A 62169-nucleotide genomic window follows, 5' to 3' on the forward strand; every position below is an offset into this window, starting at 1 on the left:
ATTGAATTCCAAGAATGAGCGATGAGGGGCTTGTTGGTATGACATGATTGTCCCCTCCCCTGTCTAGTCCACTACTCAGAATTATGTATTGTAGTCACGACTGTCACTGTTTAAATTTTGAATGGTTTCTGAAGAAACCGCTGGCAAGGCATCAGGACTCCGCTGCCATTGATGTTCTTGAAAGGTCACTAATTAGAACCTACATCCTGCGGCTAAACCCTGTCCGTTATCCGCACGATTATATACACCGAAAAGCGTGACTTGTGCAAATGAACCACTATTATCGCTTAACTTAGCGGAGCTGGCTGTTGTCCCAAACTGAAGATTACAGATGATCGGCTTTCACTGTCGTTTATTTTTCTATGTAGACGTCAAGCATCCGGCATTGCACTTTGATGTCGCCGCTCGTGACCTCCATTTTCACCCTAAATGTGCCATTCTGGAACAAAAAAAGGTGCTAAATTCAGTAAAATAAACACAGTTACGCAGTCACGAGAGAAAGGGTAAATATTCTTAAATAATCTCAAAGCGCTGCGTTAAGACGTGCTTGCTCACATTTTCCTGGAATTTACTGGTAAGTCGCGTGGTACAGTGAGCCAGTTCGTCCCCGAAGCCAATAAAGGATTGGTGCAGGGATGTAGGTGACGGTGATTCGAATGTGTACGTAGTGAATGAACTTATGAGTGTTATCAAATATCATCGGCAGTATTGGCAGCAGGCATAGCCGCGGTTGTACTCTATATGCACTGACTTGCAATGATCGGTGAGGAATAGTGGGAAGGACAGAAAAGTCTGATTTGGGATCCGTGCTTCGAGAGCACAGAAGATGGAGCGAAAGAAAGAGTAAAAAAAAGTGATAAAGAAAGCAGAAAGGAGGTATAAGGACAAGCGCGCAACACAGTGGCAGCCATCGAGGCATGGCTCTCTAGTGCTGTGAGTGAGGTTCCAGACGCGACGCAGCTTAGACAAGTTTGACACAACGCGCCAGCTGCTCAGCTAAGTATTGTTTACAGAAAGTGGCGGAAGGAGGAAGAGAGGAAGTCTCGCGGGTGAGGTGTATGCTCTTTACTACTGTAGCAACCAGAATAGCCAATTAAGGAAGTTTGGTACGAAAAACGATCAAGGCCCCTTCTCAGCTTTACTATCCCACCTCCTGCTGCGTCTTCTTACCCTTAGAATCCATTAGCACACAATGCTATATCGGTACAGTTTGGAAACTGTGTTCTTTACCCGCCGCGGTGGCTCAGCAGTTAGGGCGCTCGGCTACTGATCCGGAGTCCTTGGGTTTGAACCCGACCGCGGTGGCAGCGTTTCGATGGAGGAGAAACGTAAAGGCGCCCGGGTGCTGTGCGACGTCAGTGCACGTTAAAGATCCCCAGGTGGTCGAAATTATTCCGGAGACCTCCACTATGGCACTTCTTTCATCTTTCCTTCTCTCAGTCCCTCCTTCATCCCTTCTCTTACGGCGCGGTTCAAGCGTCCAACGATATGTGAGACAGATACTGCGTCATTTTCTTTCCCCCAAAACCAATTTTCAATTCCAGTTTTTCAGCACACTTACTCCAAGCACAGCTCGAACAATGGGATGCATAAAGAAGACCATATTGGAGACGTAGGTGGCGGGCGGAATAGGGCACGTGTTGTTCCATGGCCTGCCGATGAATCTCTCCATGGGCGACTCACCATCGCAGCCCTTGTAGGAACTGAAAATGTACATTAGATATCAAGGTATATACCCGTGGGAACAGTTGTAGTAGGAGTACTTTAATTACACAGATAGAATAGGGTGATGTTGTAAGCAACACACCACCGCGAAGGACAAGTGTGAGAGTGCGCTGCGCGTCCCAGGAGGGCCGCTATCTCCGGCGCCATCTTCCCTTTGTGGGATCCCGGAGGCGCTTGAGCGAGAGACAGTATGGCACCAGGAATTGTCGAGTGTCGCGGGCCAATGCTCATTAGGGCTCCGAATGCCGACAGCCTGGTCGTAATCTTTATTCGCACGCCGACAAGCATTTGACTGGTCACGCACGCCCCGCAAGACTGACGGGGGGCGCCGGCAGGAGGGGAAACGTCGGCACAGAGAGGGGAGCACAGAGAGGGGATTGAGGGAGGTATTCCAGGCTGGGAACAGAGATCCCGAATGAGTCGACGCGGTGGCTCACTGGTTATGGCACTCGGCTGCTGACCCGACAGACGCGGGTTCAATCCCGGCCGCGGCAGTAGAATTTCGATGGAGGCGAAATTCTACAAGCCCGCGTACTCTGGGATGTCAGCGCACGTTAAAGAACCCCAGGTGGTCCAAATTTCCGGAGCACTTCACCACGGCGTCTCCCATAGCCTGAGTCGCTTTGGGACGTTAAACCCCGTAAATGAAGATGAAATGAATGATGGATCCCGACCGGACGGGGAAAAAAAAAGCGGAGCAGTAGAGAGAGCAGCACGGCCCGAGACGACACCGCTGGGCAGACGGTCTTCCGGCGCCCTAAGCGCCCAAGCCAACGGTGAGAAGCCGAGCCTGGGCGAACGAAAAATCTCAACTCCGCAGCCGGACGGACCTCCTGATGAAGACTCCGGCACCAAACACAGCTGCTTGCTAGCTTGGGCATTCGAGCCTCCGCATCATGTACTCAATAATATGTAAGTATTAAATATATCTGTTTTGTTCCAACTGAGTCCAGCGGTGTCTCTTTGCCTCTCCGTACCGTGTGGACCAGCGCAGGATGTGGGATCGGCACACAGGAATGCACGTACAGACTCCACCTTTTTATGAAATAACCAACCCTGCTAGTACTCGTATGTGAGGAAAAAAAGTTGCTACTGATGACACTGAAGACGATTTGGCAGGATCACCGTCTACCCGTTTTTTGCAGTATTTGTAAACTTGTCTCTGCATCAGTGCAACGTGCACCGAGCACATGATTTATACCGTTATATACTGTCTCGCGTGTTCTATTTTAGCGCAAAACACTCGGTATCTCTCCTTTTCGACGTCGCAAGATTGACGCAAAATGATCTGCCATATCCCACAAGAAACACAGAATACTGAAACATCCTAAAATGCTGCACCAATTATGGTACACAAATTCTCCAGAATACTTTACCGAGGCTTATAAATGATTACAATGGACAAGGCACTGATCTTGTGAAATTAACCCTGTCTGAGTTTAAACAGCTATTTACAAACTGATTGTCATTATGGATGTTTCTATTCTTGTTTTTTGTGCATACATGTATGTACATTATAGATCCTCTCTGTGTAATCTGTATAATCTGCATAACCTCTGTGTATATAATCTCTCTGTATAATCTCTGTATAATCTTTCTATGTTTGAGAATGCTCACATACAAATAGCATAAGGCTGTAATCTTTTTTTTTGTTAATGTGTTTATGCTTTCCGCTGCCACTGTATCTGGGGGCCAGGGACCCGTCAAACCGTCGTAGAACGGCTTTTACCTTGGCCTCCTGTACACTCCGGGGTATGAATAAAATATGAATGAATGAGTTTTTCGACAAGAATGTTGCGACACAATTGGGATGAAACAGAACCCTTTAAAGGCGTTCTACAGCCTTGAAGGCTGTAGAACGACACTCCACACAGGTATAACGGCTGCGCTCCTGCTTCTTTTGGTGCGTAATGAATATCTCATGCCAGCTAGCACAATCCTCCTTGTCGCCAGTTGCGTAATCACCATTCAGTCTTTTTTTCTCATTTATGCGCTTATCAAAGCATGATTCAAACGACGGGGGAAGGCGTATGTGCGCGGTTGCAGTAAGGTCGCGCTGGAAGATCACCCTATAGTGGATGAATGATCTGTTCTGCACAGGTAGGCCGTCGTGCAATGGTTCCCGAAACCCTGGCGACTGAAAGGACTTCGCTTGAACCGCAGATATATTCTGCCTCCCGCCAATGACCTTACATGCCGAAAAAAGAACGCACTGCACATTCGTCAAGCACAAACGCTATCACTGCCGTCACTACCGTCACTACCCTTACTTAGTAAGTCATTATGGGGGAAACTACTAACACCACGCGTGATGAACTTTCCTCGGGCCTTCCCACTTTTTCCAGATATGCTGATTCCCCCCACATATATTTCATTGTTATAAGAAATCATAGCCTCCCTTTAACTCAGTCCCTTCTCGTTAAGACTCGCACCAGACCAGCATTCGGGATATGAGGAATAAATCCAATAGTCTTTGTGAACAATTAAGTTATATGGAAATTTATTAAATATGGGATCACCCGTTGCTATAAGGGCATCAATTTTTGTTTCAGCACTGCTCGGAGCACTCTGTCGCAGAGACAGGGGACTGCGCTGTGCTGCACGGAATGTTGCTGGCGCGACAAGTGTCACTGCAATAGAACGACACATTTTTCTGTCGTATTTTGGGACGTAACTCCGCTATCATTTCAAAAAGTATTTATCCACTCGCTCTTTACAGCCACGATTCTCCGCCATCAGCGCCATCTACGCTCAGTCTGGCAGCTGCCTTGAGCTACTAGCCTTCTGTTAACAATTGGCGCATATCACTAGCCTAAAACATTGATATTAATAGGTGAATATAAGGGCGTCATTTGGGGAAAATCGGGAAAAATCGGGAAAAAATCGAAAAGTCTGTCACCACTGAAGTTATGGGAAATATCTTTTTTAATCAAGAGAAAAAAAGTTGTTTAAGAAAGCGTTCTGTGCGAGTTTCACACTTTACATGAATATAACTTTTAATTACACAAAGAAAACACCTATTTCCTTTATTTTCACGTTAGCGATCAATTCTATATCGGGATTCAAAAAGTGAAGGTATCTGGACGTTGCGCTCACTAATAAGCTTATACTAGTTTACATGTATTATTGACATCTATTCGTCAGCTTCAAAAAAGCTTTAAAAAGCCAGAAAGACCTGCCTATCATTACGAATACCACTGCCTTTATTGTTTGTATATAAGGTCAATACTTGAATATGCTGCAGTAGTATGCATGAGCCCGCAATTTAGTAATGTTAGGCTATAAAATTAGAATGTGTTCAGTGAACAGTTTTGCACTTTTTTTTACGGTATGTATAAGAGGAAGGAAGATTCGCCGACTACCTTAATGCTATAATACAATATTCGACATTGAAGGTATGAAGAAATATCGGAAGCTGAACGCTACTCAGCGCCTTTCTGGAAACATCAACATCGCTATAGAAGTCTGTGAAGCCGACTAGCACCAGAAGAACGAGATATTGTAAGCAAAATTTGTTAATTACAAATATTTGGAAGATCAAGTACGTGCAAGAACACATGAAGGAAGCTAGTAGTCACCGAAACCAACTAAAATTTAGAGGAACTGATTTCTCTTTCTTTGTGGTGCTGATGAATGGGAAATTAGCAAATCATTTAAATCCTGCAATATAATTAATTAGGAAATAGAACAAGCGCAATTATTAGATACCGACTTTCACCAGCAGGACTACATTGTAAGATTCGTTTTCTTTTTCTAGAACACTAAAGGAATGGAATTTTTTGCCGGTCAACATCCCTTATGGCCACAATTCTGCAGTGAGGTGAACGTGCATTCACGATATTACAGAAATTTCATTGGTATTTTGTGTTACTAATGCAGAGTTTTCCGGTGTTTCATGGGTCATGCATCCTGTCTGTATGTAACTGGCTTGTCATTTAGTTCAAAGCCTCTCCTCTTTGGGCCTAGAGCTGTGGCTCGCAGTATGTGTAATTAAACAAATAAACGAAAATTTCACGGCCATATTACTCACTTCAGATGCGCCGCATATATGCAGGTGCGTCATGCCCACGACACAAGAACATTTCATTAACACTGCTACGCACAACCAAGGAGGACAAAATATGGATTTCAGACGATAAGGAATGTTTAACTATTCATGCACACAGAATAAAATAAACTTAGTCAATGAGTTTCTGCAGAATGCTCATCTGTGTTGCTATGCATAGACATCTCAGATTGATGCTCTAACCACCCTTCACCGGAAATTAGCGTACAAGTCTCTGTAATGTAATTAACCGATATTAGACACTGCCAAATTTTAGGGAACACGTGTTCTATGTTTCGTAATTTATCTGCATTGTTCCTGACGAATTGATTAGCCAAAGGTTCACTGCAGCTTCGGGCGCAGTCAAGAAGCAACCGCGGCTTTCTTTGCCCCCACCCCTTAGCTCCCTGTCCCTGGTTGAGTAAAGGCAATGAGTACCCGCATATATAATGTCATATTAGGATATAAGTAACTTAATAATCGTAGATAATTAGCACATACTCATATATAAAGATTTTTCAATTACTCTCTATTTCTTTAATACTGATACGAAGTGTTCGCTTTTGTTTCATTGATTTCAAACACTGCTGGCTTCAAAGGTGCCGAGAATAAAAGAACTCACCATGAGCCCATGTCTTGCACGCAGGGCAGCTTCATTCCCATGGAGTTCCACATAGTGAACTTGGTGATGGGCGGCTGTTGTAACTCCTGCAGGAGCTCTCCCGCGTAGTTGATGGTCATGTTGCGACCAACCTTTGCGTCATGGATGGTCAGGTTGTGCAGAACCACTAAGCTGGGTTCCGCTGCGGGAAGGAAACGTAGTTTTACAATTAAATACACATCGGCACAAAAAAGTGGTAAGGTTTTAACTCAGTTAAACCGATTAGACGTGCGAAAGCATGTGTTCAGCCTGGTTTGCTCTTGGTTTTGCTTTTCTGGGTCGTCGGCATGTCTGGTTCGATAATAGTATTAGTTTACGAAGACGAAGATGTGCAATGCAAAGCACTAGAGTGTGTAATTAGTTTGATTGTAGTATTAGTTGATGAAGACAATGATATTCAGCGCACAGCGCGAGAGTGTGTTGCAGCTTAACGCGAGGCGTGACCAGCTCTGGCGATAAGGTAGCGCTCACGTGCAATGGCCAGCAAAGCTGATGTGTTCGCGGCGCCGCGGGTTCAAATCATAGTCGTGGAAATATTTAATTATATATTTGTTTGTTTATATTTTGGCCAAAGTCACTATTCAAGGTAAAGCTTCACACAAATTCGGGGAGCCGGTTAGACTTCGTGAAGTAGTGCTTTCGCACTACAATGTGCCGTCTTGTAAATTTCCTCTTTTCTTTTATTTGCCTTTTGCTTGGTCGCTGGTCCATTGAATTTGCGCCAGTATGCATAATTATTCCCTCTACTTATAAAAGAGGCATTTCTTTTATGCGCCTCTGCACGACGAGCTTCTGCTGCTTACGTAAAGTCGATGTAAATGCCATTGCAACTGTGTTTAAAAAGCGTCGCGACGACAATGCTGAAGAAGAGTGTCAAGGCCTTTGTAAACGTTTTCCGCCATGTTGCCAACTGGTGCTGATGTGCTGTTTAATAAGTGCAAAAACGACCAACACTGGACACTGGATAACGATGAGCAGAATCCAGGAAACATCACTTACGGTGCTAGTCCTCATGCAGCAGTTCTCAATAGTTCTCATGTAGTTCCAATGCAATTCTCATGTAGCTGAATTTGTGCGATAAATGCTATTTTATGTTTAGGGAAAACGCTGCTACATTCTTCAGATGGGCAGAACTCTGGGCCAATCATGCTCATATATATTTATCTTTATGCTTCTAACAACTAAGAAGAGAGTAGTTCGGAGCACTTGCTCTATCTTCCCACGTTTGCCTTTGCATCCTATGCGTTGCGCTTGCTTTGCTTGAACAGCTATATTAACCTGCGAATAAAAATCTGCTGTAAGATGCATATTCTTTGCGTAGTTTGATCTAATAAACCCTACTTATTTGCTAACAATGACATTCACTTTCAATATCTTTAATGTCTCTCAGCTGTAGGACTGTTGTTACGCGGCATTGTAACACGCTTTTCGTAGTGAATAGATATCCTGGCTCACTTTTGGACCCACCACTTATCCCTAGGGGAAGCTTTGTCTCTTAAAATACATAAAAAAAGATGAAAGTAATGAGAAAAACCTCCTCAACTTACATTGGCACGAAGTTATGTTCGGGTACTGCACAGTCGCCCAGCAACAGGAGCACGCAATCAACGTCAGAGCCGTCCTGCACAGCACAGTTCTTCGGGACATCACTCAGCTCTCTGACTACGCAGCCGCTCTCGTGTTGGAACTCTCAATGAGAGCCCTCGTTTTATTCCAACCGGACGCCTCCGTCTCTAATATCATTGTTCCCCCTTTCTTGTTCTTCCAAACTACGCAGTCCAACACGAAGCATGGGCCGCATTTTCTTACTTTCTGTGCGTTCCCGCGCGTGCGTGTGTGTGTAATGTGTGCGTGCGTGCGTGAATGCGTGCGCACGCGTTTGTGTGTATGTTGCGTGCGTGCGTGCGTGTGTGTAGGTCAAGCCAGCTTCTGCAGTGGCCCACGGAGGCCGGCTGGTGCCTTTGTTTAAACACATGGCTTAAGCTAGACGCTGTATGTACGCCGAAAAGCCATCCGCGTGTCGTTGAAGGCTTCCCTTACAGGTAAAAAACGGGGCACCGGAGGAAATTGGAACGCGACGCCCTGCCCCCTCGGCCTCGAAACGACGGGGCGAGCACTGCATGCGCTCAATTTTTCATGTCGCGTTAGCCGTTATTCACTGCTCTGAAGACACTTTTTTCGAAGGGTCCAGTCTTTTTTTGTTCTCTTTGCCTGTGGACTTTTGTAGGCGCTCATTCACGTTCGTATGAGACCAGATGACCTTAAGAAGTGTTCTGGCGTCTGATACACACAAGCTATGAATCAGCTAGGTCTGTGTTCCTTGTGCAGGGTGAGGAAAGCCCTATACGTTCGCACAATGCATTCCTGAAAAAACATTGCAAAAGAAGAACTGATTCTCCTTATCGATGAGCTGAAAATTCGATAAGTGAGATTGTAGTTCTCTCTCGACGAGCGGGATTGCGGCGCTCGAAATCCACTGAGAATGTTTGCTCGATTATTCTGGAGAAGGTTGCAAGCCATTTTATGGCTTCTGAGTAGCAAACAGCGCCTTTCAAGCAGTTTTTAAACTGCGTTCTTAGTGCAGGTGTACCCGCCGCGGTGGCACAGTGGTTAGAGCGCTCGGCTACTGATCCGGAGTTCCCGGGTTCGAACCCGACCGTGGCGGCTGCGTTTTTATGGAGGAAAAACGCTAAGGCGCCCGTGTGCTGTGTGATGTCAGTGCACGTTAAAGATCCCCAGATGGTCGAAATTTTTCCGGAGCCCTCCACTACGGCACCTCTTTCTTCCTTTCTTCTTTGACTCCCTCTTTTCCCCCTTCCCTTACGGCGCGCTTCAGGTGTCCACCAGGATATGTGAGACAGTTACTGCGCCATTTCCTTTCCCCAAAAAACCAATTATTAGTGCAGGTGATCATTTACAATATCGGTCAATGTACAGTAAAGCACTTAATTTTCGCGTTTTTTAGCGAGTCACACATATTTTGCGAAAAAGAAGTCCCGCGAATAATTTCCCCAGAATTTCACCTTACAATTCATCTTTTCTATCCGGTATCGATTGTGATTCTTTTGCTTCCAAATGTCAATGAATCTCGGTATTTTCCACTTAATTTTTTTTTACCTGAATGGCGGCTCAAAATGCGTGAAAATCTATGTATATGCACTTGCCACTTACAGATGTCACATGTAGACCGTTTTTTAATGTAATGCGTCGCCCTAGAAGGGCGATTAAAGGGGCATTATTGGGGACATTGATGATGATGGCGATGAAAATGCGAGTTAATATACCCCAGAGACTATGGTGAATATTTCTGCTACGTTGACCATGCGCATTCGGGGCCAGAGCTCGGCTAGGAAATCTCTTTCCATACGGGTATTGACCTGCTCTACATCAATGTACGTTCACTCAATGTTATCATTGAAAACGACCTCGCTTCGCGACCTCATTCATCTTGCACGGCTGAGTGCCTGATTTATGACTCGAGTGACTGATCACCAGGCTGCTCCATCGCGTCCAGCCTAAGAGCAAGCTTTACCTTGGAATTGATCTCGGTTTTCCTGTACGAGAGGGAATACAAGCGGTGTACATGAATGGTTTCAGTGGTCAACGGCTGCATTGATTTTAGAGCATAAAACTGTTCAGCGCGAAAGAAAATGTTTCATTATAACGAACTATAAAGTAATCCATTGATTTAGACTGCCCGATTTTAGAACTACGTGCTTCTGGTGAACTGGATATCTGTACCCTGAGAGACGGTGCTTACCACTTTGCAGCTCAGGAACAAAAAACAGAAAATGCTGTAAAGCACTCCTCCTACAGCGCTTAATGTCGGTAGAAATGAGGCATTAAATGTTTTTGTCCTTCGTAATTTAATAAACGATTTTTTCGAAGATAAGCCAGTTTGTGAGGGCCGGTTCCTTAATAGTCGGCGCAATCATACCTCAATGCACGTACTGCTTTGGAGGCAATAAAAGTCTTTCGCCCCCACCACCCGTGAAAGGCTACCAACGTTGAAGGCATTAAACGCTGCACAAAGCCCCTAGATTAAAATGTCTTTGCAACGCCATAGAGCCATTCAATTCTGTAATTATGGATCAATTATCGAAAGATGAAGTTTGTCTAAGGTTTGACACAAGTTCATTTTATTTCCTTCAAAAACTAGACTTACAGCAAGCACGTAAACAGTAATTACCTCCTAAATCAAAAGCTACTTCGCATTGAGGGTTTGGCCTTAATACCTTAGCCTAATAATAATAATAATAATAATTGGATTTTGGGGACAGGAAATGGCGCAGTATCTGTCTCATATATCGTTGGACACCTGAACCGCGCCGTAAGGGAAGGGATAAAGGAGGGAGTGAAAGAAGAAAGGGAGAAGGAGGTGCCGTAGTGGAGGGCTCCGGAATAATTTCGACCGCCTGGGGTCGAAATTATTCCGGAGCCCTCCACTACGGCACCACTTTCTTCCTCGTTCCCGCTTAGTGAAGCTCATTGATCTGGCCTCTCCCTGCATCCTGCTAACTGTCCAGGTTAGCTTTATCGGTATCGCGTATAGAGGACTTATTAGCAGTGGTTCAACCCGGCTGAGCCTAGTAAGACGACCGAAAGCTCTGTTAGACATGTTTAGACATGGTTTAGCTTTGATTCAAGTTTACTGCATAAAAATGGTTTGGCTTGCACGGCGACGACACGTCTTCAACGCACTAGTCCCAGCACGTTGCTCATCCATGGCTTTGTGTGAAGGTAAGCACGCGTCACGCGGTTTCAGGCAGTTGCGAGAATGCCGTCAGCTCAGCGTACCCGCAGCTATCACGAGGCGCAGCGTCACGTGATTCGATAGTTTCGTGGCGAGCGAGCGCCATCGGCTCAAGGCGCACAGCTGTGGCGAGGCGTGGCGAGTCACGTGGCATGACGTCAAAGCCAAGACTCCGTTCCTTCTGGTTTGAAGGTCAAATTTCATAGCCACGTGACTTTCATCTTTGTATGGGAGGAGTGGAGCTCTGGCTCCAAAAAAAAAGAAAAATCACTCGGAGGGGAGCGTCCAGCGATAACCTTGAAGCCCATAGCTATGAAAAGTAAAAAAAAAAGAGTGAGTCGGTCCCCCACGTGGTCACGCCACGTGATAAAGTGCGGTGATATCTATCACTGCCGCGCGCGAGCATGCGCAGACCATCGCGGCAGTAGAATCAACGCCGACGTCAAGCTTCCACCACCATTCAGCACTGTAGCTCACCGAGATCCACAAGAGGCACAGCAGCTGATGCAACGCTGCACACGTCAGCGCCGCGCCGTGCGGCGTTATGGTATCGACGATAACACGGGAGGAGCGAGTCTGATGACACGACTACGCTGTATACGTGCCTTTCCCATTGTACAGAGTCGCCCACTCTTAGTGAGAACGCGCGAGCGCGTGGCGACACGTGTCACTTCAGAAGAGTTAACTGATGGGCTGTTACTTCGCTCTAATGTGCAGCGATGTCGGACGCAGTGGCGTTCCAAACATCACGGCCTTGTGCTCGCGTGTTCGTACTAAGAGTGGATGACACTGCACGTTTACCACATGGCACGTGCGCCGACAAACATCGTTACCAAACAGTTATAATCGCGTGGCGATTCTTGAACAAATTCCACTCTTGCCAGCGCTGCTACCGTTTCTGCATCGGCTGCGTTTTTATGGAGGAAAAACGCTAAGGCGCCCGTGTGCTGTGCGATGTCAGTGCACGTTAAAGATCCCCAGGTGGTCGAAATTATTCCGGAGCCCTCCACTACGGACCTATTTGTTCCTCTCTTCTTTCACGCCCTCCTTTATCCCTCCCCTTACGGCGCGGTTCAGGTGTCCAACGATATATGAGACAGATACTGCGCCATTTCCTTTCCACCAAAAACCAATTATTATTATTATTATCGGCCACTATAATTAGTCCTGCCAGAATGACCAATCAGGCCTTTATGGGGAATGCCACTGAACTGGTACTCCCTTACTTCAAATGAGATATTTTTCCCTTAATAAAAATCGTGAACTTATAGCCTGACGGAAGTATAAAGGGTTACCCATTTAAAAAGATAGAAGTTGCAGTGAGCCGCCTGTTCCCCTTAACGAAATATGTGGTGTATATGTGGCCTTGTCCTTTTGTTAGGCACGCGGGATATGTTATCTTAAATATGGATGTTACAGGAAACTAGATTTTTGCAAGGACACGTGATCACGAACAGACTACTCTTTTCTCTTCGGCCATTCAATCTCGACGAGCACCAAGTGGCTATGCCGCTATTGCCGCCGCCAGTGTTTTAAGCGACGCAAAGTCGCTTAAACAAACAGGTAGTTTCGGTAGGATGGCAAGTTAGGCTAATTGGGTGATGTTCATTTTGAAGGAGAAACAGTACGAACAAAGACGCAGGACCAAGAATGAGAGGTACACAACACAGGCTTAGATAGTTTTGACCTGGCGCACGCCTGCCTGCCGCCGCGGTGGCTCAGTCCATGGTTATGGCGCTCGGCTGCTGACCCGAAAGACGAGGGTTCTATCCCAGCCGTGGCGGCTGAATTTCGATGCAGGTGAAATTCTAGAGGCCCGTGTACTGTGCGATGTCAGTGCATGTTAAAGAACCCCAGGTGGTGGAAATTTCCGGAACCCTTCACTTCGGCGTCCCTCATAGCCTGAGTCGCTTTGGGACATTAAGGCCCCATAACCCAACCCACGCAGGCCTGCCTCTCGTCTTATCTGACCTAACCTTCCCCCTGCACCTTCTGTTGTACTGTTCGATTCCTGGAAGAGCTTGGCCGCTCGCATTTCTGTAGTACGCCCCTTCACCTACATGTTGTTTAACCATCCAACCGAGAAAAATTGGCGGCTGTTTAGCTCTGGTTAAACCTGGAGTGACGCGACAGCTACAGCAGGCCGAGTGAAACTTGCTCGGTTGAATTGAAAAGTCAGGTCTTTCGCCGCTCCATTTCGCTCGACGTTCATCTTCGTCCCATTTGACACGGCGCATGCGCACAGCTGTGGCAGCTCAGTTTCGCCGGCGCGCCGCGCCGCAGGCAACAGCAGCTGCTCCGCACCACGTGGCTGGTCACGTGACCAACCACGTGATCAGCCACACCGCCGCGCTGACGGCAGCTGCTCCGCGCCACGTTAAACCATGGCGGCGCCGCCACCACCACGCTGAAGGCTCGAAAGAAACGCTACTGTAATGTTATCGCTACAAAACTGTAAGCTCAGCATACGCACCTGAACATGTGACTCGGACCTGAGATGGATATTCAAACTTTTTATCCTACACCTGGCTCGCGCTGCCAACATTGGAAGCCTACAGTTCATTTCCCACATTCCTGTTTTATATTTTTTACCTTTCCTGCAAAAGCACGAGTTTATTCAGGAAAGTTAACCAAACATGCTTTCACAAGACCCTCGATTGAATGATCACCGCCCACTGGCGCCTACCAGACAGTCCCAGGCGCCCGACACGCAGCCGAAGTCATCTGTGCATACACCATGGCCAGAAACAGTCATTAGGCACCCTGCGACCTCGGAGTTGAAAAAAAAAAGATACACGGAATATGAGCGTACTTAATACATTTTATGGTTTCTTTTATATTATTTTAACCTTGAGCACTATCGGCTTCAAAGAGGTCAGTGCGCATTGGAGGCCGCATGCTTCAATCCTGAGCGCCAATTCATTTTATATACTCTGGTTTCTCTTCAGTACGATGTATCACAGTCATCTCTGCAAGTGAAATAAACGAACGATTGTATCTTTTCCGACGTAACTGCAAATTTTGACAGAGATGGTCACCATTTTTCGCGGAACTGGATCAGAGGCGTGCTGTTAAAAGGCCACACTTACAGCACGAGTGTGCTCTATAGAGGTTTAAAAAATATTAATACCCAAGAATGTTCTTTTCAAGCGCGAGGGCAGCTTGAACTGAAAGACGAATCCAAGCCGAAGTCAGTTATTGCGAGGCTGCCCTAATCATGACGCACGCTCATTCTTACATAGTCGTACTGGTCGTGCCCGCTATAGTCGGATCAACTCAAGAAGGCAGCAGGGAATTCCTCTCAAAGGAGACCCTCCAGCCAATGGCCTCGACCGATATTTAAGACGTCGCGGTAATTCCTCCGCATGAATTGCAGGCGGCTGGCAACTGCGTCCGTGAAATCGGATTAACTGCGACGCCACGACAATCGGTCGACGCCATTAACTGGATGCCGCCCTTTTAGGGGTATCTGCCGCTAGTTTCTTGACATGTATCCTACTATAGCAGGTTTTAACGCGACTGCGTTAAGGATCCTGTGTAACAGAAAAGTCGACGTCATTGGCCGTAAGCGAAATATCTACGAAAAAATCCCCAGAGAAGCAACACAGGTGGGTCACCTAGGTCGCGTGATCTTGTTACGTTATCACAGCCTACCCACCGGATTACGAGCAAACTACCCAGCGTGGCAGATGTCAGTTAGATTAATGATTGCCGCAAGAGGTTGCTCCGGAAGGTTGCTCTTCCCGAGCAACCTCGGTATCACAAACCACACCAGTGGCTCTGTGAAAAAGCTGCCTGCCGTGTCAGTAGCGGGTCACTTAACCGCTGCATCACTGCGCCGGAAGTGGTATGAGGACTTCCAGAGAGCTATGAATGTAAAATATATATATATATATATATATATATATAGGCGCTTTGAGCTATGCGATGGTAGTAAGAGAGAGATATGCGCTGCATGCGTTGGCATTGACAACGTTGTGGCAAAAACATGGTACTAGAGGAGTACACGTTGGCGTTGACAACATTGCAGCAGAAACGCGGCGATGAAGCATAGGCTGCCACCGTACGTACATTGGGTAAACAGGCATTGACGATGAAAAAGTTGAAGACGCCTGTCTCCTCCGCGGTTGTTCTTTCCATTGGCGCTTCCTTGCTTGGACGAAGCGACAGGAGTGTGCGCTCTGCTGTGCAAAAGTTTCTTCAAGAAACGCAGCGACTCCCATTCTAATTTCTTTTTCCCGCTCTCAGTCAGTATGACATGGAAACATTACAGGCATTGTATACTATTATGCACATTAAGCCATTGTCCCATCCTCGATCTCCAAGTTAACAGGACCCCTGTCCTTCCGTTTTCCAGTCTATCAGACTACATACTATTACCACTCCTTTTCCCGTCAAAACTTTCCTGTATCCAGCAATTAACCGCCTGTGTCTCGGCCACTCCCCCATAGTGGGTATGCGCCAGCAATGTCTGATGCCTTCCTTCCCTGGGTCGGTGGACACCATAGTATGATGCCATATAATGAATGTGCCATAGTATGAGGACAGCAACAACAGTGGACACCTCATTTGCGCTTTCAGGTATGTGGCGGTGGTGCCCACCTGACAAAACCTTCTTTCATACAATATTTCGAATGTAGCAGTGCTAAACCGCCAGACTTTTTTTTTTAGTGTGTATGCGTGAATTATACAGATGTGCTACGGTACCAGTCGTTCACCAGGAACGCTAAAGATGCGATTGAAACAAGGTAGGAAGGAATCAGGCGTTACTGTGGAGGACGAGCTTTACTTCCCAGGTTTGCCAGATCGTGGTGGTCGCAGACACAATAAGCCGTCAGGACACGGTAAACAAACATTTATTAACAACATTGCTCATGAGGTTTCTGTGCTTTGTGGTGGCCTTAGTGAGGCCACAAAAAACAATGCGATAGAAAAATATCATCACATGGTGGAAGGATTAACAACGCTCACATCGCCGTCAGATATCTCCCAGTCTCCCGCTATTCAACAGCCAACTCTTTGCCGGTAAGTCAAAAGCCGGAAGAACGTGCACTCAAATTCTTAAACTATGAGGGAAACTTAACATCGCGAACAACACATTGGCAACAAAACGTAACAAAGAAAATGGGTCGAAATTAAAGATAGAGCTAGTAATAAGTTAACAGCTGTGTCTGAGGCACTATGGCAGTCACTTCTGTGTGAGGAGATGCATTGTAGCTACTCACGAGCTGCCTGATGATACAACCGCAGATTCAAATGCAGAGCTGTCAGTAACACAGCAGGGTTTAGGCCAGGCCTACGACGAAACACAAAGAGATCTGATTACATGAGTTCGTTCTGCAAAGTCAATCTGCAACTACTTTTTCAAAGCTCATTTGGCACGTTTAGTTCTGAAACAAACATGAATCACAACACCTCATTACATGGCTGAAGACTGAAATGCAAGATTTTCAGTTCTGGCGCACGTAAATTCGCGTTTCCTACTGACCTGACCCTGTATATCATGGTACCTGCAACACATTTGTGAAGTTCGCAAAGAACTTAGAAACAAATACATAACAAAATGAATCCAAAATTACGACCAAAGTTTGTCAATATAACACCTGAGTTAGGTAAAAATGTGTATAAGTCACAGGGGCCACCCAGACAATCGATAAAAGAAAATGAAGGAAACAATGCTTCAATGCAATTATGTACAAAAGGAGCGACTGAAAAGTCTTTGGAACCCAAAACTCTACACTAGCTATCAAACACAACAGGATGGGAAGGTAGGTTACATCTGTGATGTAAAAATAGCACAATAATACAAAAGCCCAGAAATGTAAGCTGCTCTTAAGAGGCTCAGTGACTGAGCTACGCTTTAGCTATGCAGCAGCAAGTGTGACTTTATGTACAAGGCCTAGCAAATAAGGGCAAAAGTACTGAACTGACTAGTTGCACACATACCATCACTATTTCACGACAAAGAGGTGACCAAGATTCCCTTTCATATAAAGGACATATGAAAAGAGACCACAGGGTCATAAGAGCTTGAGAAACAATAATCAAAAGAAAGATGACTTAACTGATGTTCTGCCTGCAGTTTGCACAGATGCAGTTTCTACATAATGTCTGCCCATGAAGTATTCGAATCATGCAAAGTTCCATCAATCTATAGAAGCAGACATATCTGAAGTGATGCTATTCCCTGATCGCAGGTCCGTTGCTGGTAATATGTGCCTTCTGTTAGATCACAAGTGATAAAATTCCAACAGCACAGTGCCACATAAACAGTCACGCACAACACAAGTTCAACTCCTTTGGTGTTCTGCAATAAAAAAACATCTGTTTCCAGACAATCAATAGTAACTGAGTTGACAAGTGAGACAAGAGCTGTGTAAGTTATTCGCACAGAGATGCGTCATAAACCAGCAAAAAAAGCAAACATTAGCTAGGATTTTTGACATGTGTCATGGTACTAGAACCGCTAAGCATGCTGCAAAAGACCAACACACCCCATGCCAGCTAAATGACAAACAAACAAGTTCATTCAGTTGCCTTCAAGGACTCGTGTATGCAAAAGCAACAAAACACTATCAGTGGATGGCCAATGACAAAATGCTAGTTGTCAATGGCACCAATGTGAGGGCTTCAAGATAGCCTTCTTCAATTTGCATACATATGCAGCCTGTAAACAAGACTGACCACAAAGTACAACTCTTGGAAGGGGCAGCAGACTGCTATAGCAAGAATGTCTTGGGTATAAACATACCAATATATACTATCATGTAGCATGCTGGTGCATATGCTGTAATTAATTTGAACAAACTTCACAGCCACCATACTTGGTTATCTTCAATGTGCGGAGTTATATCTAAATCTAAGTTAACATAATGCATGTGTGCAAAGTCACAAAAAAAAAAAAATCACTTCTCCATGCCACAAAGTCTGCAGCTATCAAGTTAAGTGTTTCACAACCTTTGAGGGAGCAATTATGAAGAAACACACATAATAGAGGTCAATGTGGTGATGGCAGCAGGCATTAAAACAGGCATCACTGGTGAATATGTGCACATGAAAACTAGTTCCATATAGCAAATTTGTGATCACTCTATGAACAATAAACATTGTACACAAGAACAACAGTGAAATTATTTAGAATAGCTTCAGAGAAGTCCAACCGATGCATCCAAGACACATGTAAAGACCACCCTAAACTAGGAAGAAAATTTGCCTCATAAAAAAACTTAAAAGCACATGATGGTATTCACGTGTGAACCTTATTATAAACTTTACAAATAAATAACAATGCAAGCCACAATTGTACAACCTCGACTTTGGAAACGTCTTATCAAACACAGCGCACTTTTGCAGTAGCCAGAAAAAAGTGAGCCCGTTTGTGCACATTGTATCTGCTCCTCATTCCTTTCCTGTGATTTCCAGCCACAATGATCTGTTGTTAGCAGGACCACGCAGCAATATCAATGTATTTCAACTCTGGTTACTTGGGTGTTTGATCCCACAAAGCATGATACAATGTGTCGATGCAGACTTGACTGCAAAAAGGTATTGTGCATTGTGAAGAAAACATTTTACTAAACAGAGTAACAATGCTACCATTGTAACATATTCAGAATTTAGCGGGCTAAGAGATATCAACCATCTTCCAAGGCACTGACTAGGTCTGGAAAGCTGGGTGACGAATGGCAATTGAAGAACCTATTTCTGTTCGAATCGTTTTCCACTCCCACCAATCGAGTACATTTATGTTCAGATGCAAACATGTACTGTGGCCACAAATAGCACCTTAATACAATATAACAGGCTAAGTATTAGGACAAGTCTTTCACAAAAGGAGGAAGAATTCTTTGTTCAGTTCTTCCAAACAGCCCTAACTGATATAGCATGCACTGGCACTGAAATCAGGCAAGGATAAAAACATAAGGCTAAAGATGAAGAGGTCAATTTTCTCGCAGTGCCCTTGCATACTGATATGTGTTTTTTGAAATAATTGGTGAAGTCATGTCAGAGATATTTCCTTTATATCACCATTCAAATTATTTAAACTGATAGGACTGCCTACTTCAGAGATCCCGAACATGGTTTCTCACAGTTCAACAATAATGTTAGAACACCGTCAATCGGACTCAAATCACTCGATGCTTTATGAGTCTTGGCTTGCAACCCCAAACGAGGAAAATATTCCATGGAATCAGCTAAATGATTACACTTGCCAGATGAGTTTGTTGAGCATAAGCTTTCTTACATGACAGTGTTACAATGACTCCAGAATGGTACGGCACTGAACCAGCAAAAATGAGCTTAAATCACATGCACTTCATCACAACAGTACAATCACCTTGGAGCACATATTCAAATTCTCAACAAGATGCAACATTTCTACTGTGGCAAGGAAAGTGAGCCATGCGTAGCATCCCTCGCGACATCATCGACTGGGCCACCAGACCCAGGCAACGTCTTCGGAGGCAGGAAGCCCTTCCAGAGCTTGTGCACCTCTGCAGGAAGATGGTGGTGCCAGCTCTTGAGGTAGTAGCGCGTGTACTTGCGCAGCTGGCGGAACTTGCAAAAAGTGGCGTCACCATCTGACACTTGCTTTGTCTTGACGAGGAACCCATTCTGCTTGAAAGTGTCCTCTAGCTTTTGCTTGATCAGCGACCTCTGACTTGGTTTTCGAAGGCCTCGCGGCGCTTCTGAAGGCGACGGGCTTGTGGATGCACTGGTGTGGACACCGGTCCTGGGGTCTCGACAGTTCTGTAGCACGGCCATCAATGCCGACCTACTGCCACTACCTGAACACTCTGTATAGGCTTGTGACTGAAGAGGGTGTGAAGACCTGACACCGGCGGCGGCGGACGTAGGCGTCGAGTAAAGCGCGTAGCCAAATGGAAGCTGTGTAGTCGGTGCCGACGGCTCAGACACAACCGACTGATGATGCCCCAGCGCGGCTAAGGGATTTGGCTGGGAGAAAGCGCTGAAGAGTCGCCGGCTGGGAGGAGTCGGCAAGGGTGCTTCCAGCGCCACCTGGAGCGGAGATTTCTCGAAGCAGCCGGACGCCGGGGCCCGCAATTCTGGGTACGGAAAATGGTAGTGTTCCGAAGGCACACTTGGCAGATATGGCTGAGAACAGGCCGGCAAACAACAGGGGGCGAATGACGCCGCGTTACAGGCCGCGGTAGGGAAACAGCAACCACTCGCGCTGCCACCATTGTCGTGTTCTGCAGCACGGGCTCTCGTCTTCATGGACAAGTCCAACGGATGCGAACCACCAGGGGTGTCGTCGCTCTCCAGGAGAGACAGGTACTTTCGGTAGGGAACGACCCTGCGGGTCTGAGAGGGCTTCCTCCTATTGCGCTTAGACAAGCACTCGAAGAGGATCTCCGACTGCTTAGCGGACGCCTCAGCAGTCGCATCTGCGATACCGCACAGTGGGGACATAGACACAGCTTCACTCCTGTTCGGGACGTCGTCTGAACCGCACGATGAGGACGCAAGTTCGCTGAAGGGTTCCCTGCTTCTGACAGGGAGGAAACTCCCTGGTGTAGGTCTGAGGATCTCTTCCTCTAGGGATGCAGGCGGGCTACCAGTGACGGCGCTGACCACGAGTGCCTGGTTATGTACGGGCTGATGTTGAGGATGGAGCTCGTCCACGCTCGGTCCGGAGACGTCCCCGCCTCTGTCGGAGCAAGTGGCCGATGGAATACATGCCACCGCTGTTGGCTGCCTACGAGACACCTCCGCGCGCAGCCTGGAGGCCAGCTGAGTAGACGAAGGCTTGTCGACTTCGGCCGAACACTCGTCGAGCGCTGCGTGTCTGGAAGACTCTGCAGCAGCTTGAGCCGCGGGGACCGCGCCCGAAGGCGGTGCGTCCGAGGAGGATACCGACCACTGTGACACCATGATCTGCTTGGTGCCATGCTCCTCCTGGAGTTTGCACTCAGCATGCACCTTCCAGACGTCGTCGTGCGAGCCATCGTCCTTCTCCGAGGTGATGCTCTCAGACGGGATGAAGTTGTGGAACTTGAGGCAGCGGTTGCCGCCGCCCCGGCGGCCGCTGCGGCTACGCGTGGTGCGGTGGCCCTGCTGCGGCTGCTGCTGCTGCCGGCAGAGGAACGCGGGCTTCATGGAGCCACCCCGGCCGCGCTGAAGCGGAGACAGCACGCTGAACAGGTTCCCATTGGGCGCGTGGTAGAGCTGCTGGAAGTAGCCGCTCAGCTGCTGCTGTTCTTCAGTCCCCCTGCTGGCCACGGCAGCGGCATTGGTTCTGCGGGAGGCAGAAAAAAAGGGGGAACGTGAGAGTGAATAAAGGGACAGGAGTCTAGCATGTTAACCACATGAACGCATATTAACTATTTCAATAGCTGCAGTTATTGACTGTGCACTCGCCGACACTTGGAGTGACGCTGTATGGGGTCAAGGAAAGGGAAACACAGGCCAGGCCAGCAGAGCCGTTGTTATTGACTGACCGCAGTGGTAAACATTTTTCCTACACGGGACTGGCCCTGACTGGTATTAACGCCACCTTTTTAACGAAAAAAAGCAGGAAACATGAGGCCTCGACCCCTGCCATGTCCCTCGACATCGTGACTACAGCATATCCACGTATCCGAAGCTCGATGAGTCACCGATTACGCGGGACTTCATTGGCTAAAAGTAAGATAGCAGACACTGACACAAGGCACAAATATCTTGACCGCGATGTAATATAGTTGACAGTAGTGACGTTCTAACAAGGTTAAAGTAGCACGAGCGGCACTCTCCTCCCCACTCTCTGCTCGCCGAAAGGGTAAGTAAAAGTTGTCGTCAAATGAAAAAATAATGCTTAAAGACCTGCGACGCTTCTGGAACGCCCTTCACGACCACGCCACTGCCAATGATCAGAGTAAATGCGTCGCGGACCATATCGGACTTATCTACACGATATAGAAGGCAAAATAGAAAGTAGTACTGAACGAATACACTAGTCAAAACCGCATTCCGTAGTTACTATATTCCTCAAGAAAAAAAAACGAGACGTACGGACTGCCCCCTGCCACGTGTTAGTTTGTCTAACCCTCTTCGAAGGCGAGTATTTTTAGCGGCGCGCGACGCACGTGGCGTCTTCCTGGTAGCCAGTTTCTGGGTGACGCAACAGCGGCAGCGCAGCTCGAAGCATTGACGGGCCAATTCCTGCAGTGGCGCGTTTCCGGCAGTGGCGCCGGCGTCTCAGGCCCGGAAACCGGATTCAAGCAGTCGCCAGCGACATCGGGGAAAATATACGCAAGGAGCGACCATAACTACGCAAAGACAGGTGTTTTACTACACTTTCTCTGACCTGTGCGTGAATCTGCGTCAATCACAAACAACTGTAACCAGTAGAAAGATTAGTTGCCGTTAATCCAAAAATAGAGAGGGTTTTAGGAGATAGCTTTTCGCCCTACAACTTTTCTCTGACCCGTGCGTGAATCTGTGCAATCCCGGACAAACAACTGTAACCAGTAGAAAGGTTAGTCGCTGTTAATTTTACGGAATCTAAAAATGAAGAGGGTTTTAGGACTTCAAACAACTTTTCGCCTTAAAACTTACGTATAAGTATGCAAAAACGCACATAAATGCGCTAAATACGTATAAGTTGAATGAATGAATGAATGAAACAAACTATTTTCGGAGGTGGAATTCACTGAGGAATTCAGAACTCCCAACCAAATATACAAAGGTGTACACAACACATTTTCCAACATTCCTAAAACCCGGTAAGACAACTAGCTGGCAGGGACAAAGCGTTCAAACACAGGCTGAACCAAACGATCACGACCGGAAGACATGCACCTTCATGGCGTGTACGAGATAAGCTGTACTCAACTGCCGACACCACGGGCAGGACGTCCATGCAGCAAATATGGTCTCGATGCTGTACCCACCGGCGCGAAACTGTTGACGGACAAGGGCTGGACACGCCCAGGTTCACAATTACCTCAAGTATAAAGTAGTTGATCGCAGACACACGCCGGCATCAAGCCTGCACGCTTTTGAGACTCCGGAAACAGCACGCACATTGCTATGGTAGATGGCTATTCAGCGAATACCACATCACTGTACCAACAAGAGAGCACAACCGAACAGACGACGAAACAACGCTTTGACCATGAGCAGCTATAGGGCATGTCACTGCTAATGTAAGTTCTAGGCAATCTTACTGACTCCCATGATACGACATGCGCCTCCGTATTATTATTCTGCCCAACTAAAATGTGAAGACGAATGTCGCCTGGTTCGTGCGAGATCACGTTTATAAGTGCGTTCTAATACACAAATTATTCATCGTATAGTAAAACGCATAGCCTTAGTGACCCACTCCGACCAAGCGCAAAATAATTAAGGCCTTCAAATAGCGACGACAAAATTCCGTTGTTTTTATTTTTTTTTCAGCTCCTTAAATACAGCATGCGCTGCCTTGCATGATTCCGTTGATATTGTTTATAAACAGAAGCCGAGGCGAAAAACAAACAAACAAAGGATTAGCTAAGAGCGAGCAGAAATATCAAACGGTTAAAAAGGCGCCACCGGAAGAGCAGACATTGTAAAAAACATTTACCTCCAACATATCAAAGCGCATACGTTTAGAGCGAGCAGCTGCGACTTATCGAACAGGCGCATTCTGACAAGTAACAACTGGCAACCCTCTACAACAGGCCAGAATCCACATGCACACAATCACCTGTGATGAACCAGTGGCCCTGGGTCCACACTGGGCATGAGGAGATTGATGCACAGACTCCAAAATGATTTTGAAGTGATTTAATTAAAGCATCTGGCTCGATGCCGCTTACGGGACAGAAGCTGGGCTCGTCGTCGCCGGGGCTGAGTCAGCGTGGTGTGGCACGGGCTCGATGAATGGCTGGTTGTCTGCAGCGGCCGGGCTGGGAGTTCCTCGTGGCTGTGCTGCCCTCAGGTCAATGCGCAGCCCGTCTTCTGCCTCGCTCCGTCTCCGGCCCTCTCGTCCACTCGCCCCGATCGATCTCCCCCTTCCTCCCGTCGGCTTCCGCTTTTAAAGCCTTTGCTTCTTTCTTCAGCCGTGGCCGCGCCTTTGTCCACTCCCCCGTGGCTCTCGAGGGGTGCATAATGACGGGGACACTCAAGCGTCGTTCGACAGGGCCGTCGACGGTTACCATATATGGTCATGTTTCTCCGCCACAACCATATATGGTCATGTCTCTCCGCTGCGACCCGATGCCAGGACGGCGCGGCCAACCGTCTCCAGGAAAAGTCACTGACCGGCTCGCCGTGGCACCGGTGCATGTGTACGAATCGTCACATCCGCTCCTTCTTAAAAGGAATGTTCATTGAACATTAGGAATTCGTCATACACACACACGCGCGCACACACACGCCGCGCTGTTCGGGCCAGTATCCAGCACAAGTCGCTCCTTTCTTCCCCACGAGCACCGAGCCAAAGCGGAGTTTCAGAACAATTCTTCACCGTAGATACCACTCGAGTGCACAATATAAGGCCATAATTAACAGTATGTACAACATCTCAAACAAGAGAACGAACAAAAAATGAAACTAAACGAAGCGCACTTGTAATGTACAAAACAAGGAAATGTAGTCTTAGCGAGGTACCTCCCTGTCCACTACTCGGTTACGGAGGTAGTACCTCCGAGCTGCGACTGCATGAAGTGTTCCAGTTCATCACATGGACTGAAATTTTTGTGCCGGCCGCTCTGACCGCTTTTCTGCAATGCAGGGTTATTTACAATGGCGGGCTCCGTGCGAAGGTTATCCTCCCCCTCCTGTCATCACATTGGGCATGAGGAGATTGATGCACAGACTCCAAAATGATTTTGAAGTGATTTAATTAAAGCATCTGGCTCGATGCCGCTTACGGGACAGAAGCTGGGCTGTCGTCGCCGGGGCTGAGTCAGCGTGGTGTGGCACGGGCTCGATGAATGGCTGGTTGTCTGCAGCGGCCGGGCTGGGAGTTCCTCGTGGCTGTGCTGCCAGGCGTGGAGGCGCGTTGGCGAAGGTCGAACGTTAGCGACGGCTAGACCCCGGGCTCAGGTCAATGCGCAGCCCCAGTCTTCTGCCTCGCTCCGTCTCCGGCCCTCTCGTTCACTCGCCCCGATCGCTCTTCCCCTTCCTCCCGTCGGCTTCCGCTTTTAAAGCCTTTGCTTCTTTCTTCAGCCGTGGCCGCGCCTTTGTCCACTCCCCCGTGGCTCTCGAGGGGTGCATAATGACGGGGACTCTCAAGCGTCGTTCGACAGGGCCGTCGACGGTTACCATATATGGTCATGTTTCTCCGCCACAACCAAACATGTCTCTCCGCTGCGACCCAACCGTCTCCAGGAAAAGTCACTGACCGGCTCGCCGTGGCACCGGTGCATGTGCACGAATCGTCACACACCCAGATTGCAGTAAATATTTCAGCGATCATATCACAGAGCAACTATTACATACACTCATCTCATTTCGCGCAAAGGATAGGACAGCAGAAATGAAGATGAACACAGGCGCCTGGGTATATCTTTCTGCTGCCCTATCGTTTGCGTTAAATGAGATGAATGTGAAACCAGCATACCAACTAGCCCAACAGTTATCTCTTTTAGGGAACGGCTGTCAACGAAAAAAAAAATGTTCCAAACCAATCCCACTTTTTCTGCGCGATCATGACAATATCTCCATTATTTTCAAGCAATTTAATTCTATTAGATACCATTTTGATGTCAGATCTGGTGAAGCCAGAAAATCGGCAGCTAGAACTTCCGAACGCAAGCTGTCTCCATGTTCCGCACATCGAAATACGAAGTTGTCGCGTAAACTTACCACACACAAAAAAAAAAATTACACACGGTCACCGACGAGAAACGACCGAGCTCGCGATATATAATCCACCCAATATGGGATTAAAGCGGCCAAGCGATTTAACGCGCCACAGCATTACGAAATGAGAAAAACGCGTGACTGAACCGCTACAAAAAATTTTTAGTCTACAGACTGTATATAGACTTCTGTCTATAAATTCTATAGAGTATCTATAGACGAACCCTAGAGAGCAGTCTATATAGGCAATACAAATCATATATACAGTCTATAGACCATCTATGGATTTATGGCCATACACTTTTAGCAGACTTTTGTCTATAGAAAGTCAATGGACTATGAATAGACACAAATAAATATCTATAGGAAGGAAACAGAGTCTATAACAAGTCTATAGATTGTCTATAGACCATTTCGTAAGGGATCGGCCAATAAGACGAGAGAGGGCGACCTCGTGCGCACGATTCGGGCGCAGCGTCGCGGTCCTGCGCATTGCATCGTTTACTCTGACGTCATATGACCACGTAGGGCCACGGCGGAAGCAACAACAACAAAAACCGCTGATCACGCTGCCCCCTGGTCTCGCCTTAGTCACTACCCGGGGGTACGACGGACGGGCGGACGCGCTCTAAATGTGGCCCAAAATAGCGGTAGCCGAAAGAGCCTGCCAAGGCGTCGCATAAACACAAAAACAAAAAATAATAACCGAAGCGCACAGTAATGTAAAACATCGCCGCATTTGTAAATCGGAGCGTGCGCAGTGTCAAGCACCGCACATGATTTTGGGAACCTGAGAAAGCGCAATCACCGCTCGACGAACTCAGTGGATTTGATATTCTATGCAAATCAGAGGCGACAATCAAACCTAACTTCAGGTTGTTACCAAACATAGGCGAAGCGAAAGAAATATTAAAACAGCGTTATTAATAACTGCGACGACTGAGGCAGGAGGCTGAAGGCGGCAGACGAAACCAGAGAAAGGCTGATCGCGCTCTCCCACAGCCCCTATCCAGGAAAGTACAAAAACCATGGCGCCATAGAAAGAGGTGATGCCATACACAACAACGCACCTCCAACTAAACGTGATCATCATCGAACACCACGCACTTACACAGCTCGTGAACATTTCAGGTACATGGCGCAACAAAGAAAAGCTATTCCGCGTCATCAAATACAGGTTACACGCCAGCACCTAAGTGCGGCAAAGAAAAAAGGAAACAAGAAGAGAAAGTGCGACCTCAACGGCAAAGCTTGAAAGAAGAGCGCGTTGTCGGAAGCCACGTCACGCAGTCGCGGAAACTGCAAGCAGGAAATCAAAGTGCGTCACGCGACAGACAGGACCAAATATAGACAGGCCTTGGCCCAATGTCTCGGAACACGAGACAGCACCGCTAGCAAAGCACGCCAGCAGGAATATGGCAAGTACTGGCCCGCTACGAGTACCATCAAAGTATCAAAATACAAAACTACTACTGAAACACCGAAACCGAATAAAACCGCGGATAATCAATGCATATTCCAATGCAAACAGAGCAGCTGAGCAGGTCACTGTACATGGCTGCAAAGCACCGACCGTAGTGCGTTAACATCGTCCCTTTCCCGGGCAGATTATGTCGCACTTTGTAGAGACACTGCAGAGTGGTCGTGTTCTATCCAGTTAAGCAGTAAGACACCATGAAGACAGAGGCGTGAATTTAGCAACAAGCTCCTGGAAAAAGCGTCAGGCCGATTGTTGACACCGGACCGAAAGAAACAAAACTGCCCCGAGACTAAAACATACAGAATGACTTACATTTTCGTGTATCCAATCTTCGATAACTTTGCCGAGCCACCATATCTCGAAGAAAAAACTGCGCATGAGCGCAGCTGGCCACCACCACCACAACAGTCAGCCTGTTACAACATGCTACAGCAGTGTCCGCAGAAGGGAATTACGCAGTTACGGAACCACCGTCACAAGACACGCTATGTTCTCGAAAGCTACCCAACCAGCGGGGAAACGAAAAAAAAAAACGCCACAATAACCACCACCTCACCAGTTCATCGCGAATCTGCTTGTTTTCGGCACTAAATTAACCGAAGCCGACAAAAAAAAAAAGGTAAATTACTGCGGCCAGAACAGACTCCGCACTGCCAACCAACTGCGGTACACAAGGCGGACTCCAGCGCAGAGGAACGCGGTTGCGACAGCACAGTTCCACAGCTACGAAGAAAGCACACTCACTGCAAAGCGTCGGGCGTCAGTCTTCAGACGCTTCAAGCCACCGCTGTCGAGCTAACTTTTCCGCAAACTGCGTAGGGTGTCCATCACATCCGGCAACGAAAGAAGGACAGTCCATCAACGTTCCTCCCACCGAGACTGGAGGCCACAGTCTTCTGGTACCCACTATTCTAGAGAGCCTCCCGTTTCCGCAAAGCGCCCAAATGGCGCAGTCATCCAGGCACCTGAGCAGATCTGGACCGACATGTAGGGACAAGATGAGGGAGACGGCGGTATAGGGCGCCAAGGAAGAAGGGCCACGCGGAGGGGGAGGGGAGGACGTGTGACGCAAGGCGTTTCGAGGAGCCATCCATCGCCTCCCTCCCCTTACCCTCCTTTTCCGCCACCCCCCTCCCGCCTTTCTCGACAACGAAACGGCCACCAAGCACCACCGCCGAAAACTCCAAACTGGGGCCAAATTTAGCTGCCCCCATCGCCAGCGCAGCCAGCCAGCCTGCCTGCCCCAGGAACGCCAGCCAAGGAACGGCGCTTGAGCCTCCTACAGGTCGCCGGGGCAAGAGATCTCTCTCCCTCACCTCTTCACTCCGGCCCCCTCCCTCTCGCGAGACCTCGAGAAAAACACGCGAGAGAGAAAGGACACACCAACCGCGGCCCAAATGGAAGAGAAAGACGAGCGGCAGCGGAGGGCCATCAGTGGGTGACTGGGAGGATGAGAAAGTGGTGGAGGAGGGCAGAGGAACGAGGCGGGGTCCGGGCCTTGCGCCCCGAGCTCATCTCCCTCTCTCACACCGAGGTCTTCTTCGCAGTCTCGCGCAGACATTCTTTCCCCATACAAGTCACTTCGCGGTTCCCTTTCCCGTCGGCCCTCTGGAAAAAGGCAACGGCGCAGCGCGCGGTGCAGGCCCGCGGCTTGTCGGTTCGCAAGCGCCTCCTATATATAGCACGTCGTCATTCGCGTTGCTTCGCCTAAGACAGGAAAAAAAAAAACGAGGCTAGGCTCGCGCGGTTTCTACACGGTGTAGGCCCATATACGAGTGTGGTGTCCTACAACAGCCAACAAATAAGCGCTGTGGCATGTGGTCATCGGGCTGAGACAGTAAACAGAGTGAGGTATGGGACAAGAGCTGCTGCCGACCTTCCGTAAGAGCCTCAAGGGCCCCGGAAACGTCTCCAAGCCAACCTCCCCCCCCCCCCCCCCCCTCCAACAAAGAAATACGCGCGACTTAGCTCCCGAAGAACATCAAGAAGCCCATTCCAGGTACGGCTAACCGGGAACCCCAACGAAGCGACCTCTTGCGCAAAGCACAGATGTAACTCCAAAACACGCTAAGAGTCCCGCCACAGTTACGTAGTTGAAGGCTGAAACATTGTAACAGGCATTCACCCAAGGGTCCACTATAATCGGATACAACTGAAGAAAGAAGCGGCTTTCCCCCTACCAGCCAACGGCGTCGGCCGATTAGCAGGAACCTACTAGCATGGCAATGCAAAGAGCGGCGCGACAATGCACGGAAGGGACTATACCCTTTCATCTGCCACTCCCCGCATTTTGACGTTAGTAGTTTAATGAGAATCAGCGGATGCCACTGGCTGGAAGGGGGCCCTTGGACAGGGAGAGGCCGCTTCTTCCTTGAGTTGTACCCGACTATAGGTGAAAACAGCAATGCCAGGAATGCAACTGTGTCAGGTCAACTTTCTTTCTGGATGCCGTATCTTGTACCAGCTCGTTCGTCTATGTTTCACTATAACCTGAAGAGCCAAACGCCTGCTATAGCCTTATTAAGGCTGCAGTATGTATAAACAAATAAAAAATAAAGAAATAATAACGAGGAGAACGGAAACGCGTAGCACAGGACACGGGTGCCAGCCACAACAGCTGTTGCGCTCGCCGAGTCAGCACAGAGCACGAGGTCTGAATGTTCACCATGTAATGTGCCACGACAGAATTCTCCATTCATGAGCAGCGAACCAACACGAACATCGCCGTGGAGGAAACACCCCCCATCCCCAAAACAATAGCGTTTCTCTAGCGCGAAAGTGATGTTTTGGAATACAACGTTTCACGGACATCTTCAATTCATACAAAGCAGTGCGGGCAAATAAAACTTTTTAGCGGAAACCTCTTCAAAGTGCCAGGTGTTTTGGGGAAGACCACCACTAACTTTTAAAAATAGGCTCTTTGAGGTATGAATACGGCTTCTGCGGCACAATAATGCCTGCATTAGTGGACATCAAAAAAACAGAAGAATAATGTTCACTAGTTAGCAGCTTAACTCTTTTCTGATAATGAACTTTTTCACTATTACAGTTAGACACCTGTCTGCAATTTATAGCCGGTCGTTAGTAATAGCTATATCAGTTTTCAGTATTCGGAAAACGCGATTACCCTCGGTGCGATGGCACGACAAAATTTGGCTATTTCGACTAGTTACGTGCACTGCGGAGGTTGCTTTGCTTGCATGATCTTCGAAGGCGGATGTATTCTGGCATAATGTATCCAACATTCGTTGGGCCAGAGCGCCGACGGTAAGAGCGTTTTCGAAACTGATATGGCTATTACTAGTGACAGGTGATTGCAACTTTCAACCGTGACAGGCAAAAGTTAAGTATCAGAATTAAGTTGACCTGCTAACTCTAACTTTATGCACCTGCTTTCTGATATTCACCGGCGCTGGTATTATTCTGCCCAGAGACAGTCTTCATACCTCAGAAAGCCCATTTTTAAATATCAGTGACAGGCTTCCGTGAGAAACCTGGTATTCTGCACAGAAACCAAAAATTATACCGGCTACTTTAGAGGTGCTGTGCACTTTCCTAAGCATAGGAGCTAAAATATTACTTGAGGCCCCGGAGTAAAGGTAAAAACAGCCACAGTGTTTAGATAAAGACAATCAAGTTCAAATATGCTACTAGTCTTACGATCGTAGTCTTCTGCCGTAGCTTTCAAGGTGACACTGAGTAAGCTGGGTGCTACCAAAATTATTGAAAAAATATAGAAAAAACAGTAAACGCTTGCCTTTCAATGTGACAATAGCAAAAACGCGATCCGGATTTTAAAACATGAAATGCATTCGTATATTAATAATGCCCACTTCCATCACCAAGTGAGAAAAGAGCGGTAATTTTTCTCCTTAGCAGAGACAAGTAATAATAAGTGTATAAAAATCTTGCGCAGGGTTTCGAACAAGAAATATACGAAAAAATCTAGCCACACAGATAATTCTATTTTCTCTATACCGCTTCACGTGGGAGAGTGCAAAGAAATAAACGAACTGGTAATAAACAGTTACGGTTAGGTTACAGGCATTTCATAAGTCAGCATATGCATATCATAAGCATTACTATTGCCGGATACCACTCAAGAACGAAGAGGCTATTAACCGTGAAAGGACCCCCATCCAGCCAATGGCGTCGGCCAATTCTCATGATCCTGCCAGCGTGACAATGCAGGGAGCGGCTTATGAAAAGATATAGTCCCCTCCCTGCAATGTCGTGCGACTCCCTGCATTGTCACGCTAGCAGGGTCATGAAATCTGCCGACGCCATTGGCTGGAAAGGGGTCCTTTGACGAAGAAAAGCCGCTTAGTTCTTCAGTTGTGTCCAACTATAGCACTACCATGCAACTGCGCCATCCTTGAAGCGTTACCAAGGTCGTCAGGATGAATTTATCTTCCCACATAAGGCGCAAGCACCTATCAATATCTGCACATAACAAGCAATACGGTTACACACTCAAGAGGAACACTGCTATGAGCATCGAGTTGGATTTTTTTTTTTAGTCTCGATCGGGGCACACCACAAAAACATTCCACCGAGAAACGAGAAAAGAAGCGGTTCGACAGTGACAACCTTCTTGCATAAGCACACCAAGAACTTTCACCTTTTTTTTTCCACAGCGCTCCTCCTCTGTCCCGTCTCGCGCTCCGCTAGTTGAAACGTAGTTGGCAGAAACCACCACATCCTATACGGCGCACAAGCCAGCCCCGCTGACAACACGCGCAAGCGATAGGCAGCAGCTGCACAAGTACGCACGATGCCATTTTGCATGCGTAGCTGAAAGCGGACCACGCCTGCGTTGCACAAACACGTGCCTTTGCTTTCGAAGAGTTTTCGAGATAGCGGAACAGATTTAGCACACTTCCCGGAGGAAGCCGAACCTTGTGAAAAAAAAAAAGTGAGTTACATTACTTAGCCCCGATTAAGCGCCCACCCCTCTAAGAACATATATCCGCAGGAGAGGGTTGGATCGCTGAAAATTGTTTTTTTGGCAAAGGAAGTGGCGCAGTATCTGTCTCACATATCGGCGGACACCTGAACCGCGCCGTAAGGGAAGGGATAAAGGAGGGAGTGAAAGAAGAGAGACAGAGGTGCCGTCAAACCTGCACGCGGAGGCAAGGCAAATCGGTAAAATTCTAGCTCATCCCCAAATTCCCAGACAGACGCGATACTCCTTCAGTGAAACACCATATAACATCGATAGATAAAAAAAATTAACGACGATTACACGCGAGGCAATGCGGCTGATTAGCGCTAGCTACGGCGACACAATCACGTTTCAATCCCATCTATTCATCGTCGATACCATTCATGCAAAGCTGCTCCAGCGCCTTCCTCCAAGTTTCGCATCCTCGGAGCATTCGAATTCCGCAAAAGCCAGCGCGCGTGGACCGAATAGCGCAAGAGCTGTTAGACAGCTTTCGCATACCGTGCACCATGTTACCGTTATTACCGGAGTACCGGGAGCCCGTCCACCGCCAGAGCGCACGCGCTGATTGGTTGCGGCAGGCGAGCGCGCAGCTGCCGAATACATGGCGCCATCTGCCGTCCTCTAGGCAACCTGCGCGTGCGCACTGACAGCGCGCGTGGTCCCTGCACTCCGGGAACGTTAACGGTAACACGGAACACGGTATTCTAAATGTGTAGCATGCTAAGGTGCCTAGGAGTAAAGGTGGACTAAAGGTGTCTATGAATAAAGGTGTGCTAAAGCTATCTATGAGTATGGTAAATGTGTTCATACACCTTTAGCGTGCCATGTACCGTGTTACCGGTACCGGAGTACCGGGAGACCGCACTCAGCTAATTGGCATGCGCAAACCGCCTTGACGACGACAGATGGCGCCAGGTACCCGGCAGCTGCGCGCGCCCATGGAGCATCGGGACCACTCAGCACGTGCTCACCGGCGGTGGGCGGGCTCCCGGTACTCCACTAACGGTAACACGGTGTTCTAAAGGTGTCTATTCTATAAAGAGGTTAATAATGTATTTTGCCGTCGCCCCCCGCCCCTCTCCACCCACACCCTCACACGGGTGCGTGGCAAAGTGTGCTGTTAGCCTGTTACATTTTCAAACCGTGCAGCGTGGTCGACACGGACTCGTCACTCGCAGCTGCATGATGGCGGCAGCTTCGAAGAGCAGGACGCTCGTTGTCGAAGGCCGCGGCTCCCTGCTGAGCCGCTGGTCATTAACAGGGCCGTGGTTTTCATAGGCGTCCCCTCGTCAAGAGTGCAGGGAGTGTTTTATGGCTTTCGTTCCCGGTTCTCCTCTGTTTCTTTCCGGTTTTCCTTTGTCTTCGAAGCCCATGAAGCTGTGGTGTCGGTGCACCTTTCCGTTACAGCTGTTTTCGCTACAACACGGGCGCGGAGAAAGCGTTCGGGCCACCGTATTTCAAGCTCGCCGCGGACCCTTCAGGGCTAACAAAACTACTACGTCACTTCCGGGAACCGTTCTCCCTAGCAACGCTGGGATGAGAGCGTCATAGGACTTCAGCAGATTGCCTCGTTCCATGTCCCAGAATGCGTTTCGTCGAAATAATCAACGGACCCCAGCTGCCTGCACATGATCAGAAGCTCTACATACTACAACAGGCTCCGAAGCGACCGCTCGCTTAAATTATCCGCTTTAAGGAGCTCCGAAAGCCGCCAGGATCGCTCGCATGACCAGAGATCACATATTTTCGAGAAGGCATCATTCTAGGACCACGGGTCCTTGCGACCACGCCTGGATAACATTTTGACCAGGAGGTCAAGACCAGTGAGGATAAAACACGAGGGCGTCGATGTCAAACATGACGATAATGCCATTTACACCAAGGACCCCTGAACGCATGGCTACATTCACTGCCAACGGTTTGCTGCCGACTGATTGAGAGCTGGTGTTAAGATGGACCTCCGGTTTACAAGTTTCCAGTAGAGTAAGTCACAGTTTTTAATTATTCGTCGCTTGGCATCTAAGTCGTTAATTAATTATGACACCGACGCCAGACAGTCTGAGTAATGTCCCCCCACATCCCCCAAACAGCTGCCGTTGCGTAAGAAAGCAGAATGAGAAAGTCAACTTTATTCCAGCGAGTCGCCAACACCCAGGTCCCAAGAAACTAGAACAAAAAAAAAAAAGAAGACGCCTCCATTTTTCAAACCGAGGATAACAAAGTAAGGTGACACCGCACAAACACACACACGCTTGTATAGACGCGACAACGGCACACGCAGCATTAACGGGCAAGGTAGCGGTGAAAATCACCAACGAAACGAAGAGAAAGAAAGGCGCAGGAGATGAAGAAAAAAGAAGGAACCTGCGTTAATGGCCGCCGAAGATCTGGCACAAATCCCGCGGCCCGCACGCAGGCGTGCCACCCGAGGCCGAAACAGCAGCGCACGCCTCGGGCATATAAACACAAAGAACAGCGAGGCAAGTTTCTGCGGCGCTGGTGCCGTGGCTCCCTGCTGACGCAGTTGCAAGGGGCTTTCCGTTCCCGTTTAGGGCTAATTCTGGAACTGGGTTTCGCGCGCGCGCGCGGAGACGCATTTACGCGCGCTCGGCGAGCACGCGGGACCCGGGGCCTATTCTGTACCGCGCACGCGGCCAAGGCGGAGCCTGCGCGCCGTGGCCGTTGTGAGAGGGAGAGGAAGATGGGGAAGGGAGAGAGCACCGCCCACGACGGTAAAACTCGCGCGCGACAACGCCGAATTTGTTTTCCCGCCACAGTCTAAGGCGCGCGATTGTCCTGAATTGCGCGCCAGACATGTGTGCATACGACGTATCCTATAGTCGGATACAACTCAATAACGAAAATGCTTTTGTCAGTCAAAGTACCCATATTCAAGCCAATGGCGTCGGCCAATTTTCACAAGCCGGCTAGCGTAACAATGCACGGAGTGGAAGATGAAAGGGCATAGTCAACTGCCTGCATGGCAGGAGATAGTCCCCCCCCTCCCCCCCACCGCTCCATTTTCACGCTAGCAGGTTCATGAGAACGGCCGACGCCACTGGCTGGAAAGCGGTCCTTCGACGGGGAAAAAAGCCGCTTCGTTTTTGCCTTGTATCTGACCATAGCGCGACAATGCAGGAAGGGGTATCCCCGAACATGGAAGCATAGGGGAAGGAGACTATCCACTTTCATCTGCCACTCCATACATAGTCGCGCTAGCAGGCTGATGAGAATCAGCCGACGCCATTGGCTGGAAGGGGGTACTTTGGCGGGGAAAGGCCGCTTTGTTCTTGAGTTGTATTCGACTATAGTAGTGGATGGGCTAATGGGGAGGGAAAGCGTGGGCGCTGAAGGATTTTAGAGTGCGCAAGTCCTCGACTCAGGCGAGAACCTTACAGGCGCCTGAAGCAAATCATTCCATTTTAAATATGCGCGCTTGTATTGGCAATTTGTGTCTGTCGGCATCTTAAGTGTTCTCCCTTCCTTTGCTGTAAGGCTGTTAGGCCCAGGCTTATCAAGCTGCATTGTACAGTACCGAGATCACCCTCTAGGTGTTAAATTGTGAATAAAAGAGTTAACCTCTCCAACGGGTGCATGCTAACCCTGGCAATACCTTCAACTGATACGCCACCTTGCCGCAGAGGTGTGGTCAGCCCAGCCAGGGCAGCTCGATCTCCTGCCGTTTTTCAACAGAGTGCAGAAGAAAAAAAGCTTCAAAATTTGTGGCTGACTGAAGCAGCAAGTTTTTCTATTCGTTTAAAAAGCTTATTTTTCACTTTTAGCCTTTTGATCTTAAGAAAGGCACAGAGGTGACGTCTGTAAATTTCAGTGTCATGATAATAGTGGAAATGATGACGCTACTTTCATTAATGTGACCTAGGAACAATCCATGACCGGGCAGAGACCCAGGTTAAGCTGAGCGTTACGCAACGCCTCAACAAGTGTTCACAAGGCCAGGCGGGAAAACTGCGCAAAAGCTTTTAGTTCGCGTGGCTGCCACCACGTGCCGCTGAACACTCAAAAACACTATGTCATGGCTAGGTGGCTGATCCATCCATTTACCGCGGCGAATTTCGAATGGAGATGGTGTGAGCGTAGCAAGCATTCGTCTGGGAAGATTTTGCAGTGAGGAGGAAGAGTCGGTCATGATAATCGTCATGTTCGCGCAGAATATCCCGCCACACCCACTATAGGGCGAGCTTGAAGGCTGGCTCTTCTGCCCACTGACGTCATCAGGGCAGGGGACGCGCAGTGAGGTGTGTAGCCCTAATCGGTTGCGAGCTACTGCGAGCAGCGATATTGAAAACTTATTTTTAAATTACAGGGCCCACGCAGAGCTTTCAAATTTGACAAGAATACCCGCAAACACCAACTCTGCAGATCTGTTGCACTAGAATATACCCATCGAAATCATTTCAGGGTCCCTTTAAAACCATACTACTTTTTTTTATGTGCTTGGTGCAGCGAACTGAGCATGTTCAGTTCGTTTCGAACACGAACCACATTGGAGTGAAACTGGAATGGAATCTTTGTGTCATTCTGAATCATGTGTAGAGTAACAACGAAATGAAATATGGTCGAAGACGCTGAGGAACAGAAGCCGTGCACAAGAAAACTAAAACAGGATCAATCTCCGCCACGACACATCGACAACGCCCGCGCTTCTACAACAAAGCGAACACGGCGCTTCATAACAGTCTTAGTTACGCCTGTAGGTCTATAGATTCAGAAGCTATCCGGCATTTATTCACGAATTCAGGACAAGGGGGTACTTCGGACTGCGCCGCGAAGTGCAACGGACTGATCGTCCTGTCGAGGAACCAAGGACGGTAAAAAGGAAAAGATGAATCGGCGAGAATGAATACCGATACCTGTGTCAGCACATAGTAGTCATCGTGATAAGCACTGCGCGCGCAGCCGTCCCACTGATACGCATCTTCGACGGCAGCGGAGTGCGCCCGGATCATAGAAAGATTAGGGCCATCAAGGAATTGCGCCGACTTGAAAACGTCGCTGAAGTTCCTTCCTTGCTAGACATGATGAACCACCTCGCAAGGTTCCTTCCTGACGCTGCGTCTATGTCGGCGCCTCTACGCAGCCCCTTCAACAAAGACAGCAATTGGTTATAGGAACTCAACAAGAGGACGCCTTTGAGAAGATCGATTACTCTATGCTCGAACAGGTGCTTTGCAAAGTACAACCCCGTGTACCCGAAAATCGTGTCGGCGGACGCGTCTTCGCAAGGACTTGGCGCAGTTCTACTCCAAGATCAGCCCTCAGGCGAAAGACGTCCTGCTGCATATGCCTCTAGATCGCTCGCGAAAACTGAGCAGAGGTATTCGCAGATCGACAAGAAAGCGTTGGCTTTTACTTTGGCAGCGGAGCGCTTCGACGAATTCCTGAGAGGTCTCACGTTTGTGTTTGAGACAGATCACAAGCCCCTCCCTCCGTTGCTAGGTTGTGATCCCCTTGACTCACTTCTATCTAGAATTCAAAAGTTCAAGATGCGTCTCATGAGATACTCGTTCACACCTAAACACGTCCCGGGCAAAAGCATCGCTACAGCGGACACTTTCTCGGGCTAGAGGCATGAACACGGGGCTAGCCATGGGTGAACTGTCTGAACCTGACGCCTCGGCATACGTGGACGAAGTTGTCCGATATGCGCTCTCAGATAACATACTAGACCACATACGCTCAGAGCGGGCAAAGGATCCAGAGTGCGCCTTTTTGCTCGAAGCTTGCGTGCACGATTGGCCTAAAAAGGGCCGGGTACCACAAGTTCTAATACCCCTGTCACACGGGCACCGCAAATGTCTTTAAGAATCGGGTCCTTATATCCAAAGGCGTAAGGTGTGCAGCTACACGGCACAAATGTTGCACCTTTGCCGCTATGAGCCTTGGAGGCGAAGGCGCTCGTCAGAGACCTTTGGAGCGCAAAGGCGCAGCCTTCGAGAACCTGCGATCGCAGTGCCGTCCAACGTCAAAAGTAAAAGCAATAAAAAAGATACAGCCAACAATGTTAGAAAATACTTTTTTTTTAAATACGAAAGGTGTGTCTGGCTTTGCTTTTGGTGCGGGTGTTTATATTTTATGCCGAGATTTCAAGACAGTGAATGTGTTGCAACATCGCGTGCCCCTGGTGGCCAAGGCAATACACAAAACCTGCCGCTGATGATGAGAGTCTAGCTCTTGCAGTACTTTTAAGGAAGCTATCAGAATAAAAAAAAAAGTCCGAGCTCAACGAATGAACAGAATACCCCACTTTAATTTTAAAACACTCACTTCAGCCGCCTCGAGCACAGCAGCGGGTGCTAAGCCTGAACGACTGTTTCACCTTTGGGCTGCACTGTGTAGCTGCGTCGCTGCTCCTTTAAGCTTTCGCTCCTTTGGTGAAAAAAAAGGTGCCTTTGCTGGAAAGACCTTCGAGGAATGCCGTGTGACAGGGGTATAAAACAGCTTTGGGCATATCACTGTGTGCAAGAAAGGACTCCAGACTAGTAATTCCACGAGCGGCGCGGAAAGAAATGCTGCAACGAGTCCACTAGGGACATCAGGGCGTCGTCCGCTGTCGCGCAAATGCTAAAGGATCAGTCTGGTGGCCAGGAATAAGCCAGGACATAGCAAGACCCGTAGCCAGCTGCTCAACCTGCGCGCAAGACCGCACCGAATTTTTTGAACCGATGATCCCCTCTGAAACAATGGAGCTTCCAGGTAAAAAGTCGGTGTGGATTCATTCGAGATGAAAGGAGCTGTCTATCTTGCTGTTGTCCATTATCACTCCAGGTATCCTGAGCTGGCCCTGCTGGATCGCGGAACATCGTCAGAGGTGGTCATCCAGCATCTGAAAAGTATCTTCGCCAGGCACGGGATCCCTAAAACGGTCCACAATGGTCCACAGTTCATCTCATTTGCTTTCATTGAGTTTGCAAGATTCTACGGCTTCAAGCATGGTACGACGAGCCCTCGTTACACGCAGGCTAACGGGGAAGCTGAGCGCATGGTAGGGACTCTCAAAAGGCACCTGAAGAAAACGCAAGAACCCTACATTGCCTTCCTGAACTATAGAAATTCCCCGGGGCCAACCGGCAATAGTCCAGCGCAACTGCTGATGAGCCGTCGCTTAGGTTCAAGAGTGCCATGCATGCCATCCGCGCTAAAGCCTCGAGTAGTCGGCGCTTCTTGGAAAAAGCAAGACGAAAAGTGCCGACAGAAGCAAAATCTGTATTTGACAGACTTCATGTTGCTAGGGCTCTTCCCAGGTTGTCTGCAGGTAACCAGGTGTGGTTGCGAGACAGGTGCGCCCGAGGCAATGTTTTTCGTCCATCGTCGACACCAAGGTCCTACTGGGTCCAGACTGAAGGGGGGGGGGGGGGGGGCATACACCAAAACAGACGTCATCTGGTGCTCCCTGACGAAGAAACCAGCCCCGCAGAGGTCGACCAGCGTCAACAAAGCAGCCAGCTTACAGAAACAAGCACCGACGACGTGCTGACACGAAGTGCTTCTGATTCGCTTGGCAAAACCATCGTGCCGGAGCAGTCATCCAACAACACCCAAGCGAACGTATCGAAAAATTCGACTTAACACCAGTGCAAAGAACGACGCGATATGGGCGCATCCTATACGAATGCCGAAAAGACTCGGTATCAATGACTGCACACGCTCCTTGTACAGGGGAAGATGTGACAGTCATCGTGATAAGCATTGCGCGCGCGGCCGTCCCACTGATACGCACCGAGATATGTGCTATGCCTTCCTTTCCCTCACCCAGTTCTCACGTAAGTCATGTGACCGTTCTGGCTGTATATATTGCGCCAGGCAGGGGCCTATTGGTTTACATTCTTTTTTTCTGGCTGCCCCACCATACTTTTTGTATATATTGCGCGACGGAACATTAAAAGGGGTCATTTCTTGGTCACTACCGCGCGCGTCTGTCTGACTGGCACCTACGACTGCTACTAAAATTGGTAGCTTTTTTAAAGTAGTTAAACCGTGTACACGTGGGAAAGCACGTGTTTAACATGGCTGGCTCATGGTTCTGTCGGCACGTCTGGCGTCGAAATTAGTTCGATAGTAGTATGGGCTGATAAAGACGACTATGTGCAATGCACAGCGCGAGAGTGCGTTGCAGTTTAACACAAGGCACATGACCATCGAGTGCTCATGGCCATCGATGGCCATGTGCCACCGTTTTTGAGGCAACAACAACGCAATGCGTGATAGGCTGTGGCAATAGCAAAGTGTTCTCGTGCAGTGCCCAGCGAACCTGCTCTGTTCGCGGCGCTACGAAAATTGGTAGCTTTTTAAAGTAGTTAAACAGTGTACACGTGGGAAAGCACGTGTTTAACATGGCTGGCTCATGGTTCTGTCGGCACGTCTGGCGTCGAAATTAGTTCGATATTAGTATGAGCTGATAAAGACGACTATGTGCAATGCACAGCGCGAGAGTGCGTTGCAGTTTAACACAAGGCACATGACCATCGAGTGCTCATGGCCATCGATGGCCATGTGCCACCGTTTTTGAGGCAACAACAACGCAATGCGTGATAGGCTGTGGCAATAGCAAAGTGTTCTCGTGCAGTGCCCAGCGAACCTGCTCTGTTCGCGGCGCTACGAAAATTGGTAGCTTTTTAAAGTAGTTAAACCGTGTACACGTGGGAAAGCACGTGTTTAACATGGCTGGCTCATGGTTCTGTCGGCACGTTTGGCGTCGAAATTAGTTCGATATTAGTATGAGCTGATAAAGACGACTATGTGCAATGCACAGCGCGAGAGTGCGTTGCAGTTTAACACAAGGCACATGACCATCGAGTGCTCATGGCCATCGATGGCCATGTACCACCGTTTTTGAGGTAACAACAACGCAATGCGTGATAGGCTGTGGCAATAGCAAAGTGTTCTCGTGCAGTGCCCAGCGAACCTGATCTGTTCGCGGCGCTACTAAAATTGGTAGCTTTTTAAAGTAGTTAAACCGTGTACACGTGGGAAAGCACGGGTTTAACATGGCTGGCTCATGGTTCTGGCGGCACGTCTGGCGTCGAAATTAGTTCGATAGTAGTATGAGCTGATAAAGACGACTATGTGCAATGCACAGCGCGAGAGTGCGTTGCAGTTTAACACAAGGCCCATGACCATCGATGGCCATGTGCCACCGTTTTTGAGGCAACAACAACGCAATGCGTGATAGGCTGTGGCAATAGCAAAGTGCTCTCGTGCAGTGGCCAGCGAACCTGATCTGTTCGCGCCGCCGCGGGTTCGAATCCCAGTCGCGGCATTATTCATTCATAGTTTGGCCAAGCTTGGTCACCTTGAAAGTCAAGCTTCACACAAATTCGGTGAGGCGGTTAGACCCTGTGAAACAGAGCTGTGGCACTAAAAAGGAAAGCCAATATCCAGCCATCTAAGATCAAGTAATCATCTAACTAGTGATAGCGGACCCCTAGCTGTGCTAAACAGCTGGCCATGACAATGAGACAACCCCGGTCGTCCTATCTAGGTGGTCTGTGGGTCCGCAAAGCGGGCTAGATATTTCAACTCTGGCGACTGAAGAATACAAACAAGGTATTCAAAGATACCCTTCCGGGGAACAAAAACACACGGGTAGAATACATTGCTGGAAGGTCGCGACCAGCGGTGTGCATCTGAATAATGCAACGACGCTCTTCAAACTTCCTTCCATCTGTATTCTTTTCACCGTGCCACAAAACACGTTTTAGGGATAGTTGACGCATGCTACTGCTAAACGGTCACTCGATATGATGGGTTACTCGGTGTGGTGCTCTAAATGCTGCACACAGTTTAGTACTGCAGTGCTTGTTCAATCAGTTAACCCCCATTCTTTGATGACGCGCGCGTTGCAAGGCTGCTTGCTTTCTGGGCTTTCCTGAAAGGAAATAAACGAAGTACAGCTTACATCACGTCTACTGCACGTGTTCCGGGTTGTTCGCCCAGTTTGAGCCGTTGGATTTAATATCAGTCATTTTGGTCACTGGCCAAATAGAAGCCCCCCCCCCCCATCATATCTTCCTTTTCCCGCCATTATCGCAAAGATTTGCCAGTCGGAGTGGCGTACACTGCAGAACAGCATCGGAAAAAAAATTGTTTGATAACACAACCCTAGTTCGTAAGAACCTAGGGCTCATCACGCAGCTACGCAACGCGCAAAGATTGGAGACGGAATCACAGACGTTGATCACGACCATTGACCCGTGAAGTCGACCGTGTGTCTCACCTCCCCCCCCCCCCTCCCGCCTCCCTCCCTTTACTGGCTAGAGGCCAATTCTTGAAATTGCGGCGTGCCCTCATCCCCGGACCACACCGGATAACTCCCAGAGCTCGGCCGGCGCAGGGCGCGCTGTTGTCTCGAAATCGTGACCCGGAGGCCGCGTGCCATGTTGCTAAATCTCGGGAGTGCCCGGGGCGCATACCGAGGCTGCCGTTGTTCTCTACGGTCTTCCAAGCGCTTCCAAAGAGGTGTGTCTACGACATGTGTGCCCTCGCCTGCTCTCCGATTTCTCTCCACACCGGTGACGCGCGTAGCGCATGCGCAATCGTACCAGCCGAGGACGACGAACTCGAGTGAGCGGCCGCATCAAATCTAACGGTCGCATTGTTTTCGCGTTGTAAACATTGCGTGTGGCGGCAGTAGCCCCCCTTTACACAATGATCCACAATGAACCAGTATGACGTAACTCCTGAGCACTCAGTGCTTCACGAGTGCAGAGAAGTGGACGGGTTGGGGTAACATACTGAGCTCGAAATAGTGGCACCAAACAAACGTGACCTGCGTGAGAGGGAAAACAGGTTATTTAGAGTACTATAGAGACCTAACTTTTGGCTGTCTGTTTTCTGCATAAAGCATTAATATGCATGGATTACCTCATGGTATTATCCCCTGGAAAAACTTTAGGTGTAATCCAGGCATTCAAAATTACACTGAAGGATGAAAATGAATATTGGTTTTTGAGGAAAGGAAATTATATAGTAACTGTCTCGCATATCTCCATGGTCACTGGAAGTGCCAATCTCAGTGGATGCCCCCCTATCTCCTTGGACGCCACTGACTCTCCATTAGGGAAGGAATAAAGGAGGGAGTGAAAGAAGAAAGGAAGAAAGAGGTGCTGTGCCACCCAATGACTGTGATGTCAAAGTGCCCTTATAGGTCATGTGAGACATGAAAAAGCTGATATAATTGCTGCTTTTTCATTTTAATTTAGGACAATGCTAAAGCAAGCCTGCCTCAAGAGCAAGAATGACAACTAATGTAGAAGGAGCAATTATATTGCAGTTTTTTTATGTCTCGCATGACATATAAGCACACTTCACGTCAGTCATCGCTGGCTGTTCAAACAAACAAAAACAGCATGAACGAAATATTCAGTTATAAATTATTTAGCGGCAGTAGGCAAGTACCACATGGTGATTCATGTATAGTAGTGTCTTCTGCACTATTGTGAAGAAAATATGCCATAAAAATTAGGTGTCGATACTAACAAAACTGTCCCCTGCCTCCATCACTGAGGTGGGATGCTTGGTCTTGCAGTGGGGATAGGGTGGCCGCAGCTGGCACAGGACAGTGTTAACAGGAAAGATATGGGAGAGGCCTTTGTCTTGCAGTTGGCACAGTCAGGCTGCTGATGATGATGATAGGATTACAACCCTTGTGATAATGTGGCCCGGATATGAAACACAATTACTATCATATGTGTTACGATCCTTGTTAAATTCACTTGGTTTTCGATTACTCATTTTGTACCATCATGTTTCTGAAGCAAAATGATTGTCACTACTGTAATCCATTGCTTGCATTGTATTTCTGCATAATGTACATCTAGATTCCCCTCTTGCCATTGCATAATGCTACTTGACTATCTTTGACAGCCACTGCTAATTATTTTCATTGTGTACACAAATCTCTGATGAGTTGCACACCCCTGTCAGGCCATTTGTCGGCATTATCAAAATCTCGTATGGATGTTAAATAGATTTCGATTCTATCTGATGATTCCTGGTCTTTCCCCGCCCATGGCCAACCAGCCCTGTCTCTACGAGAAGACCAAACAGCACTACCAAGCACAGCTTATTCAGGTCTGATGAGCCCAGACTGCACATGCGCAAATAGTCTGTTGAGGCAGCCACATGATCGGTGAACAGGTAATTTAACGGGTGGGCAACAGGTAACTTACAACTTATAATTTCTCCAGATTCCACACACTTTCACAAACTCCACAGACTTTCATAATAATTGATAGTGTCGCATAATTTGAAAACGTCAATTTTCAGTGCTTTTAGTTGAATTCGGCTATGCTAAAAACTACTTAGCTAAGGCAAGTTTTCAGTACACAAAGTGAGCAGATACTAGCCATTAGCTGAAATGCTCTTTATTTACAAGAAATTACTGAAAAATGCAGACATGAGGCAAAGAACACACAGCATGCAGTCCTCATCATATCTGATTTGATTTGATCTTTATTCAACATCAGGCGATGTTGGGTGCACAGGCAAAAAACCAGAAAGGCTAGACTAGGCCAGTGCACCCATTCTTTTACAGCAGGGGTGCCAAGTTACACAACATGAATACATACATCGATAAAAACACAGAGGGAAGGCAATGGAAGATTACACAGCATATATAAGCCATCTGTAGACACCACATTTGCATTATCAGAAAAAACAAAACATAAAACAGTTGAAGTTCTGAAAAGTGCAAAAGACACACACAGAGGAAAAAAAAGGGGGATGACACAAAGAGTGCCTTTGTGTCAAAGAGAGCTCTTTGTGTCATCCCCTTTTTTTCCTGTGTGTGTGTGTCTTTAGCGCCGTTCAGAACTTCAATCATGAACCAACTAGCCCCAAAGCAAGTTCTTCTGCATAAAACGGTTACCGTCGCATTAGCAAAAAAAGATAGAGAACAAGCATGACTAGTTAATAAAATAAGTACAAGTGGAAAACACATACGTTATCTAAGTAAAGATATCGTGCAACTTTTTCATGGACAATCTCGTAACATATACAGATAGTAGATGAGTCCAAAGAGGTGGGCTCCCCATTCCACTGGCATATACAATAATTATAGTGGAGCTGCCATAAAAAAAAAAACATAAACCAATAAGCTCCTGCCTGTACCACTAAAGTATCACAGGCACTGGCATATACAGTGAAACTTCACTTGAACAAACTTCAAGGGACCCCAGGGAAAATTTTGTTAAAGTGAAAGTTCACTCAACTGAAATAAGTGTGCAGCAGTTTGTTACCATTAGGTAAAAAAAAGGGTGGTCAAATCATATATCAGCCCATTTATTTGTCACTCTGCTCAAGTTCCGCTAATTAGCACCTTGCAAAGAACATTGTAATCATCTGCTGCACTTTCCCACTTAGGACTGCAGCAGTTGGGAACTTAGTAACTGTGTCTAAGCACTCGTGGACCTCCTCTGGCACAGCAGTTTGCTGGGCAGCAAACTGCTGTGCCAGAGAAGCAAAGGCTTTAAGTTTTTCCATGTCGATTAGTGCCTCTTTGGAATATATTTTTGGCGCTTTATCATGACGCGGGTCAAATCTTTCTCGTCTTCGCCTTCCTCAGGTAATGAACTCTCTACAATATCTCCGTATTGAATGCAGCATTCGTCTTCACCAGGGAGTCACAGGCGGCATACTCCTCAAAAAACAAAGGGCTATCTTCACCTTCTGACAATTCTGGCCAGCCACCTGGCTCACTGTGTTCTTCATCAGTGCCATGATCTTCTGCCTAACAGACTGGTGTCCACAGTAGTCCAGTTTGCTGCATGCAGATCTGCTTTTTGCCAGTAATTCAGTATTGTTGCTGGTTTCACACTCCACCAAGCTCCTGGGAGCATTTCTGCTGCCTGCCGCACATTAATCGCGTCAGGCTTCTGCATTCTTAAATTTATCGGAATGCGATGCACACGCCACTTCGTGTAGTTTCGTAACGCGGTAATGGAGTGCGGTCGGTGCGGTTCTCAATGTAAAAAAGTGGTAAAAAGGGCAGGTTGTACTTGTTTAAGTGTTCAGTATGACCTAGGACACATGGGATGGCGCCCCGAAAACTGTTCGTAGAACTGAAATGCACACTGCACTGATGTTCGTTAAACTGAAGGACGTTTGCATTGGGTTCAATGGCGCTACGGTGTGGGGTTTGAAAAAAGTTTGTACAACTGAATACTTCGTTTAAATGAAGTTCGTTCAAGTGGTATTTTACTGTATGTCATTTTGTAGTAGGTGATTTATGGTAGTTGGCAAGGTGAACTTTAGCATCAGTTTCCCATAATTGGTACGGCATTTGAAAACTTTCGAGAATTCAGGATGACGTGTGGGGTATGAAGCTATGTTCCTATTTAATTCGGCTAATTCAGCCAGGGTTCGGATATGGTTTATGACATTTGACCTGTAACATTTGCATAACCAAAAGCCATACATCGAGTCTGCACGAGTAACATTTAGTTTTTTTAATAAGTCAGCTGTAGGATATTGGTATGGCACATTACTTATAATTCTAATGGCAAGTTTTTGGAAGACTACCAACTTGTGCATGTTTTCTGCAGTTGTAGTCGCCCACACTAGGATGCCATAGTTCATCAAAGATAGGAAGAGTGATTTAAAAAGGAGGGTATTAACGGATGTGGGGAAAGTCAGGCAGTAGCAACGTATAAGGCCGATGGTGTTAGATAATTTACCGGACAAATGTTCAATGTGTCTATCCCTTGACATGTTTTTAGTGAAGTAAACTCCTAAAGTTTTATAACAGTGTACAACTTCCAGTACATTTTCGTTGAGCAGGAGGAGAGGAAGTTCAATATTCGTGTTTCGTGCGTGAAATATAAGTGCTTTTGACTTATTGGTATTTAACTTTAAATAGTTGTTACATGCCCAGTTGTTTATTTGCGAAAGGGTGCCATTCGCACGAGCGCTTAAGTCTGAGCCTTTGCTTCCCGAAAAGAACATTGCTATATCGTCTGCATATAATATGCATTTGTCAGGTTCACCTATGAGCACAATATCGTTAATATATAACAAAAAGAAACGGACAAAGAATACTACCTTGGGGAACGCCTGCAGTCACCGTTGTAACATGCGAGAAGTGTCCATTTATATCAACAAATTGTGTGCGGTGCTGTAGATACGATGTTAATAATGACAAAGCCTTACCACGAATCCCGTAAAAGTTAAGTTTCTGGAGCAATATTTGATGATTAACGGGATCAAAAGCTTTGCTGAAGTCAAGAAAAATACCTAGTACTATACGTCTGTTTTCAAAGTTATCCAATATGAATTCTTTTTGAGAGAGAAGGGCCAATTCTGTTGATCTGTTTTTTCGAAAACCACATTGCACGGGCTATGATACTGTAACGGTCGGTGAAGGATGTGAGTTGCTCAAGAGCCAGTGGCTCAAGTATGTCAGTACTTAGTTGCCATAGCATATATTGCTGAAGATCACAAACCAACCATTTCAATAAAAGTTATATTGCTAAGGAAGTTGCCTCAGGGCCCAGCAAGGGTACAGAAAGTAGGACAGTGTTCAGTGTGACCCACTATACTGTTTCAAACACATATGTACTGAGTGGCTATCAACAAGGAACATAGCTGCCTGAAATCTTTCAACAAAGAACAATTCTTGTGATGAAAACTGGAAACACATCATGCATTCATGAACATTGCCAAGAGAGACAACCTGGAGTGAACGCAAGGAACCCGCACATATCCGAAAATATTTCTGCTATAACAAGAATTTAGCTTACCAAGAGGTACAGGCGCGGCCAGAATAATATGGAGCACAGGAACAGTCGCAGAACTGCGGAGAACTGCTTATGCGCGTTACCTAGCATGAGCGTCGAGAACTATGCGTGTCGGCACGCACAGAGAGGCGCCGTGGTACGGACCCACTTTATTGCCGCAGGCCTATCACTGCTTAACGTACAGTCTGCATGCCTGCAGGAAAGTAAAGGCTGCGTGCTTTGTAGCGCATCACAGCTTGGCACTCGCACGCGACATCGACGATAAACTCAGCCCGCTTGGAGGAAAGCATCACCTGGCGGAATTGCTCGAAACAGTTTAGCATCTTTCGAGCAAAGATAACACCAGGGTTGAAGCAAAGAGTGAGACTCGGTGGCGGGTACTTCGCTGCGCGCGGAGAGCCAAGTGTTTCTTTCTCTCGTTGATAGGTGGCACTTAGATGCAGTTTCCCCTTGATGCGCCGCCTGTCGCGTGCTACGCATTATTCTGGCCGCGCCTGTACCTGCCACTTGGAATTTAGCAGTGGTATGTGCATTTTATGAAAGAATAGCAATGCGCTATTCTGGCAAGGAGCTATATCACAGAAACTTCAAAGCAAGCCTACGTGGGCCAATTGTTCCAATGTTAGAGGGGTTTTTCAGCTTGTGAAGGTGCTCATTTATGCACAAGAACATTTCATGTATAATAAGGCATGTAAAACAGAAACACTGATTACACATTTCGGCAGAAAGAAAATTTAGTCGAGTGAAAAATGTGTTGCAGCTGTTAGCACGTTGCAGTCATTCTACACGGATTGCGACACCACGAATGCTTTGTCACAGCAGCTTTCATACCTGAAGCCACAAACGATTACTGCATGCTTTCAGAGAATGTGACTGGACCAAACTTATCTAAATCCATCAGCAAAGGTACACAGACTACAAAGTTCACCTATACTGACAGGTTATTGCATGCTAAAGACAAAGAAAATGCTTTCACTAAAAACAAAGCACTTGTAAGCTAAAAGAAAACAAAAAATGATGTAAAGGTATCACCAAGCCCAGCTGTTTTCAAAAGCAAACTTAGGTAATCCCAAGACATTTTTTTTTCTGACCGCACCACAGAGGCTAGTAGGGCAGTTGCACATTTTGAGGCAATGCTTCACTACTTTAGGTACACATCAGGTGCAGACCGAGAGGACCAGCCACCTATCCAAGCTTAGCCTTGTAGTGCAGCACCTTGCGCTCAGAGACTATCTCACCTTATCAGGGTTGTTACTTGGTTAAGGAGTTTTCAAATGGCATGCAAAGATGCAGACAGCCTTGCAAATATATCAAGCCACCGCTGCAGTTTCTGTTCAGGTGGACTTGACCGATTTCCAGAAAAAAAAGAAAGAACTCAAGTAACTGTGACTTACACATTAGCCGGCTGATCCTTTTTTGACAGGGCACTGCAAGAAGCATCCAGCACTGTCATCTCTGCTCCAGGTCTTGTTCTCTTGAAACAGCAAGATGTCCTCTGCATGCGTTAGGACATGGTGGTCGAGCTTGAGGATTGATGCCAATCAGCAGAGCTCACGGGTTTCTGCAAAACAAACAAAAACACAAATGATGTAATATCAAAAAGCTACCGACACAAAATGCATGAACCACAAAACAATCCAATGCAGGTTAAGACTGCGCAAATAGGACAAGAGGCAAACAAACGCCACCGTTATGGCTATAGTGCTCAGCTGCTAGCCTGAAACACACTAGTTCGATGCCAGCCATGGCGGCAGCATATCAGTGGAAATGAAATGCTAGAGACCCGTGTATGGTGCAATGTTGGGGCACATTAAAACACCCCAGGTGGTTGAAATTATTCGGAGGCCTCCACTACAGTGTCCCTTGTAGCCTGAGTTGCTTTGGGATGTTAAAACTATAAGCCTTAAACCAACCAAGAGGCAAAAAAATGAATACTACACCACTGGTGCAGATTCATAACTATTAAAGGTAGTGACATCACAAGCTATATAAGGAAGGAACCTAAGCGTGCACCATTTTTGTGGCTCACACATGAACAGATAATGAGTGACATACTGCTTTCTAAAAAATATTACATGAGGGCAAATAAATCTGCAATAAAATTATGTAACATTGCTGGAGGCCAGAAGAATCGACAAGGGAATCCAGATATCAAGCCACTAAATGCTTCACATAAAAAACAGGAACAAAGATACACAGATGGCAAAACGTTAATTAACAAACAACCTGAGTAAAACTGAAAGATGAGGACAAATGCACAATGGCAACATAGATGGCAGAATGCTTAATGACAATCAAGAAGAGTAATGTCGAGGGCGAAGAAATTAAACGTTATCCAGGCGGCCGCAGCTCTCTATATTCTCCGGCGCCCACTGGCGGTGTACCTGTTGACTGAGAGTGCTGCCCCTGGGTTTCTGCACAGTGCCTATAATAGCATACGTCAACAAGTTTTTTGAATATCTCAGCATGATGTTAAAATTGTGTTCCTTATAGGGTCCTCCCTTGTACAACAGTTTCCCAGAATACTATATGAAAATACATTAACAAAGCAAATTCAGCAAGCCGGAACCAAAACTGTGTGCATGGCCAGCGATGGAGCTTAACTCGAAAAAGCAATCACATAATTAACAACATTGAAAAAACATGAACAGATGTTCTGAATGGACGAAACGGTAAGTGGAAACGATGACTCTATTTATAGGATACCCGACAGGATACAAGCTTCAAAATTTTGTTCAGCACGCAAGAGGCAAGCAAAGCGGAACAGATTAATGTTTAATGAGTAATGTGCGAGTAATGTTTCCAACATCACAAAGTAAATGCTATCTGTAGAAATCACCTGCACTGATGCGACAGATAAGGCAGGCAAACTTTAAAATCCATTTGTGCAGAAACAAGTATGCCACACGGCAGTCATATCGATTTTCATTTCATTTCGACATTGCGGAAGTGGTGAATAAGAACAGAAAAAGCTGTAGTAAATGTTCAGTTAGAATATACGAAGCTCGAAAGACGCCCAAAGTTTTCCTTTAATAGCTCAGCATAATAGCGTCTGAAGAGAAAAACAAAATAGAAGACATGAATGTTGTTTGTTGCTGAAAACACTAGTATTCTACGGTGCCAATCAGAGTACATAGGCCTCGCGAGGGAATGGAAAGCTCATTAGCGCTTTGTTGAATAGCAAGAGCAATGGGCCGCATTGAGATTGTCCGACCTTGCATCAACAATGCCCAGTTATGCATGCATTGCACATAGGACAGGCAAACGTTTACTACACAACTAGTGTGAACCATGAGAGAGGTTCGAGAAAAGGCACAGTGAACAACAGTTCTGGTAAAGTATGAAGTTCATGAAAATAAATAAATAAAACAAATAAATCACAAAAGAAGCTTCTGAAGAAAACAAAGGAGAATCCTTCAAATGTGAAATTTTTAAAAATATTTCAAACCATTATAGGCAACTGGATGGACCAACAACAAAAGCCATGGCAGCAGATGGCCATGGCTTGAGTGTCCTAAAATTTACTGATCAATAAGTGTTCTTAATAGTCCACTAGTATCAAAGTGGATGAACCTGCCACAAGTCTGACCTGTGAAGCTGTCATGTTGCTCACAGCAGCAGAATAGTTTCGCTGCTGGGCCGCTGGGACACACAAGTTTAGCAATGCACAAAGCAAAATTCTCAGCAGTCCGGCATAGGGTCCTTAAACAGTGCAAGTAAGTTTCGAGCATCAGAAGTGTCAGAAAGATTTTCCTCTGCAAACTACAGTTACGCACAACATGGAAGCATGTGTCAGTTTGCATACTAAGCAAATGTTTTATGGGTATGATGGCCTAATTTTTGGAAAACCATTGCGCACCTTCCTCTAGTGGCGATGCAATGCCTACATTAAGGTCGGGTCAAGTATTGAACCAGTAAAGTTAGGACAAAGCTGCCGTTCACTTATGTCTTTCCGGTGTACATGTGCAAAGATATTCAATGTGGATGCTTGAATTACAGCGCAAATGCAGCTACAAAAAGGGCAGTGTCCAAACCTAATGAAGTCCACGCTGATTTGAGTAAAAAGCATTCCAGTGATCTTCTATTGCCGGAAATGACCAAGTAACGGCGATATTTTGCTGAATGGAGTGGACGTTTGAAACAAAGTTGAAGTTGCTTTTCTATCCTTTCCTCATCACTAACAACCGCCTGCAAAGAAAGGCAGCGGTGCAGGCTTGTTACTAATCGCGAGGTCGTTCGTTGCACCCTACACCGATAACCGAAACACTGACGACTAAACACGGGCGCGTCAACACAGAGGTTCGCAGTCGGGTTTCGTTTTGCGAATAAAGGAAATGCAAAGCAACTGTCTGCAAACACATAAGCACAGAACGTAATAAAAGTAACACATCTGCATCCACCACTGCGCTCGCCAAAAAAAAAAATTAAGAAATCGATCGTGCGGGTAAACAGTGCGCGTGCAAAGTTCCGAGGGCGCCGCAGTTCAAACATGGACCATGTAAAACAAGATAAAGCATGCCAACTCTAAATTTACAAAGGTAAGCACGACACAAGCGCTGCACCCATAGCACAACTCAACTCACCTGTTGATGGCAGCTGTGACGCTGTAGAAGCGTTGTCACTGTTGTCCAAGTCACGCCAAATCACTCTGGTACAAGTCCGCCACACCGCGCCCGACGAGCAAGCCACTGCGCGCATCACGGCACACCGTCACAAACAGCCGAGCTGGTGGTCGTAGACCGTCGACCGACTTCGGGCGCGGAAAGCCGCAATACTCTGCCGTCGGCCTGAAAATGCGGCGGCGACCGCTGTGGCTCCATTACGCTCCGGTGCATATTAGGCAAGCCGGGGTCGCCGACTCGAATTTCAACCAAATTAGGCAATCCCGTTGACTGGTGCTGCGCGCCGCCTGCTCCCCTCGCACGTCACGAGCGCGCTGCATCCCAAAATAACACGCGTATACCTCGATTCCAGTTCGCCGGAGATGCAGCGGCACGCAAGGCGTTTATTCGCTAGGAATCTACTAGAAGGAAGCACGTTGCACGGCGGACATGCTTCGATGCAGTCGTAATTAAATACGTAACATCAACAGGGCATCGCCGAGCACCCACGCACAGTCAACGCCAAGACGGCAACAGGCGCAGCCATGTTTGTTTACATGACGTCTACATAAAAAGTTTTGGTGAATTGAAGCGCTCTACACTGCTATGAGTTGTAGAAACCTACTGCAATGCTATAAATGTGTGTAGTTCATAAAATAACGAAGGCATATAAACATGACAGCCACCGAACATTTGTTTACATTTGTATAATAACTTAAAGACAGCTGACTCCGCCTAGCAGAGTGGCGCAGTGGAAGCGTGCTGGGCCCATAACCCAGAGGTCCGTGGATCGAAACCACGCTCTGCTACAATTTTTTCGGTTTACTTTTTTTTTTTACTCTTGTTTAGCAAGTCATTACGCGTTCGCGCAGTGCAAATCCAGTGTGATGTCTGACGTCAAACAAGTTCAAACCTTCCTTTCATTCAGCACGCGTTTGCCTGGACTCATGTTCTGTTCTGTGGAGAGAGAGGGCAGCGCTTCTCAGCCGCAGCGCATAGTGACCACCTGTGGGATTAAAAACTGCTCCATAAGCTTTTGACCTCAATGATCTTCGGAAATTAAATACCACCACTGTTCAAAAAGTTTGTAGCTTCAATATTGACACCTATGGCAGTTATGTCTCCGGCAGGTGTTTCCGTGGTGTAGTGGTTATCACGTGCGCCTCACACGCGCAAGGTCCCCGGTTCGATCCCGGGCGGAAACAGTTGCTTTTTTTTTTTTTTGGAGTGAGCTTCTAATCTGCATCTAAATAATAACGCTTTTTTACGTCGTGATCATTTGTGCCGAATCTTTCCTCGTTAGGAGGCGCGGTGCAAATATCAGCGCATAGCATGCAAATGTGAATGGACCTCAGCGCGACGCGATTCTTATCCGCCGGAGAAGTACGCCCTTCATTCCCTCTCTCCTTCGAGCAACACAGTGCAATACATTTCCTCGCATTTAATTCATGCGGTGTGACTGCATATTTATGTTGTTATACCCAGTGCGCGGGCTGGGGCAGTTTATTTTCCAATCCATTTTACAGCGCCACCATTCTCTTTGTAGATCTAGGTTGGGATCCTTAACTGCAGTACGCTCTAAATACATTATGACGTTGAAGAAAAACGATGAAAAAGTGAAAAAAATTATCCTAACTAATACATTCAGAGCTCTAGGAGATTTAACTAATACATTCACAGCTCTCGGGAATTTCAAATGGCATTGAAGGCGAAAGTATCTAACAGCAGATTCGAAATGCCTGGCGCGATTATTTTCAGCCAACCGTTCCAATTAATATTTACAGAAACATTGAATGCTGCAAAAAAAAAAAGGGGGGGGGGGGAAGGGGCAAACCGTTGCTGTTTTTTCTCGGAAGTACTGGAAACAAAACATTCGGAAGAGACTAAAAATGTCAGCATTCAGATCATTTATATCCACGTATACACCCGATGTTCGACACCAGAGTCTTTTTCATGGAAAGTTTGGCACTTGCTGGCGAATGGTATCAGAGCACTTTTGGCTGCAGTCATGCACTGTCATCGTATAGCAATGAAGGTGCAAGAATTAAGTGGCCTCGGAGGGTCATCTGTATGTGTCCTCTTGTGATGAACCAGTTTCTTAAAATGGCCCTGGGTCCACACTGGGCATGAGGAGATTGATGCACCGACTCCAAAATGATTTTGAAGTGATTTAATTAAAGCATGCTTACGGGACAGAAGCTGGGCTCGTCGTCGCCGGGGCTGAGTCAGCGTGGTGTGGCACGGGCTTGATGAATGGCTGGTTGTCTGCAGCGGCCGGGCTGGGAGTTCCTCGTGGCTGTGCTGCCCTTGTTCTCGGCTGGTCGTTGGATGAGCTGCCAGGCGTGGAGGCGCGTTGGCGAAGGTCGAACGTTAGCGACGGCTAGACCCCGGGCTCAGGTCAATGCGCAGCCCCAGTCTTCTGCCTCGCTCCGTCTCCGGCCCTCTCGTCCACTCGCCCCGATCGCTCTCCCCCCTTCCTCCCATCGGCTTCCGCTTTTAAAGCCTTTGCTTCTTTCTTCAGCCGTGGCCGCGCCTTTGTCCACTCCCCCGTGGCTCTCGAGGGGTGCATAATGACGGGGACACTCAAGCGTCGTTCGACAGGGCCGTCGACGGTTACCATATATGGTCATGTTTCTCCGCCACAACCAAATATGGTCATGTCTCTCCGCTGCGACCCGACGCCAGGACGGCGCGGCCAACCGTCTCCAGGAAAAGTCACTGACCGGCTCGCCGTGGCACCGGTGCATGTGCACGAATCGTCACACTCTATAGAGCAGTACTAGTGTTTCACGAATCCCGTCTGGCTGCAGCACTAGGTCAGGGTTCGCTACCCAATCAGAATAGTAGACCAAATCTACTTTTTAATATCTGACTATATATTACACCAGCTAGGTATCAAATATCTAAAGCTTTTCTTTTTTTTTTCTGGCGATCACTTTGCTGTTCATATAGGTAACAAGAAAAGTTTTAATAACGGGCTACTTTTTTATCGAGGAGGAATTCTGTGCGCCGGTCCTGAATGTGGGCGCAGCATCACTGCCGACAACTGAATTGAACTCGAGATCCAACCGCGGGAGCATATAGCCTCCTTTTGAAAATGAAACCCGAAAATCTGTTTTGATGATAGGAAATAGCACAGTAATTACATGTCTCTCACGTATCTCGGACACCCGAACCGCGCCGTAAGGAAGCGGTATAGAAGCATGAAAGAATAACGGAAGAAAGGAGGTTGCGTAGTGGAGGGCTCCGCAGTAATTTCGACCACCTGGGGACTTATCGCGTACACTGACATCGCACAGCGCACGGGCGCCTTTTGCCTTTCACCTCCATTGAAACGCGGCCGCCGCGATCGGGTTCAAACCCAGGTACTCCGGCTCAGCAGCCGAGCGCCCTAACCTGATGTCCTTTTCCATGGAGACACGCCGTGAGTCTTAAAAACACGGCGCGGTTCGCTTAATGCCATTAAGTGCGCACCGGCTTGTTTTAATGGCATTCGTGTGGTGCCACAGGCATATATTTAATAGCAGTAGCCTTGCTGCCATTCGCGACCCACTGAGTTCTCATTCGCCCGAGCAATGCGTGCTCTCACGCATGAGAGCGTGCAACAATGTTAGCAACAATTTTCTAACCAGTAGCAAATGGGTAAACCGTAACTTTCAATCAGATGGGGCATCTCTACGGCTTTTTAGATGCGAAGGCCGCCATTTTTACCAGCACCTCTGACAGATACTCACGACTTGTGTGCCGATCGACATGCGAGTTTATGGTTGCTTTTTCGAGTTGTCAAGCAAGAACAACGATATTTTCTGCAAAATAATTTTTACATTGTATGAAACAACATTCTCAACACATATTGTGCTCTTTAGCACAGTGATAATTTTATTCTTTCCTAGAAGCCAGGAAAGCGCACACCTGCGGAATACCGACCTTTTGTCTTACCTTCTCACATTACCTTGCCTCTTTCGCATTAAATAACTAATTCGGAAACTTGCACAGCTACCAATCTAAAACGCGCTCTGAGATCTTGAGAGTGAAGATTTAATGCCGCGGCATGAACCAATAATCGAAATATTGACCCCCTACATTATGGAGCGTCATTGCCAGCCGGACTTATAAATATGTACGACGCGATAATATAATGTGCACACGCAAAATAATCTTGAAGCGTGGGTCCTAGTTCTAGCAATATAGAAGTCTGTGCTGACTGCCAATTAGCCAAGTATTAATTGGAATCGCCAGTGGAGGCACACAAGTTTTTAGGCCACGAGATGATTCAAGGCCTGCCAAGTGCGCGGCCCACTGCTCAAGAACTATAGCAATTTAAATACAAGCGTCACTACGAAATTAACGCTCCATTATGTAACACAGAACGTCGCTGCTTTTGGTTTCAGATTAGTGCCTTCCATAACAGGTTTAAAGTGATCTCCCCATCTGCAGTAGTAGGGATTAGTGGTCAGAATTACGGCTCTACACTGAGAAAGTTTTAAGCGTTCCGACATCACATGCATTCACTGTGTACAAGAGTGGGTTTCACAGCCACAGCCTGTAATCTAAGCAGATATTTTTATTCTTTCCATCCAGATGGCATCCAGTGTACATAGGCTAATAGGCTAATAGGCTTAGCAGTGTATGCTGACAATCTTGCGCCATACAGAACAGCCAGAAAGGAGTACCCAACACCACACAAATCCCTCAACAATTTAGAAGAGAACACCCTTAGGAGACTACAAACCGACACCTACCCAACACCAGCTAAATTACACCAGTGGTACCCTACACTATACTCTCCACAGTGTCCACATTGTGGAGCGGTAGCTAACCTCTACCATATGGTGTGGGCATGCCAATATAATCCCTTAGTTGACCCCATTCCCAACCCCTCGGAGGAGCAGTGGGAGGCTATTCTGCTCAGCGATGATCCTGACCGTCAGCACTGGCTGGTGGGGAGGGCCAGCGCAGCAGCGGCAGCCAGTGGACTACCGGACTAGGCGGTCCACCCACATGTTCGGAGAACATTGAAGAAATAAAGACGTTTGTAATCTCTCGGATCAAACGGCTCAAGACTGCAAGACATGTGCATGCTGGCCCGTGCAAACTTCAGGTTCAACTCAAGCTTTTCCTAGCATGACTAATTGTGCAAAGATGTGCAATCACGAAGCAGTGAAGGGCCTCTGATAAGCTTTCACCGCCTGTGTTTATTTAACGCGCGCTTACATCGCACAACACACGGGCATTTGATCCAGTGACCTTTGGATAAGTAGCTGCATGCCTAAGCAACTCAGGCACTGTGACGGGTCTTACGTGTTGCTCCAGTAGCCGAAGAAAGCAGCAGTTGCGGCAAATGTTATAGTTTCGTTTTCTTTATGACTACGCAAATTCAGTGAATCGATTTTGCTTGTAGAGAACTGGCAGGAAAAGGGATTCCAAAAAAAAATATTCGGAAAACAGGAATCCCAAAACACGCTATGTAGTTGAAGCCTGAGAAGCAATACTTGGTGCCTATGATCCTGTAGAGACTATAACAGTTTATCACTGGCCCTCTACTCTTGCCTACAGGTACACAGACAAATTTCAACGGTACGGTGCCGGGCGTAGATTTAGTTCGAAAGCACTTATACGATCGCCAACACCGAGCATCAATCTTGTCTCTATCTTTCTTGTGTCGTTATCTAGCAACTGCTACGCCATGATAAGTTAAAGAGGAATGAAATAAATATCTACGACTGAGTTTCGAACCAGCGGCGGCACTAAGAGATCAGCATCGCAGGCCACTCCGCGAGAGCACTAGGCTATCGCCGCGGCCAAACACGCCTCGTGTTGTTGTTGTTGTTGTTGTTGTTAGCCTATCAAAAGATGGCACATACCCACACTGGTAGATCGGCCAAGAATCGGGTGGCTATTCACCTGAACGAAACTGCAACACACTCGTGCTGTTGCACATCGTCGTCTTGATCGACCTGCATATGCGGGGCGAACAGATGAGATCAGCTTAACCTCGGTCAGAGCTAAATCTGTGTCTAATACCGCCGCCAGACGTGCCGGTGACCTAGCAAAGCAAAACAATGAGCCAACCAGGCTAAGCATATGATTCCGCACGCCTACTAGGTTTAACTACATTGAAAACCTACCAATTTTTTTCCTCCACGGTTTAAAGAGGCATTAAAAAATGAAGGCACCGGCGAGATTCGAACTCACGGTCTCCTAACTAAGCCACGGCGCCGCCGATTTTTTTCACCTTATTGCCTGTTTCGACAGTTTACAACAGATCACAAACATGTTCTGCGCTACATTCTCAAGCATCAAGAGCTCACAAGCGTTTTACTCACGTGAGAACATCAAAACTGTTTCAAAGAACCCAACTCTCCCATTAACTCGATAACTTCATCTCCAAAACAATGCTCCTTGTACACTTCACGCAGCTTAAATATGTTTTCTTTGAAGTAATCTCGGACAGAACGCGCATCTTCATCGCAGTGTCGTACAATCATCCTGCTTCGCCAAATGCTGTGCAGGCCAAGACGGAAAATTACATCGTATTTAAAAAGATCCGGCTCAACGTCCAGGAATCGTATCCCACATGGCGTCAAGGGTAAGTCTTTTTTTTTTTATTGTACGCTGGAGCACGTTCCAAAAAATGCAGCGCATCACAGCAATCAATGAAGACGTGTTATATTGACTCTGGTTTGTGACATAACAAGCAGCCAGCACCCCATGGTAAAAAAAATCCATTCTCCTTCATCCATGTTTTAACCGGCAACGTACCAGTGTGCAGCTTGAAGAAAAACGTCTTCGCACCCGCTGGCACCACCATTTTCCTTACTCTTTTTAAAACATTTCCTCCTTCGCCTCCACTATACAGAGATCTATATATTGGCTCAGGGAAGAAACAGTCAAGCAAATTTTTTAGCAATTTCTTATGCGTGACAATTCAAAGCTATTCCAAACTGAACTGAGCATTTAGAAACCGGAAAGCAAAGACCACTTCTTTCAAAAATCGCCGATATCGCTGATTATTAGAGAATAAAGAGAGGGCACAACCCCCTCGCATTTCTGAGCAGAAAGACGGGTCGCGAAGGCCAATGCTTTGTGGAACTTCTACATTCACGTGAACGCGCCAGCGGTGGTCTTCTGGCATACAAATTATTCCTCGCCATGGCAGCCATTGCGTAAACCGTTGTGGATATAAATGGCTATATTAAAGCTGTGTCGATCCCTTTTCACGAAAGCAAAGAGAAGCCTCAGATCCGTTAGTTCTAACGGAGGCACAGATTGTTTCTCGGAGAAAGGAGGAAAGCTGGCTGTTGAGAGACAGGAAAGGTCGCTTTTCTCCTCACACTGGTTTGCGTTGCGGGAAACATTTAGATCTTCTGCAAGGCGCGCCAGAACTACGCAAAAAATTAAACACTGAACACGTTTCACATTTCCCATCCATGTAAATGCCCGTGTGTGCCTTTTCTCAGTACCGAAATGGCTGTTCGTTGGCCGGTTGTTGTCACCCTGGCGCGCTTCTTAGATTTCAAGATTGGCCTTTTAAAGGGATACTGAGGACCGCTTGAAGTTGGCCTGCAGCCAGAGAGTACTGCGTCCCAATCACGGAGACGAGCCACAATAAAAACGGAGCCTTGATAACCTAATTAGAAAAAAAAAATACGACTGTCGCATTACCGCTCGACGTCACAAATAAAATGCCTGCGTTAATTGACACCCAGAAGCGAATTAGTTTCACTTGCGATAGCGTCCGGTGCCTTACTGCTTTTCCATATATGTCGAAGAACACCAAGACATGTTCTTTCTAATTGGACTGCGCAGCCTATGGTAAACTCGCATGACAGACCTACGTTGTAAGCCTGATGTGCCTACAAAACCTCATTTAAGCCAAATGATTCTTCAGCTATCAAGTATTATATCATCAGATGGACTACGAGCCGGAGCGGCATTCCCTCTTGGTATCATGCCGCTTCTTGTCTGCGTACCTTTTAGTGATTTGATGCATAGAAGTGTTTGGTTTTGGGATGGCTTTAAAACTGCTTGCTGAAGCTTTGTAAATACCATTGTATCATTGTATTAGATACCATGGTTAAAAGAAAAAGAAATCCAACTTCATATTCTCACATGATAGTGAATGCCGCAAAAAGCGGTTGCTTGTGTTTGGTTTGTATGTGCTACGAACTTTTTCACAATGAAATTTGAGCAAAAACACACGACTGGCTTTTCGGAAGCAAAACCTAATTAAAGGACGAGATGGGTATCGAACCAAGTGCCTCTAGCACGCTGAGCGAGCACCTGAGCTGCAGCCCCAATGTAGAAACTATGAGAGAGCTCTTTCAAGTGGGTATAATTTTGTACATCGGGACGACAAAAAATTAAGAGAATAAATAGCAGAGCTGTAGAGTACCTTCTTCAGCAGCATCTTCTCCTAGCATACTAAGTAGATTCGCTCTTCGAATGCCCGCACCAGCAAACTAAGTGCAACTTTCCTCCGCGAACTGAGCTGCATATCGTAGTCATTTAAAATTAAGCATCCTGGGCGAGTGCGCCAACCACCTTTGGCTTCTAAGAGATGGCGAAGAACAACATTTTCATTGATAGCATAAGTGTTTTGGGAAACACTATGTGCTGTGGTTTTGTCCCGTACTTTTAGTCTTGATGTACATGCAATGCTTCTTTTACGTTTAGGGCCAGACTTAGGTTGCGCAGAACTTGTGGTTGGAGGGAAACCAGGAGTACGTTTGTCTTCAGGTTCTAGTGTATTGTGACTCTTGCAACTTTTGTGCGCCTTAAACTGCCACATCGGCCAATTTTCCGACTGCTTCTCGCAAACTATGTCCGCATGTGTGAGTTGTGTCCTCAGAGGACCAGTTACTTCGCTATTCCTTTCTTTATAAACAACTTCTTTTATTCCTACACATCAATAAATACACATAAACAAGATATGTCACTGAAGAACGCACGAGTTCAGAAATCAGTCGCGAAGGTTGTATATTGATACAGTAACTCCAGCTCACACACGACCATTTTACATACAGCCCTTATGACGAAAGGCCAAGAGAAGTAGGTGCGTGTACTGGGGACGAAGGAGGCCCCGCCGGCCTGAGCTTCCATCACACTGTTGAGTGAAGCTTGAAATTCGGGCGAGCTGGTACGTATTCACTGTGCGTGAATGCCTACCTTTACTGTGCGTTGCGTACCTACGTACGTAACAGACAGCGCTTGTAAACGTCTCCGGTCCGGCCAGTTTTTGAAGCGCTGTGGAAGCACAATGAAATAATTATATCATTCGTTTCGTAATTAATTTCTACAATGCACAGTGCAATGCTGAACCAACAGCACCGATCGCTAGATTGCATTGGTACTTTTGGCGCAGCTGGTCACGTGCCTCTGCCAACAATCTAACGAACCCAGGATTTC

General features: G+C 47.3%; 2 protein-coding genes and 2 non-coding genes across 9 annotated transcripts; 2 read left to right on the forward strand and 2 right to left on the reverse strand.

The window, feature by feature from the left end:
• Nucleotides 1-337: 337 nt before the first annotated feature.
• On the reverse strand, nt 338-8112 carry LOC144104204 (uncharacterized). The gene is made up of 4 exons (XM_077637076.1): nt 7979-8112; nt 6393-6573; nt 1562-1703; nt 338-439 (listed from the first exon to the last, which is right to left on the reverse strand). The coding sequence occupies exons 1-4, from the start codon at nt 8076-8078 to the stop codon at nt 353-355; spliced, it is 510 nt and encodes a 169-aa protein (XP_077493202.1). The 5' UTR covers nt 8079-8112; the 3' UTR covers nt 338-352.
• Nucleotides 8113-16022: 7910 nt separating this feature from the next.
• On the reverse strand, nt 16023-53296 carry LOC144104206 (uncharacterized). 6 transcript variants are annotated; one of them, XR_013308458.1, is made up of 4 exons: nt 52744-53296; nt 49555-49721; nt 18460-21445; nt 16023-18409 (listed from the first exon to the last, which is right to left on the reverse strand). XR_013308458.1 is itself a non-coding variant. In XM_077637078.1 (3 exons), the coding sequence occupies exons 2-3, from the start codon at nt 49659-49661 to the stop codon at nt 19564-19566; spliced, it is 1989 nt and encodes a 662-aa protein (XP_077493204.1). In that variant the 5' UTR covers nt 49662-49721; nt 52744-53296; the 3' UTR covers nt 16023-19563. The 6 variants fall into 6 exon arrangements, 3 of the variants coding, with proteins under 3 accessions (XP_077493204.1, XP_077493205.1, XP_077493206.1); XR_013308459.1 differs by lacking the exons at nt 49555-49721; nt 52744-53296 and adding an exon at nt 28205-28720; XR_013308460.1 differs by lacking the exons at nt 49555-49721; nt 52744-53296 and adding an exon at nt 27773-28717.
• A 202-nt stretch (nt 53297-53498) lies between these two features.
• Nucleotides 53499-53570, forward strand: TRNAM-CAU (transfer RNA methionine (anticodon CAU)). The gene has a single exon. It is a non-coding gene; the product is annotated as a tRNA-Met (tRNA).
• A 323-nt stretch (nt 53571-53893) lies between these two features.
• Nucleotides 53894-53966, forward strand: TRNAV-CAC (transfer RNA valine (anticodon CAC)). The gene has a single exon. It is a non-coding gene; the product is annotated as a tRNA-Val (tRNA).
• Nucleotides 53967-62169: the final 8203 nt, after the last annotated feature.

This window comes from Amblyomma americanum, chromosome 9, assembly GCF_052857255.1.
Source record: "Amblyomma americanum isolate KBUSLIRL-KWMA chromosome 9, ASM5285725v1, whole genome shotgun sequence".
Taxonomy (NCBI): domain Eukaryota; kingdom Metazoa; phylum Arthropoda; class Arachnida; order Ixodida; family Ixodidae; genus Amblyomma; species Amblyomma americanum.

Coding starts and splice junctions, on each gene's coding strand:
- LOC144104204 (XM_077637076.1), bottom strand. CDS start 8,078: ATGTCCCGAAGAACTGTGCTGTGCAGGACGGCTCTGACGTTGATTGCG. Junction 1,704..6,392: donor GTGCAAGACATGGGCTCATG/GTGAGTTCTTTT, acceptor GTACATTTTCAG/TTCCTACAAGGGCTGCGATG. Junction 440..1,561: donor TTGTTCGAGCTGTGCTTGGA/GTAAGTGTGCTG, acceptor TTTTTGTTCCAG/AATGGCACATTTAGGGTGAA.
- LOC144104206 (XM_077637078.1), bottom strand. CDS start 49,661: ATGCAGAGGACATCTTGCTGTTTCAAGAGAACAAGACCTGGAGCAGAG. Junction 21,446..49,554: donor AAGGATCAGCCGGCTAATGT/GTAAGTCACAGT, acceptor TGCCTCCCGCAG/AACCAATGCCGCTGCCGTGG.